Source organism: Alosa pseudoharengus, unplaced genomic scaffold (genome assembly GCF_046254945.1).
Source record: "Alosa pseudoharengus isolate Yale_2024_CS ecotype anadromous, Long Island Sound unplaced genomic scaffold, YU_APseudo_1.1 YU_APseudo_1.1_scf_2, whole genome shotgun sequence".
In the NCBI taxonomy this organism is placed as follows: Eukaryota; Metazoa; Chordata; class Actinopteri; order Clupeiformes; family Clupeidae; genus Alosa; species Alosa pseudoharengus.
The window spans coordinates 18,465,834-18,537,922 of NW_027468663.1; the positions used below are offsets into that span (position 1 = coordinate 18,465,834).

Here is a 72,089-nt window from a genome sequence, read left to right on the forward strand (position 1 = left end):
CATCCATCATGTTTCTCAGTCTAGGTGGCTCTCGAATGCATAGAGGGCAGAGCTCCCCATGGCAACCAAGAGACACGTTGTTGCATGAACAGGTAGGCTAGACTACTCGTCCACCTCGTGCATGCCACAAGCAGCACACTTGCTGTTTCTGTGTGTTTACAGTAGCATGAATTAACTTTGTCAATACACCAATTTTGTCTTTTTATTTTTCGTTCTCACTGAAATTATAATTGACTAGAATTAAATAGTTGACTGTGACCTGCTAATTTACCCTACGTGAACTGGGAGCAGATTTACACTCGAGATATTTTCTGTAATGTGCTCTTTATGCTATGTGATAGAAAAACGGGTGCATCCACTTTGATGTGTGCAGTCCATGCTACCTATGATACTCGTTTTCTAACTGCTTTTCTGTTGCTGAACACACCCTTTTTATCCCTGTACTCGGAATTTGACGGAATCATTGAAAGGATTAGGCGCGCCGCCCTGTGGTAAATGTCGGAAGTAACCACTAACCATACTTGCACTTGGCATGGACTGCATAGGTTACTGAAATGGCTACTGATATTTCTTGCAATAGAATGCAACAGCTCGAAACTGTCGACTCTGCCACTATATTTTATATGACATTGTTCGAGAGGATGGTTACTAAAAGCGTTACTATAGTGTAACTAAAAATCCGATGTGTGATCTCGTAATCGGGGGTAGCACATAACATAAACAGAAACGTCCATGGAATGGAATGTTCATGGAAAATCCACTCCCCATGTCCCCAAAAGACTATACCTAATCTGAAATGCAGGATTGATATGTAAGTAGGCTATTGTCAATGTTTTGAAATGAAGGCACTTAAGTTCACTTGCCTCGCCAGTAGCAAAGCAATTGAGCTATTGAGTAACACTACAAACTAGCCTACAAACACACGTATCCATGGTGCCAAGCAAGCAAGCACCACCTAGCTTTTCAGTCGGTAGGGATTTGGTCAATGATTGGCATAGGCAGCCTTTAAATACACGGGTGGATACCTGCGATTGACATGGTCGAGAGCCAATCATTTAGCTAAATGCAGTTATATGTTCTTGAATTAACCAATCATATAAGTAATCCGGAAGGAGCTACTACAAACTACATGAGCCAAGTGTTTCTGACCAGCAATACACCTGATTTCAGCACCACACCGCTGTCCACCAACAGATTCAACGGTAAGCGTTTCCATGTTTTTTACGCACCAGTATTTGTCATTTCCGTTCATTAAAAGCGTATATCGAAATGTCTACATGTTGCGTAGCCTAATCGAATGGAAGAACAATGTACTGTGATTTACGTCTCACACTACCGATTAGCCTAAAGGCTTCTAGGCTGGGTATTCAACATGTAGGCTACTCATGAGATACATGTAAACAGTAAGACTGAACAGTAAGAACATTTATCCTGTGATATCCTGCATGGTGACACACATGTTAGACGTCACACGGCACATCAAAGTCAAAGTCTGCTTTATTGTCAATTTCTTCACATGTCAAGACATACAAAGAGATCGAAATTACGTTTCCCACTATCCCACGGTGGAGACAAGACATATTTTACCAATTAGGTCCACAGACAAACATAACATTAAAGTAAACAATATAAAAAGTAAATCAGAAGGCACATACAGTGAAGAAATAAGAGCAGCAAAATGTGGGTTGAAATTGTGTAATTGTGCATACAGTAGACAGTCAATATAATAGTGCAAAAGTCAGGCCAATAAATTGCTGAGGTAGTTCTGTTTGACCTAAGTATGCAAGTGGCATAGTGGTGCAAGTTATGTAAGAGCAGCAGAAGTGTGTTCAGGAGTGTTTTCAGGACAACAGGACAACAACAACAAGTTGCAAAATGTGCAAGTGTACAAGTGGAGTAGTGCAAGTGGAGTAGTGCAAGGCAGCCATTGTGGGTCCAAAGTCCAGGATGTTATGTAGCTGAGGGTGGAGGGGGGAGAGAGTTCAGCATCCTAACAGCCTGGTGTATGAAGCTGTTGGTGAGTCTGGTGGTGCGGTGAGTCTGGTGGTGCGGGACCAGAGGTAGAGTGCCCTGGAGACAGTTTATTCTAGAGTCACCACCAGCCTAACGTCCATTAACATTTCCACTGTTACCATGCATAGCCTTTGTAATGAGAGCAGATGAGATCCCTGGAGACAGGGAGTACAGTGTCAGATGTTGTCAGTGCCACAAGAGGCAAAGCCTCTTCCCTCAACAGACCAAAAACTGTGAACAGTTTGAGTTTTATGGGAAACCATGACATATACTGAAGGTGATATTCATGTCAGTTTCGAGTCAGTTTAAGGTCTAGTCTTCAGGCAGTAGTCATTTCTCTACAGGCACAATAAACAGTCTGACTTCCTATTAAGAGTTGCAACAGGTAGCTCTTACAACCAGGGTGAGAAATCAGCTGTTCTTGAAGGATATTACATGTAATCAATACATAATAGCATAAACATGAATCATGCAACAGTAAAGTTTCAATTGCATATCAGGCCAGACATGTGCCAGTCATACGTTTTGTTGTGTGGTGGCTATGGTAATAAAGTGTTCAAACTAATTTTGAGGAATACTTTTGGGAAACACAGCCCTGTTCAGTCTGGGGTACCTCTAGATGTTCTGAGATTATAGACGTCTAAACTCATGTCAATTGTTTCATATTTCACAGTAGGGTGAGAGGTAGTGGCCTAGAGGTACACTGGGGAAAATGCAGTTGAATACAATTGAAACTGTTAGAGCTTTACTATATTTATTTGTTTAGCTGTATTTGTACAGTATTATTGTATCACACAATATTCATCCGACCAAGCACATTTATAAGCTTTTATTTACTGTTATTTTATTTCAAATACAGTAATCAACCAGGGCTGATTAAATGGACCATACAGCACTATGAATTAGAGGGGCTTGATTTAAAATGTGTGAGGTGTGAAATGTGAAGCTTTGTACGTGCCATAGTGGTACTGTGGCTACCAGTAAGGAATAATGTGATTAGGCTACATTGTTCCATTGCTCCAATTGCTTTCAACTCTGACCCTCTAATGATGCCACATGGTACTGTATGTGTATGTTAAGTCTTAGACATACCCGGCTACCCCACATGTCCAGTCCTTCTAGTAATTGACACCTTCTGTACCTCATGCCTCTGAAGTCTGAGCTCTAAACCAATAGAAGGAGAGATTTAGAGAATCCCTCGGAATCTCTTTCACTTTCAATCACGCTGATCCAAGCTGATCTGGAGGACTGAGCTCGAGTGTGTGTAGATGTGCCACTGCACTCAGGCCCTCTGACAATGTAAACAGAAACACATGTGTCCGTGGGATATCAGGCTGCAAATAGGCATGCGTGAGTAAATTAAGACTGTAGGTCTTAAAGTGATTATAGTCAGGAGCCAAAAGAGTAATGGTGTGCCACATCTGAGTGATTCAATTTAACCCTTAATGAATGAGTAGAGAACGAGGCTACTTTTGTTGTACATCTCCCGGTTTCTGAAGCCCCTCTGGGCATTCATGCAGTGTCCCGGCAATATCCTATGTGATTCTTATTTGAATAAGAATTGATAAACACTTTATTTCCCCCATGCTATTCTTGCACTGTAATTTCTTCTTTCTATTTTTTTTCTTAGGATTTGCTTTCCTTTGCTTCTTTTTCTGGAAACCATTAATTCAAGTAGCTCCAATGAGTAAGCATTGCGCTTGCTTTCCAGGGTGTGCCTCTTCACTGAATGATTACATTTGAAGGGCATGCATCTAAATAATCATTAGGAGAGTGTCTGATTGGCCTTGATTACTCAGTACATTAATCCAGTTAACCACTCAAGCCTGATGGCCATATTGCACGCTTACAGTAAATAATTCCTGGGCAGAAAGCAATGTCATAGCCCAATAGTCCAAAAGCCCTGCAGTGTAAATAGGCCATCATGCCAACAGTGCACCAGTGGCTTGAATGCTTTGTTACGTCTTTTACGTTATTATTTATTTTCATTAACATTAGGGCATTTCATTCAAAATAGCGCATTTGAACTGGCCTGACAGCCTTTAGATTTGATGCTGTTGGGAAAGAAACTAGTGTCTGTACTGCAGACAGACAGAGACAGCAAGGACAGTTTGAAAAACAGTGTTTTGAACTGAACTATACAAGTTCTCTGTGGACTGAAAAAATAAGGAATATGGAGCCCAATTGACTATACTATTGGCAGCTACTTTAAAGGAACACACCAACATTTTGGGGAAAATAAGCTTATCCACCATCGCCCCCAAAGTTAGATAAGATGATACATACCCTTCTTGTCTAAATCTGACGCACCCACGGTTAGTCTAGCTTAGCATACTCATTGAGGTGGTCAGAACCAAATAGCCTATAGCTCCCAAAAGTGACAAAAGAACTCCAACATTTTCCTATTTACATGTTGTGATTTGTATAGCACAAATACCCATTTAAAATGAGAAACAGCGATTTTCTAAGCCTACATGTATACTGTACATACTTCGAACTATGTTCTCATTCAGGTGAAGCACTGCTACTTGGGCAGAGTGATTTGCTCGCAGCACCTGAAACACTCTGGTTTTACTTCTGCAAATCTCAAGTAGCCAGTGCTTCCCAATTTCCCAAAAATGTTTGTATGTTCCTTTAATGCTATTGATGGTAGCAGACATGGTATGGCATGGTGGAGGTGCTCTTCTTAAACCTCCACTAACATTCCATGCCATTGTGATTGCAGTCTGTGGCCATAATCTGCTGCAAAGGGCTGACATTCAGGCATGGCCAATTATTGATTGATGTAGTATAGTACCGGTTGATGTAGTATAGTATTGATGGATGTAGTATTAATTGATACCTAAGGTCTCCTTTGCCTTGTAGGTTGAATGTTGTTCCTTGTTGGTGTTGTTTGTTGCTTTGGATAAAAGTGTCTGCTAAATGAATAAATGTAAATGTCTAATGTATGGCCAATGCCTGTATATGGGCATGGAACACATCAGAGTGCAGTTTCTGTAGCTGTTGAAATTGCTCTAGTGTGATTTGTATCAAACGTAGTATGAAACATTACCTTTGTGTTCTGAACGAAATCACTGGCATTATGACTGTGTAGGAGCATTATGCCTGTGTACTGTAGGAGCATGGGTAGACTTGTGTTTGGGTTAATCCTGGCTTGTAAATACTTACCAAGGCAAGTTAATAAAATACAGAATATGTTAATACCAAATATAGGACAGAATAAATGTGAATTTCCAAGACAGCATGGTCTGAGGCTAGCTTAACTAGTTTGTGTCTAGAAAATACCTTTTTCTCCTTGATGATCCAGTCTCTAATCTATAAATCTATTTAAAAAGTTATCTTAAGAAATTGTATTGGCTTGGCTACATGTGATGTCAAGTTAAACTGTTCAGATGCTTCAATAAGAATAGAACAAGAATACCCTTGGGGGCAGGTTGTGAATCTTTTTTCAGTTTTGTACTACTTCACCACTTTGTTAGACCCTTGAAACCTTGATCCACCTTGGGAAGGTCAAATTAAGACTTATTCAGTTTTAGAGGCAATTTACATTTGCTTTACATTTTGTAAATAAAAAAGGACAGATTATGGACAAAAGAGAGAAAGTTGGCCTTCTTAAAATATTCTAATTTCTAGTTCCCTTAATGTGTGCATGAAGTAACAATTGATTTGGGTGTAGGATGATGTACTAGAGGATATTCAAAATTGCATACACAGTGTGTAGAATAGAAGTATGCATGCACAGCTCAAGGGATTTCATTTTTCATTGTATTCATTTGTTTCTTGAGTAAACATCCCACTTCCTCCTCCTCCTCCTCCTCCTCATCTTCCTCCTCCTCCTCCAGCTCATCCTCTCCTTCATGATCCTTTCTTTCTGTTCTTCTTCCTCCTCCTCCTCCTTTCCTTTTATGCTCTCTCTCTCTTTCTCTCTCTCTCTCAGCTACTCCTCATGCAGACCACTTCATTTCAATCACCTCTCTTCTTCCCCGTCTTCATCGCCTTGGAAACAGCCATGACAGCCATCTCTCTTTCACAATCTCTCACTCACTCTCCCACTCACACAAACGTACCCACACACACATACACAGACAGACAGACAGACACACACACACACACACACACACACACACAGCACTCTGTCTGCTTGTCCCTCTGTGTTGATTCCTGTCACATCCTCTGTCTGCACCTCTCTTTCTCTCCATCAGCCTCCTCCTCTCGCCCGCCGTGTGAGGGGCCAGGTCAGCAGAGTTATGTCCACCTGGACATTACACACACACACACACACACACACACACACACACACACACACACACACACACACACACACACACACACACATACACACCAACCACATAATCACACACCCTACTCTGTCTGATCCGGAGTCAGATCAGGGAGGGGACAGTGGATGAGCATCTTGTTTTACTTACAGTACAGATCTGTATGTCAATATGATATTTAAAAGGGATGGATACAAATAGACTGTTGTTGATGTGTTCTGACTTAGAGAGTATGTGTGTGTTTGTGATGTCAGGGTTTGGCCGACTTTCTTGGTCGGAAAGAGGATTGTGTGTGTGTTTGTGTCTGTAGTGTGGATGTAGGTGTTAGTGTGTGTGTGTGTGGATAGAGAGAGAGAGAGAGAGAGAGAGAGAGAGGGAGAGAGAGAAGAAGAACAGGAATGATGCATGAATCATGACACAGAAAGAAGTGAAACACCTTAATGGAGCTTGTGTCAGAAGTAGGTGTACAAATGTCTCTGAGTGTTTGCTGGGTAGGTGGTGTGGGGGAGCTAAAGGCACATGATTTAAATAAAAGGATCTGCAGTTGCCTGGCTACGGGCAGGGGATCTGCTGTTGCCCCTGTCTGCTACCTCTTCCCTCGCGGGCAGGCTACACCAGTCAATGAGCAGAGACCGACACACTCAATGCTTAAGACATGCTCGCACGCAGGAGATTTAACACAGGCAGCATACTCGCTATCGAGAATTGACTACAGCCACTTTAGCAGCGGGATCTCTCTCTCTCTCTCTCTCTCTCTCTCTCTCTCTGCCAAGCTATCTATCTTTCCCTTTCTCTCTGTCTTGATCGTGCTCTCTCTCTCTCTATCTCTCTCTCACTTTCTCTCTGTTTGTCTCTGTGTGTTCTACACGCACACACACATACATACAGTACTGTAGAGGAGGAAGTAATCTGTCGCCATCAACATGGAGACCCTTGAATGGTTCTGTAAGAGTGATGCTGACGTGAAGGTAGGCTGATCCCAGTGGCCGTGAGCTTGGCTGCGCTCGCTGGTAGTGCCTCTGTCTCACATCTCCTTTACCCAGAAACTGGAATTGTGAAAGCTGGAGGTGGATATGTTGCAGTGTGGTTGGTCATCCTCTGTGGTTATTGGTATCTGTTGATCTTACCTTTGGGTCAGGGCATTATGGTCAGTGTAGGTAGGCTACTGGTGCCTGGAGTAAGGTCTGCTAGTTGTGTCAGGATGATTGTGACTGTGCGGAGAGTAAGACTGCAGAGAATGTCTTGCATGTTCTTGAATCTTAATATCTTGTTACAATCACTATTAAAGTGTGTATAATTGTGTATTCACCTACAGACCTACCTTTATGCTCTTCCATCAAAAATATTTGTAAGTGCATTGGAAACTTTGTCAAATTGTATACAAAAATTACATGTCATAGTTAGTTGTGAGATTCAGTAGAATCTGTCAAGGTTTCCAGGGTAATATGATGCATACTCCTACTGTCAACATGCTGAAAATCAGACTCTGTGACAAACTTTGCTACAGAACACAGAAGTAGCAGACGTAAATGGAGACAATTTAGGATATCCCACTATCAGATGAAGCTGAATTGTCTAATAAAAGTCTTTTTGTTGTTGTTGATGAAATCCTTGTTTTTATTATTATTTATTAATGTAATTTTCCTTACAGAGTCTAGGTTTGTATAGCCTATGTTTATGGTTATTGTTATTATTCTGTCCAAACTATTTTGTTTATCTCTATTAGTATTTTTTGTAGGCCATATGACTACTTTAAACTGTTCATTTTCAAGGACAATGTTTCATATTTTTCACAGCTTTGGACAGAAGTGTCTGCTAAAAACCATGGCCATAACCATAACCACAGTTGCATCTCTGCCCCTGTCCCCAGATAAAGATGTCCCAGGTGAAACAGGTGGGTCTGCTGGCAGCTGGCTGCCAGCCCTGGAACAAAGACGTGTGTGCTGCCAGCGGCGACAGATTTGCCTACTGTGCCACCCTCGCCATCTACATCTATCAGGCGAGTGTTTCAAAATCACACTGCTGCCATCTTAATGGGTCTCTTCACTTTGCATTGTAAACAATGTTTTTCAGAACATTCTGCAGAATGTATTGGACAAATCGCTTATTGCTAAGATGATTTTCACTAAATTATGTAATATTTTATACTCATGCACAGCATGTTTGCAGCAGCAAAATGTAAAGTTTCCCTCTCTCCTCTGCAGTTGGATCACCGATATAATGAATTCAAACTCCGAGCCATCATGTCCGAGCACAAGAAGACCATCACAGCCATCTCCTGGTGCCCACACAATGCAGAGGTGTTTGCGAGTGCCAGTGCAGATAACCTTCTCATCATCTGGAACGTGGCGGAACAGAAGGCTGTGGCCAGGCTAGATAACACCAAAGGTACTGCTGCCGCCGGCCATTACAGCGGGACAGGACAGATGGGTCCTGTGTGTGTGTGGCGTGGCGTGGCATGGTGTGGGTGGATAAGTGAGGGGATGGGTTTATGTTGATGTGCTCCGTTGTGTCTGTTATGAATGGAATGTGGGATGCAGCCATAAATTAGATTTACTCTCCGTGGGTGTGTTTGTGTGTGTATGTGTGTGTGTTTGCCCGTTTGTGTGTGTATTAGTGTGTATGTATGGGTGGGTGTGTATGTGTTTGTGTGTTCTACATTTATTTTATGTATAAGAAGGATTGATTGTTATAGTGTGTGTGTATGTGTGTGTGTGTGCGTGCGTGTGTGTGTGTGTGTGTGTTGCTGGGGGGGTGGTTGTATAGGTATGTACATTGAAGACATACTTATCATTTAGGTATCCCCTCGTCTCTGAGCTGGTGCTGGAATGCAAATGACAGCATGGCGTTTGTGTCTCACCGGGGCCCCCTGTATGTCTGGGCCATCTCGGGGCCCGACTCTGGGGTCACTGTCCACAAGGACGCCCACAGCTTCCTCTCTGATATCTGCCTCTTCCGCTGGCATCCTGTCAAGAAAGGCAAGGTGGTGTTTGGACACACGGACGGGAGCCTGTCCATATTTCAGCCAGGTAAGGAGGGAGAGGAGTAATCTGGCCACTGCCCCCACATTTGGCCACATCTGCCTGGTGTGTAAGGTGGAGTGACACAGTGCGGGTTGCCATAGAGATTCACTAATGTTGCCATAGAGATTCACTAATGTTCACTAATTGGAAAACACAGGTGTGGCAGGATCTTCAGTACCAAATTAAACCAATAGCAAACCAAGTTTTTTTGTTCAGTGATTGTGAGACACTGGTGGTGAGGGTCATCTCTCAGGAGGCTATTAAGACTGTATTAGCACCATATTAGCAGTAGGTTCTATACTCTAATCGACATAATCTTAGAAGCAACTCAAAAGCTCATAAAAGTCTGACATCGTAAAATTAAGGTTTTACTAAATCGTTTTCAAGAGATGTGTTCTTACTTGATGGCTGGGGGAAAAAAATGAATATTTTTATTTCAAAATGGAAAAAAGGGTTTGTGGCCAGACTTAGAGGCCTTTGTAGTCACCATCTCCCCAGTGCAGTGAGTGGCATTGTAATAGAATAGTAAGCATGAGTCAAAACCCAACCTCGTTTTCTCAAAATGTTTAATGAGAACAAATTAGGCTTTTCAAATTCCATAGAGCATGCACTGCAAATGAGCTAGTGTGCTTCCTGGAAGGTCCAATGGAATAGCTCATCTAAAGCCAACGCTAATGTTGGTGCATCAAAGATCTTTACTGGAATTAACCCTGAGTCACCTTTTCACCAACCAGGCTCTAAGAACCAGAAGCATGTGCTGCGGCCAGAGGCCCTGGAGGGCACGGACGAGGAGGACCCCGTCACGGCTCTGGAGTGGGACCCGCTCTCCACAGACTACCTGCTGGTTGCCAACCTGCACAACGGCATCCGGCTGGTGGACTCCGAGTCCCTGTGCTGCATCACCACCTTCAGCTTCCCCAGCGCGGCCGCATCCGTGCAGTGCCTGGCCTGGGTCCCCAGCGCCCCTGGCATGTTCATCACCGGAGGTGACCCTGACTTTTGTGCTGTCTAACGATTCTGACTGGCTTGTAATGTGAATAGTTTGTTAAACTAGCCTCTTCCAAGTGTGCTTTTCGCTAGAGGTGCCTTTGGGATTTTTAGCTGCCTTTAGGAACCATTGGTTTTTTTTTCGGTAACACTTTATTTTAATGTGTCGCTGTTACAGTGTACCTACCTAATTAGGTACAGTGGTACAACCTGTGTAACAACATGTACTATCAGGTACTATCATTGTACTTGCATTATGTATTTGTGGGTACCTACATATAGTTGTTACATTGTAATACTGAATGCTTTTACAAAACTTTGCCAATTTGCCTAAATTTTCATCAGAGGCAAAGAGCTGACCTGAGACCTGCTGGATGGGGTAAATCTGGTCATGATAGTTTTGATATACAAAGCATTCTTAGCTTCAGTCAAGGCCTCATTGTCTTCAGTACATGTAACAGCTGTGCTGCTACAACCTTGTTACTCTTTGATACAGTGGAATAAACCTATTAAGTGTACCAGTTAATTACTTACATGTACATATGACATGTATGTTATGTCTTCGATGTCTTGGAACAGGTCTACTAATTCACTACATAGTACATATATCAACTGTGTTGGTACACACTTATTGCTCTTCGATACAGTGGCATAAACCCATTAAAATGAAGTGTACCAGTTAAGTACTTACAATTACATATTACATGTATGTTGTGTCATTGGTGTCTTGGAACATGTCTGCCATTACCCTACATACTGTAGTACATGTATCAACTGTGTTGGTACACATTTATTACTCTTTTGATACAGTGGAATAAACCCATTAAAATAAAGTGTACCAGTTAAGTACTTACATCTACATATATACATCCTGTCAATGATGTTATGCATCCTGTAATTGATGTGTTGAAACGTGTCTGCTGTTACACCACACAGTACATGTGAATTAGTAGACCTGTTCCAAGACAAGACCTGTTCCAGTTTATTCCACTGTATCAAAGAGTAACAAGGTTGTAGCAGCACAGCTGTTACATGTACACTGAAGACAATGAGGCCTTGACTGGAGCTAAGCATGCTTTGTATATCAAATCTATCATGACCAGATTTACCCCATCCAGCAGGTCTCAGGTCAGCTCTTTGCCTCTGATGAAAATGTAGGCAAATTGGCAAAGTTTTGTAAAAGCACTCAGTATTACAAAGTAACAACTATATGTAGGTACCCACAAATACATTATGCAAGTACAATGATAGTACCTGATAGTACATGTTGTTACACAGGTTGTACCACTGTACCTAATTAGGTAAGTACACTGTAACAGCGACACATTAAAATAAAGTGTTACCTTTTTTTCTTTCTAGTGTCATTAATTCTTATAACCTATTTCTGTTCTGCTTGGGCAGACTCCCAAGTTGGGGTCTTGAGGATATGGAATGTTTCACGGTCAACACCTCTAGATAATTTCAAATTAAAGAAGACTGGATTCCACGCACTGCATGTGCTCCACTCCCCACCAGCTAAGAAATGTAAGTGTGTCCGACATGCTAATGAACGCGTATTAATAGAAAAACATGAATTCAGACTGCAAGCTACACCTGAAGTTACCGTAAATGAAAATCCCTCTGTCTCTCTCTCTCTCTCTCTCTCTCTGTATATTTTCCTACTTCTAGCCTTCAACACAATATCTCCAACAAAGAACCACTACACATCGTCCACCAGCGAGGCAGTGCCGCCCCCGACCCTTTCCCAGAACCAAGCCTTCTCCCTGCCCCCCGGCCACGCGGTGTGCTGCTTCATGGATGGAGGCGTGGGGCTTTATGACATGGGGTCCAAGAAGTGGGATTTCTTGAGGGATCTGGTATGCCATCAGTAACATGTTTGTAGGACTGTCCTGACTACAGGACAGGCTTAAAAGCATGCAGGTCACAACAAGGGAAATGTACAAATGTAAATCTATGTGTAATTCTAAATTGCATTTATATATTTTATGTTACATTTTATACTACCTGCATGTGCCATGTCTATATGTCATTTTTAAAGCTGCCACTGAGTGAATTTTGCTGAGTCATACTGCCTTATTTGCCAGGGCCATGTGGAAACCATATTTGACTGCAAGTTCAAGCCAGACGACCCAAACCTTCTAGCGACTGCTTCATTCGACGGAACGATCAAAGTGTGGGACATCAACACACTCACCGCTGTTTACACGTCTCCAGGCAACGAGGGTGTGGTCTACTCCCTGTCCTGGGCACCTGGTAAAGCTTTGGGGGGTAAAATTGACGAATTTGTAATAAACCATTCATTCTACAGTATAGCCATAATTTTGAAAGGGACTGTACCAAAAATTTTATGTTTTTTTTTCTACCATTTGTGTGAAGGGGATCTTAATTGTATTGCTGGAGCAACTTCCAGAAATGGAGCCTTCATCTGGGATGTAAAAAAAGGGAAAATGATTACAAGATTTAACGAGGTGAGTTGAGTTGCCCTTGAGCAAGGCACCTTACCCCTCACTGCTCCCCGAGCGCCGCTGTAGCAGGCAGCTCACTGCATCGGGATTAGTGTGTGCTTGTCACCACTGCGTGCTGAGTGTGTTTCACTAATTCACTGATTGGGATAAATGCAGAGACCAAATTTCCCTCACGGGATCAAAAGAGTATATATACTTATACTAGACTTCTATTCAGTTGTATTCTGAGTACGGATGAGAGTGCTTTGTGATAAGGCTTTTGCATCCTGGGAATGGTAGAAATACTAGAAAGATCTCAAGAGAATGCATATACAGTACAGCATACATACATATATACCGTACATACTTCATTTGAGTATTTGATTGGGTTTATATGCCTGTTTTACAGCATGGGAAGAATGGCATATTTTGTATTGCTTGGAGCCACAAGGACTCAAAAAGAATAGCTACTTGTAGTGGGGATGGGTTTTGGTAAGTATGTGTTTGCTACAACTATTTCGTAATCAAATAATTTCTGGTTTCCTTGTTTAACAAGTCTGTGCCTCATGTCTGTCCTAGTATAATACGCACCATTGATGGAAAACTCTTGCACAAATATAAGCATCCTGCTGCTGTGTTTGGCTGTGACTGGAGTCAGAATAATAAGTAAGTTCTCATTTCTACTCCTTTTGTCTTACACAATGCCCTATATCAAGTCCTACTCTAATGCTTAGATTTGCAAAGGGGGCTGGCAGCCAAAATATCCAATAGTGTGTACTCCAGCGTTAACCTGGAGGCTATGTTTGAATATTTCATGTTTTGAAAACAAGAGGATCTTCTGTCAAAAGCCTCTTTGTTCTTGTTGACTTTCTCTGAACCAGTCATTGGCTGTGCTTGGATCTCATGTTTCTCTTCCTCTCCCTGTTGTTGTCTTCTCTCTATCTCTCTTTGTCTTTCTCTCTCTCTCTCTCTCTCCCTGCCCCTGCCTCTGTCCACTGTCACGGCATCTCAGAGATATGATAGCCACAGGCTGTGAAGATAAGAACGTGCGCGTCTATTATCTGGCCACCAGCTCCGACCAGCCTCTCAAGGTGTTCACAGGGCACACGGCCAAGGTGTTCCACGTGCGCTGGTCCCCACTGAGGGAGGGCATCCTCTGCAGCGGCTCCGATGACGGGTAATAAATCATTTACTAGAGCCCCGCTCACACAGTCACGACAGTCTCACGCTAGCTCTCTGTGGGCAGCGGGACGTTTCTTCATAGGCATACTGTAAATGGTCATGCCGATTCTATGAATCAAACCAGTCTGAGGTGTTCTTGGCATTCTGTACTATATTTTATCTAATTCATAGATAGAGATAGATAGATAGATAGATACTTTATTGATCCCCAAGGGAAATTCAAAGGTCTCAGTAGCATACAGACATCACACACAACATGCACTTACAGCAGAAATTCATGCTGATGTCTTTAAAGCAACACAATGGAATAATTAGTATCTATATATTTTTCAACGCCATTTAGTGCTAAGTTTGTACCCTGTGCGTCTAATCCTGATTTGAAGCCGTTATTGTAAGGGTCTTTTTGCCCATATTAAGATAGGACAGTGAAAAGTGACAGAAAGTGAGTGGAGCTGAGTGTGGTAGGGATGCTGCAGCCACTTGTGCCACCCCAAATTGTGTTGCTGTTAATGTGTGCAAGTACAAAGTGAAGTGAAGCTAGCAGCCTCTATATTCTTTTCTCTGTGTGGTCTCCTCCATGCAGGTCGGTCCGTATTTGGGACTACACGCAGGACGCCTGCATCAATGTGCTGAGTGGCCACACGGCGCCTGTGCGCGGCCTCATGTGGAACACAGAGGTGCCGTATCTGCTCACCTCCGGCAGCTGGGACTACTCCATCCGCGTGTGGGACACCCGGGATGGCACCTGCCTTGACACCGTCTACGACCACGGGGCAGACGTCTATGGTGCTACATCTATAAGTCCCATTCATAAGCCTTATAGGTGTAGCATTACGGGGCAGACGTCTATGGTGCTATACCTATAAGTCCCATTCATAAGCCTTAAGAGAAGTCAAATGCTATTTTGGGGGCGGTTGGTGGGTTATAATGACGACCAATTTGTTCAGATATATCAGAAAACATGGATGCTGTTAAGATATTAGCATTATATAATTTCCTTGTGACCAGACATTTTATGGATCCTGCTTCAACAAAGAGAAATGGATGCATGTATCTTTATCTAAGGCATACAAGCCTAGCCAGTTTCAATTGTGTGATAGCAAAGAACACTTTTTCAAGCTTCCTCTCGTGTGACTCTATTACTGTGTTTAAATTACTCCATGCTCTGAGGCTCTGTTATATAAGCGGCCAGTCTAATGGTCTCTTTTTATTTCCAATCTCCAGGCCTTACCTGTCACCCAAGCCGGCCCTTCACCATGGCCTCGTGCTCGCGAGATTCCACAGTCAGACTGTGGTCTCTCACGCCTCTCATTGCTCCTCTCCTGGTAAACATTCTTACTGACCACAGCTGGGATGACATCATTGGGAACACAGGTTAACATGCATGCTATGTTCTGATTATGGATGTTACTGTGAATTGCTGTCTTGAAAGATGCATAGCTGATTTGTCATGTGCCAGAATATTAAAGCATAAGTGTGATGAGGCATCATGGGAGTTGGAGGCCTTGTTTATTCTGTGCTGTGCTCATGATTGAACAGATCGTGCCATGGTGCCTGGAGCTGCTCCGCTCCTGTGTGGGAAAGTGTCCAGGGACATCAAGCAGGAACTGGACAAACTCACTGGTGACCTGAGCACAAAGAAACTGAGGTGGTTCTCTGAGTGTTTTTCTGTAAGTGAATCTTGATGTATACTTGATTTGTCTGAAATTGTTTGACTCTTAAAAATATATTTATATATATATAAATAAGTAAGTATAAGTAAATTGTATTTTGTACCTATAATTATTGTTAAAGTTATATTGTGAACATATATAATACTAATAATAATTCCTAAAGACCAATATTCTAATGCCCATTTCATTGTTTATGGTGTACCGTAAAACTTCAAATAATCGCCGAGTCCCTAAGAGACGCCTGTCTCTTTTAAACGCCTGGCGTGGCTACAGGTTTGGGTTAAAGGCAGGTCTCCAGTAGATAGTCCGGTAGAACTTTGTGGAATTTGGGCTTAAGTGTGACATAAGGTACTAATGCAATTTTTTTGCATAAATTGATAGGTAAGGGGGTGTCCTTTCAGAATCTGACAGGTGCCGCTCCGGCACCCTTGAGCATTTTCTTTAAAATGGCTGCCACACCCCTTTTTTAATCATATAAAATAATCTAAATAGACATTAACATATAAACCCATCATGTATGGTATCAAATTAAAGCTCTTTTCATACAGAAATCAGCTTAGACCATAAAATTAGGTTCAATTAGGTCAAATTAGGTTCCTTTTTGCGGCATAATAGCTTATACCTCTAAATCGTGTCATGTTTGGTATTAAATTAAATAAATTATTGAACTGCCATGTAGCTTAATACATACAGGAATACAATCATTCAATAGTAATTCATTTTATATGTATATATATATATATTATATATGAATATTATAGCAAGTCTGATGTACCCTAGTTCACCAACTTGCGGGTTAGTTAGCACCTTAGCTTTAATTTCCCTTGAATCAGTCGCTGAATTTCAGACAGCAATGTTGTGAGATACTTCCCAGGTAGTAAGCACAATAATTATAACTGTCCTTGGATTTCCCCCCAGAATTAAAGACTAACATTTTTTAATTCTTTAAAAACAGACACCACAGTCCAGGATTGATACAAACTAGTCTGAGTTATGAGGTACTTGCCAGTTAATCAGCACATTACATAACTATAACAGTCCTTGAATTTGCCCCCTTAATTACAGAGTAAACTGCAAAGTTGATTACAGGAGGAGAGGACAGAATCAAGAAAATGATTTCTTCCAGTATTCCATATATTCCAGCAAGGAATGAGATGTATCATTTGGAATTACAACAACAAATATAATTTATGTAAATCAGTTTTATAGCCCAAGTATACTTGCATATACAAGGAATTTGGTCTCTGCATTTATCCCATCCATGAATTAGTGAACACACAGTGAGGTGAAGCACACAATGAGCACACATGAGGTGAAGCACAAACTAGTGTTCACTTGCTACAGTGGCCCTCGGGGAGCAGTGAGGGGTCAGGTGCCTTGCTCAAGGGCACTTCAACCATGGTTGTGGGCATGAGAGAGCAGTGCTCTTCAACCACATCCTACTGGTCAGGAATCGAACTGACAACCCTTTGGTTTCAAGCCGGAAGCCCTAACCAGTAGGCCACGGCTACCCAAGTATACTTACATATACCAGTACGGGAGCATGCCTATGTTCCCACAGCCCTATGTCCCCTTACCCTAACCCACACCTCAGGCCTAACCTTAACCCTAATCCAATTAATGTGGGACACGGATACAAGGAATTTGGGCTCTGCATTTTACCCATTCGGGGGTAGTGTACAAGGGGGGAGTGGGGGAGTGTACAACATACCCACACAAACAGTGAACACCCATTCAAACACACACACCCTAGAGCAGTGAGCATACTAGGAGTACACATACACACCCGGAGCAGTGGGCAGCCCTTGATCTGGCGCTCAAGGGCACCTCATCCATGGATATGGATGTGGGAGAGCGCTGTTAAGTCACTCCCCCTACCTTCATTTTTCCTACCAGTCGGGGATCAAACTGGCCACCCTTCAGTCACAAGCCCAGAGTAATTGACATTAATGTTATGGCTGACAAATTAGGAGACAAATGTTATGATTTGTTGGCTGTTCATGTATTGTTTGGTTGTGACAGTGCGTCATATCCATATGGCAAAGGAAAAAACTCAGCAATCAATTTGATGCGCAAGAGGAATCTTGATTGGAAGAATTTTACAGATGTACTGTAGAAGCTTGAAGGCAGGAATGGATTTCCTTTCTTGCCTCTACTATGGAAAGACTTTTGAAAGCCTCAGTAACTTGAGATAAATGCTATTCACCAAGAAAAGAGACCATCCTAAAATAAAGAGTCTTCTTCCAACAAGAGAATATGCAGTGGAACACATCAAAAGTCTTTCTGTGGAGAGCAGCTGACAAAAAAAAACCACCTCCTGTGCCTGTTCATGGCAACACTGACATTGCACCCAAAACAGTTCTACAGCTTGTTGCTTATGGATGCAAGGCAGTGCCAGCATGCTCCAGGGCCTCTTGCTGCTGTCAGTCAGATGGACTACCATGCACCACCTACTGCCATGGCAAAGGTGGTGAACAGTGTGCAAATAAAAATTTGAAGATGGCTACACTTTCAGTGGAGGATACTGATGACAGCGAGGGAGAAATGTCTGATTGAATGAATGTTTTTTGGAGACATTTGATGTTTGTGATGTGTACAAGGCCAGCCTGGCAACATGTTCTGTATATAGTTGCTTTCAGAATCTGTGAGAAAATTCTACTTTGTTCCTTATAACTTTGTCTATTTGACTAATTGTTGAAGGTTGATACAATTTGTTGCTCAGCCTACCATTTCAGCGGTGTGACCTTACCAGGCTTTAGAGTTATTATGTTCTCTGGAGGGACTTGAAATAATTTTTAGCTTGTTTTATTGACATAATTGATATCTGTTTGAGAAGAGCTTTCATTTGATACCATACATGATGGGTTTATACAGTAATGTGCATCTAGTTATTTTTTATGGTCAAAAAAGGGGGCGTGGTCATAAAAAAAATGCTCAAGTCTACACCCCCTAAACTATCAATTTATGCAAAATTTTGCATTAGTACCTTATGTCACACCTATCCTGGGGTTCTACCTGACTAAGAGGCCTGCATGGTCTGTTTTTAGTTTCGGGTTGTATTTAATCTTCTAAAACCCGTCAGATCGTCTGTTTAAAGATTCGCAATGACACAAAACCGTTACAGAAAGGAGGTTACAGCATTGTGAATTAGATGTTGCACGTCGTTGCAAGCCGTCGCAAAGCATTCACCTTGTCTGGTCACAGTTGCAAGGTTTTAGAATGTTGCATCAAGTTGCTGCTCATCTCGTCGCGAATCTTGGGTGTGATTTGGGCTTAATTATGGCGCAGACTCCGCACGTGATTACGGCATTAAAAGACTGAGGTGAAAAGCTAGAGTTCCAAATTGTTTAGCTTTTTTTTTCAATATGAACTATGCCTATATGTCCGACTTTGTCATCGTTCAATTCATCCCTTGTGTTTAAAATTTGCGGATAGGCCGATGGTACGCGTGTTTTTATGCTGGCAACAAAACCAGAACGGTTCGCGAACGTTATTCTTTATTCTAAATGCCATGGCGATACAGAGAAAGAAGTCAGAAAAGGAATTTACCTTAGACTAGGCTATATCAGAGCCCGTCTACGGACATTCTCTGACTATATACTGAAATAGGTTAATGATGTAAAGTCAAGTGCGCTTCTATGGGACTGGTGTGTGCACGCACTGTTTTTATTGATGAGTCGGAGTGGCAAGTGCTGCGCATAGTTTAGGTGGAATGTGGCTGCCCAGGGCATTATAAAACTTCTCACTCTTAGACCTACTCATACACGGCGGTGAAATGGCGTATTTAACTGTCTATATTCGAATCATATGCTGGGGGAGAAATCGTCGGACATTATTTTGTTATTCAGCACCCCTGATCAAAAATATGTTCCCGCGCGCCTGGAAGTATGATTTGAATGTAGACTGTTGTCAAATTTGGCAAATACAAAACGGGAGAAACAATATGGTTCATGCTCTCTCATGCTGTTTCATTCGTCCCTAAAAGGAGGGAGAATTAAACATTAATCACGTTCCACTTTTGCATAAATAATTCCTGAACGGTTTTGGTCAGGGCTGATAATGCAACTGTAGGCTATTTGACAAAGGACCGATATAGGCTATTTGCTAGTGACAAAATATGACCTTTCAGTGTGATACGATCTCTTTGTAAATTACGTAGCCTAATTAAAACGTGTTTCATCTGTTCTGGCTATCCCTGCTATTTGGATCTTACTGTATCTCACTCAATGAACAACATCTCAACACTAAATGAATGATGATGTAATTGTCATCAGATAGCCTAGTCATAGGTAGACATTCAGTGTGTTTGAAATAATTAATTCGATAATATTTTCCATCTTTGCAGAGGAAACGTTTTGTGTAAAGGGAATTAAAGGCCTGTCTCTAATAGCCTACTAGCCGGTGCAGTTTGGCGATTTGGGAAAATAAAAGCCTGGGCTATTATTTGGAGTTTTACGGTATATGTTACTATCCTGTATATTAGTATATTAGTGTAGTATACTAATGAAACTTGTGTATGTGTCTGTAAAGCCTCCAGGCGGCAGCCATAACCTGTGGAACCTTGTGGCGGTAATAAACGGGCAGGACGATAGCTTACTGCCCCAAAGCTACGGCCAGGACCTCATGCACATGAAGCACCTGATTCGCTTCAAAACCGTGAGTTCCACAACTGTTTACTCGAATGATCAGTGAAGCCATACTGCCTCTCACTCTCATTTAAAACTTACCTCTGTGACATCCATTTTGGATTAAATCCAAAGTAAATGTATCTCTTGTATTTTATTTAGAATAAAACACTGTCTTCTTGAAATAAGTCCTGCATAACTAAACATAAACTATTTCTACATCATTAGTACATCATGTCCACTTTGTTGCTTTTTTTCCCCCTGTGTTTTTCCCCCCAGTCTGAGGCCCAAGAGCTGACAATTGTGAAGATGAGTAAGTTTGGAGGGGGCATTGGGGCCCCCAGCAAAGAGGAGAGGCTGAAGGGAGCTGCAGAGATCCACCTGAGGCTGGGCCAGATCCAGAGATACTGTGAACTCATGGTGGAACTGGGAGAGGTGCGGCAGCACACCACACCAACTAGCGTCCTCTACAAACTGCACAATATACACTGCGCAGGTGTATCTCAAAAAAGTAGAATATCATGGAAAGGTCTGACTGAGCCCAGACTGAGAGATTTTCCTCAGGAAACCGATGCTGGTATTTTGACTTAATTAGCTGATTAGGGCTCATCTCAGCGCCTGGATTTTTCCATGAGCTGTAAACTGTAATCATCAAGATTAGATCGAAAAAGGCTTCACTGTATGTGTAATGAATCTAGATTATATGAAAGATGAACTTTTCCATGACATTCAAATTTTTTGAGATGCACCTGCATATGCATATGTTAGACTTTTTGTACAACAATTTCAACAAGATCTAAGATGAGGCCGCTTATCTTACCGTGCCTGCAATACCCTACTCTGTTCCAACACGGTTTCCTGGGCCTAGTGATGATATATTCTAGTCTTGTCATATTAATAGACTATTGAGTGCAGTGGGATTTATTTGCCGCTGTTCTTATGTAAAAAAGCAAATACTTTAGTGCGCACATACATGCACTTCTGTGACTAAATTCCATTCTTCCCTTGTTCACTCCATGGCTCAGTGGGACAAGGCACTATCAGTAGCCCCTGGGGTGTCCCTGAAGTACTGGAAGAAACTCATGCAAAGGTATGCAGTGCTCCATCATCAAATGTCACACCACTGTGCTGCTACTGCACTTAGATTACAGGCAGACGTTTCCAAGATAAAGCTCTAGCCTACGCAACCATTCTGTGTGCGTTGTCGTGAAATGAACTCTTGTACTCAATGTGCTGTAGGAGAGCAGACCAACTGATGCAAGAAGGTAATGATGATGTCATCCCCTACTGTGTTGCCACGGGCGATGTGAAGAAGCTGGTGAATTTCTTCATGTGCCGAGGCCAGCTAAAGGAAGCCTTACTCGTAGCACAGGTACTGGGGATCGAAGCAGGGAACAGATTGTTTGAATACGGCCGACTTCGGTTTGCATAATGTATTCAGAGGTTTGCCTGCTGTATAACTCAACAGGGTGCTTGTGAGGGAAATATCCATGTGCCTCAGACCTCTTCAGCAAACAACAACGCGAGCACAGACAATGATGACATGGAAGCGTATAATGGGTTTGTACATAGTGCTTCTGAGACTGATTGCACTTAATCACCCCATGCAGCAATTATGTGTATCCTTACCATATCTTTTTCCCTTTGTTTCCTTCCCTTTCATGTCCTCTCTCTCTCTCTCTCTCTCTCTCTCTCTCTCACACACACACACACACACACACACACTAGGCTCCTGCATAGTGTGTGTAAAGAGTTGGCAGAGTGGTATTTCCAGGATGGACGTGCAGTCTTGGCGGCCTGCTGTCATCTGGCAGTGGACAGCACAGAGGTAGAGTGAAGTGGACACCCTGTGGATCCTATAGACAGCAAATACTATAGAAGAAATATTATAAATGATATAAAGAAATACTAAATATAAATACTAAAGAAGTGCTTATAATGGGTTGAACAGACTAAAAACTGCAAAGGTTTCCACCAAGCAGGTGTGATGGGTATTTTCTCATCCCCAGTTGGCGATGGCCACCCTTATCCGCGGTAATGAGCTGGAGCTGGCGGTGTATGCGGGCAAGGTGCTGGGGGAGCTGGCGGCTCCGGCCACACATTACGTACTGGAACTCTTGGCCAGGAAGTACATGACCACAGCGACCTGGTAAGACCTGCTCATACACTCACACACTCACTCTACACACTCACTCTGTATGCTAACACACTCACTGCATGCTCACACACTTGTTCTGCACGCTCACACACACATTCTGCACGCTCACACACTCGCACGACATGTGTTAACAGCCTAATGGATGGCTTAGACATGTGCTCTGTGGCTTGGACAGAGTAGATCTTATTCAGCCACATTATTCATTCATCAGTTCATTAATTGATTCTCAATATCACAAGAAATGTGCACATTCTTAAAACTTACAAAAATTCAGATCACACAATGTAACTTACAGTAACTTTCATTAATTTTATTCAAATCAAATGCATTGCACTGTTTGTCAAGGGATTAAAAACTGTTGATAACAGAAACTTTCAAGCCCAAAATAAGAATATTTATTTCATTAATTTCAAGGTATTTGCTTTTAGTTGTAATATACTGTATTATTTTTATTATTTATGTGGCAAAACAACGTCATAAAATACAGCAGACTTGTTTTGAGTAAAAGCCAAACAAATGTTAGACTACTGTAGACCACGGCTTTTAGTAGCCCCCTGTGTTCATTTGGTGTATTGCATTAGTGACATTGTGCTCGAAGAAGCATTTTGAACACAGTAATAATCTTACTTGGTGTTGGCTCATTCTCTGGTCATTTGTCTGTGTACTACTATCCACTGCACATTTTTCTTTAATAATGTATTGTTTTTATGATCAGAAATGTTCATGTCTGTCATTTGTCAACTGTCATTTGGACATTGCAGCAACAAGTTAGGCTAATTGTAAAAGAGAATGTTGTTCATTATATGGGCATGTTTATTTTGATCCCCCTCCTCATCCTTCCGTACATGTTTGAGCTCACTGTCCATTTCCATCTCTTCATAGCTTTCCATCTGTGGCTAACAGGTAGTTGTGATTTACTCAAACACCATGCACTTCTCATATGTATTTTTATTATTATTTATTGACTCTCTAAATACATTTACTGATGATATATAACATATAACATACTGTATAGTATAGTTTATAGTTTACTAAAACCTCCAGTCCCCATAGCTGTGTCAACCCTTTCTGCATGAGCATGTGCTGTGGTTTTCTGTGTACGCGTGGGTGTGAGTGTGTCCTGAAATGCACACTGTCAGTGAAGCAAGCTCATCCCCTTTTTTCCACCAAGGGACTTGGCGTGCCAGCTCCTCCAGATGATTCCAGACAATGAGATCCTGCTCGCCAAACTGTGTGCCTTCTACCCAGGCAGTACTGCTGAGATAGATGAGTTGCACGAGAGAGTGAGTCGGGGAAAGAAAAAAAAAACTTGCATCAAATATTGATGATTATTTTTTATTACTTATTGTCATGTTGTATTTAGGGTTTAATGAAGAGATGATCAAATGCAAATTTGGAGGTATTAATGGCATTTTAAATTGTGTCTAGTGTGGTCTTCCCAGTCTAGAGGAATGTAAGGACTTGGCAGAATCTGCTGAGGGTGAAGGGGACATCTTCAATGCTGTCAAATATCATTTGCTGAGCCCAGAGCCAGACAAGGCCTTACCCATAGGAATGACTTTTGTGAAAGGTACTGTAGGTCTTTTTTCCAAGTGTGGAAGATTGCCAATGTGTCAAATGTGCATTTGTACATACACAAGAACAATAACCCACACAGTTAACTGTAAATCCTATAAACCTTAACTATAACCGAACTATAACCTATCTATAAATTGTGCTAGATTGGGGAAGACTCTAAATCCCATAATCGTTTTTTTCACCCACAGAACAGTTGACTGGTTCGGAATGGACAGTGGACTCCATCTATCCTGTTCTTGATCTACTGGGATACATCCGGACAGATCAACTTGTCCTGTCCAAGTGTAGTGAGTAAGTGCAAGAACAAAACACAAGTGAAAGAACCTTTTTCCATGCAAACAAAAGAACTGGGAGTTAGCAAAGGTTTCTGCATGGTCATCTCTCTGGGCTTTGCTAAAATGTATATTTGTTTTTAAAAAGACTAACATTTGTTATAGTTTAACTGACTCTTTGTTAATGCAACAGTGTTACTAAGTAGACTGACCTGAGGTCATTTCTTCACAAACAGTACTAGTCTGGTGTATGGCTAAATGCTCAGCTCTGTTAAAGACAGCAGACACAGGGTAATCAATAAACAAATTAAATGTTGTTTGTGTTTGCAGACATCGCAATGAGCTGCTCATTCTCTGTGGCTACATTGGTGCACTACTGGCCATCTCAAGACAATATATCAGTATTGTCCCTGCACTTTATGAGTATACTAGGTAAGACGGTCAGGAGTAATGGTCCTAACTACCGTAATAATGATAATATACTCTGTACAAATACTCTCTCCTTGCTACTGCTCATTTTTTTGAGAACAGCGAGTATATGTTTTTTTGTTTTCATTTTTTTATCGCCCTTGCTAACCCCCCTCCATTCTCTCTCTCTCTCTCTCTCTCTCTCAGTCAGTTGTTGAAGAGGAGAGAAGTGGCTGTTCCCTTACAGATCGAACAGCTCTCAGTGGAGCTAGAGGCTTGGAGGGCCTGCATGCAAAGTGTAGTCAAGTGGGTATAGAACACACACAAATTAACACACACACACACACAGACACACACAAAAAATGGAAGGGAAAGCAAGAACTGCCAAATGTCGCTTACAGCAGTTTCAGCTTGATTTACACAGAGACCAGCATGAGCACATAGCCCAGCATGAGCTATATGAGTATGAGTCTTTCATTCTAAAAATGAGAGACAGAGAAGTAGAATCAGAAAACATGTTTGAGAAACACTGCAGAGTAATTTCTCTTAGCATTGTGATTAATTACTGCCAAAACTGTACATATATCACGTTCATCCAACACCCACCTGTTGCCACAACACTTTAACTCAAAGAACCTTCCACAACCCCAGTGAACCCTCTGTCCAGGATGACGTAAGGCGGGGGCTAGGACTGCCTATAAATAACATGTTTCTTATCATTTGTGCACCAACATGGACAGGAGTTATTGTCCTACACATACATACAAAAACATTTTACTAGCTACTGTAAATGCAGCAGGACACCAAATCTGATCATGCTATGTCCAGAGGAGAACTCAATGTTTGGTGGTCCATTGAAACAGTCCTTAAATAAGTGGTGCATAATCTTCACTAGATATCATTGTATACATTTCTTAAGTGAGTGTTTAAGATGATTTATCATACTCTGTGCCACTGTTTTGTTTTTGTTGTTTTTGTGTATGTAACTAACACACTCATGTTCTCCTCATCTACTTGCTCTCCCACACCCCACGCCACCCCCAGGGGCTCGGTGGAGCCATCGTACAGTCCTCCATCTGAGGCTCAGAGAGAGGCGTACGCCCAGCTGCTCAGCAGGATCACGGAGCAGCCTCACATGGGTCTGCAGGGCCCAGACTACGTGACCGGATCCAACCTGCCCAGCCACTCGGAAGTCCAGATATCCTGCTTCACTGGAGTCAGGATACAGGTCAGTCCAAACTTTTTATATTTCTTGTGAAATATTCATCTATTACGTAACACAATAAAGTGGTGATACTATGTAAAATTACTAGAATGGACTAGATAACTGACTAAGTGTGCCTTGAAAAGCACTATATAAATGCAATGTGTTGTTGTTGTTTTAAGATGACACGAGAATAAGTAAGAACATACTTATATACAATCTTAATGACAACAGATTCCCTACTGGGAATGGATGACAGTGCTGTCAATTGGGCTATCTATCTATAAATGACAGGAAAGTCTGTCTGTTTGTGTGTGTGTCACATATCGTTGAACCATTCATCCGATTGATTTCGAACTTGGCAGGTGTCTTGCTAAGGGCACAAGTAAGTGCAGTGCCAAGTTCAACATTGTTTGGATAAGATATGCATTGGATATTGTTAAATATATCGATAAAAGAAACACACATTAGCTTTTGCCGCTCTACTGTAGCCACTCCCCTGTCTGTGTGTGTGTGTTATTCACATATCTGTTAAACCATTCATCAGATTGAGAATGACGTTCAAAACAATGTAAAAATGATGTGCAATACAGTAAACTGACACTTCGAATAGCCCAGGCTACTTGGACAGTCCTTAAACTTTGAATAAACAAACAACAATTCCGACTGCAACGACAATGGTCCCAAATTGAAGGATGTTTCTACATGCAAAGCAGCTACAGACAATGATTGGCATGTCATTTATAGGTGACCAGAGACTGTCTTTGAGTCACATCATTGCGAATTTCATACGATGCATCATTCCACAAAATGGTTTGTCTTCTCTATCATCAAGTTACCGTGTTTAATAGGCTAAACATACAGTATAGTCTTAACTCAAGGCTTTAGGCTTGTGTCATTTTTATCAGCTACAGCGTGGCAGACAGAGCATAATATGTCACTTATAGGCTACAAGAGACTGTTTTTAAGTCACATTGTTGCGAATTTCATATGATGATGCATCATTCCACAAAATGGTTAAGCAGGCTACCTGCGGGCACATAATTAGGCATGTTTGAACGGACAAATTTAAAATGTACCTCTTTCTAGACATGATATCTTGATGACACAAATATAACGCCATTATGGTGTTAATTTACATCAAGTTTCTCAGTCATTTTTCTCAGTCAGATGATTACAGCCTTACACTCCAAAAGCAGCATGTGCAATGTGGAGTCATTGGCTATGTTCCAAATGGCATACTTCTGTACTTACAATACCTAATATGAGTGCACAAGTTGTAAGTACAGAAGTATGCGAATTGAAACACAGCCATTCACTTTCTACTTTAGCTTTGACAAAGCGAAGACTCATTTTAGGAAAACATAAAAGTGGTCTGGGCCAAATACTCTGGAAGCCTTTGTAACAGTTGATCCAGTAGTGTCCATGATTTTAATAAACCCTCTGCATGTACATGTGTAACCTCCGTTGTGTTGAACTTCGCGGACTCGCCCGGACTTAAACCTGCGTAAACAGCAGCACTTCAGATCGGGAGTCGAGCACGCAAGCAATTGAGCTTAAAGCCCAGGCTGCTAACTCGCTCACTGGCATGACTCTGAAGGCATCAGGTTTACACAACGTACATACTGCACAGCTAGCAGCTGGCTACTGTTACACTCACCCCCCTAAACCTCAGTCCCGATCCGGGTTACGGCACCGTGCATTGTGTTGAACCGCGCGGGTCAGCCCTGCACTCGCCCGGACTCGAACCCGCAAACAGCATTAGGCATTAATTCGGATCGGGAGTCATGCTAGCAATCGAGCTAAAAGCCCCGGCACAACTATTAAGGCGTCGAGAGGGAGGTTTACACAACGTACATACTGCACAGCTATGTTTTCAGATGGCTACCGTTACGTGTGTATGTATATGTACTGTATGTATGTAATGTAAGTATGTATGTATGCATGGATGTGTGGCAAGTGGGAGGTTGCTCTATATTGCACCATGTCAACTAGGCCAGTGGTTTTCAAAGTATTTTTACATTTGCCGTAGTATTGTCGATGGGTTTAATTAATAAAGCATCAAGGGGGTCCTTGGCCAGAACCTAGTGGTATTTGGGGGGCCTTGTCGTGGAAAAGTTTGGGAACCCCTAAACTAGGCCATCTGAGGCCCTGCCCCTCAAAATATTCAATGAATTGGACTATATGTTACGTGAAGCCCAACCAGGCAACACAGGTTCGTGGTCACAGAAAACCAGAGGCGTGGTTTCAAAAATAAACTGTCTTTATTTACATTCATTAAAAACATACAGGGAGTTGGTTCTCTCCAGACAGTCAGAACCTCTGCCACTAGTCACCGACATACGTATATAAGTATAAGTATAAGTATATATACTCTTTTGATCCCGTGAGGGAAATTTGGTCTCTGCATTTATCCCAATCCATGAATTAGTGAAACACACACAGCACACAGTGTACACACAGTGAGGTGAAGCACACACTAATCCCGGCGCAGTGAGCTGCCTGCATCAACAGCGGCGCTCGGGGAGCAGTGAGGGGTTAGGTGCCTTGCTCAAGGGCACCCTCCGGTTACAGGTCCGAAGTGCTAACCAGTAGGCCACAGCTGCCCCTACATGGCCTACAAGGCCTGGACACACATGTATAGGCTACACACACGCAGTCACACACACACAGACCAGAATGAAGGAGCCACTAATCCGAATACACACAATACCCAGTATGCACTCACAAATAGCCTACTAGTGGGCAAGGGACAACTTATCTTATACAGCAAGGCCTAATGCTCTTCTCGCACGTTGGCATGACGCAGGCTACTAGCTATCCTCTGGTTACTGTCCATTCACAATCGGAAACACACACATTCAGTTCACAACCACAAGTTTAACAGACAGAATAAAACTGGGCGAGAACAACGTCCGGTGTACAGTTCATCTCCCGTGTGCGCATTAACGCACATGCAAACATACACTAAACAAAAATAATTAACAAGTAAGATCGACGAACACAACTTTTTAGTGCAGACAAAACAGCAGCGTTCGCAACTTGGTCCAAAGTAGTAGCCTTGATGTTGCCTCTCCCTTGTTACCGGCAAGATCTGCTACACGAAAAATATAGGCTACAATTAAAACCATGCAAGCTACATATAATTTTGAAGACAGTTAAAATTACATAACAATCAGATGATGTTGGTTATGAGGCCCATGTTCTGCGACCGACAACAATGCTAAAACCCCAAAGTTTGAGTTAACTTTACTATCGGAACTCCTCCTATTACCGTCGGTCCCGTATTTCCGCCGTTTTGCGTGTATGTGTCACTTAATATCCATTTCTATACAAACCAAGATGGCGGACTCCTAAAGAAACGCAACCACCCACGCCATAGGTGTATCTAAATTAGCTATGTACCAAAAATGTAATTTTACCGTGACTCGAAGAGCTGTAAACAGCGTGTTAAGGCTGCGTGTACACAACCGCTTGGAGCTCCAGTGGAATTTTAATTTCATGACGAGAATTCTCGGTCTAACCGTTCATGTGCCGTTGAAACGGCGTAAATAGGCGACCCATCAGGCCAGCACTATAACTCCGAGCGTGGTAAACAAAATCGGAAATTTCCAAGGGGGCGGGCGAATTCCCGGAAGTAGAAGCATCCAGGGAGCAGTGGTTATCAACTCTCTGCTAACCCCATAGAACGCCCATTCATTTAGGAATTTTTTGAACTCCCATAACTTCATATAACATATATCCTGTGCCGACATTGTAGCTTCTGTATTATCTACATAAACAATAGAAGGCAAAACAGACTCAACTACCTCGTATGTAACGTTGAGGTTCCCGTAAGAAGTATAGTTAGCGAGTCCGGTTGTAGGGAAGCTAACGTTTGACGTAATATGACGCTATTATGCCTGAGTCTTTCTGTCGCACAGTAGGGAGATAACCGTATTGTTTAGATAAGAAGCTAAGTCCTGCCAGCACGGAAACTCATGAACAAAGCTATGTAGCCTACAATACCATGTATTGTTAAAGGTAAAGCATTACATAGAGGCAAGTAAACCTAATAAAAAAACGGCGCTAACGTTAATCATTTAACGTTTTTGATGAGGTTTTCGATGGATTGACTGTAGGTCGGAAAAGTGGAAAGACGAAGGCTATAACTTTTTTGTTTTGTTTTACCATGATTGTGTTTGAAGATGATCATGTCTGGTAGTTTCAACATTAACACGACTTGATATCACTTGATAGGATGATATTAATACATAAATAAATGTTTAACTTTGATGACTTTGAAGGTGAAGGAAGTGTGAGAAGAATTTCTATGTGAACCATCTATCATACGAGTTACAAGATTCAGTTCGATGCCTAACGTCACGAAGTTAAGTGCAAGTCTGCGCAGTACGATGGCAAGCCAACTGAAAAAACTTTACATTTGCGTCAGTGCCCTCCCATTGAAAACGACGGAGTCTGTTCGTCCATTTCTTTTACTGTCTATGGATATTTCAGGCAGTAAATGCTCCCGTTAAGAACCAAACCAGATTTTGTTCAAATCTACACACCTATGGCTACTGAAAAATGTAAGGTTCATTTAGCAAATGTTATTTTGAAGTGTTAAAAAACATTGTTGTTTTAGAATTTCTGATCAAAAGTGGTGATAATTGGGGGTAGGCCTACATCATACGGGAAAAGTTACTACGAATGCAATGTCACAATAACCTACCAGGAATGTCACTGCATGCATGCATAGCGGCAGGAGGCCAAAACTATGGCAAGCCATTTTAACATTTAAACGTTAATTTTGACTATCCGGAATTAATGTAGATATCAACAACGTCTTTCTGACTAGTCTCAATTACATTTTGACTAATTGACTAGTCAAAACTCAATTACAGATATCTGCCATCACGTCATGAAAAACGACATTCAACTCGTCACACATCTTAAACGACAATTCAGTTTTGACTAGACAGAATGAAAGTTGAAGATATCTCAAACGTCATTATGACTAGTGCAAATTATTGTGCAAAGAAGAAGTGGGCTTATTTCCTTATTTATATGAATGGAAGAAGAAGAAGCAGTCATGGCTGTAATGTCTTGTCAACATCTAAAATAACTAAAACTCAGGAACTTCTGAACCTTGTGGTTTATTAGACTCTCACGTTATCAACTGGCTTGATCTCAGTTTCGTACATAAATGTGAGTAGGCCTAATAAATGCACCAGTGTCATACAGGAAACTCCATTCATAACAATGGTGTTGGCTGTAATCGAAAAAGCAACATTGAATCATCAATTCTCGCTGCCAGCTCCTGTCTTGCACGGGCTGCAGCATTAAAAAGACGATTAAAAACTCCTTCGCCCTCTGGCTGCTCCGACATGGTGCTAATCAGTGCTAATTACAGCAGTTAACAGGTGCTATGTGATTTGATGATTTGAACAGCCTAAAGTGGGATGCAGGCCTAATTTGCATAGCAATAGGCTACAGATATCTCTAATGTAATTTCGCCTAGTCAAAACGGTAATTCAAGATATCTATAATTGCATTTTGACTAGGTAGAATGAAAGTTATAGATCTCCAATTTCAGATATCTCTAATCAAAACTCATTCAAGATATCTATAACTTGATAATAGATATCTGCAATTAAATTATGACTATCTCTAACTCCAGTTTGAGATATCTACAACGTCATTTTGACTAGTCATAATTCCAGTTACAGATATCTACAACATAATTTCGCCTAGTCAAAACTTAATTCAAGATATCTGAAAAGGAACATGTAGATATCTTGAATTGAGGTGAATTAAAGATATCTTTAACTGGAGTTGACTAGTCAGAATCAAATTGTAGATCTCTAACTGGAATTACAGATATCTACAATTCAATTGCAGATATCCATAATTCACATAGATATCTGCAACTGAATTGTAGATATCAGTAATGATAAATCCAATAGAAATGAATGACAAACGTGGCATCATTTGTCTTAGGAAGAATGTCTTTGTGGATATCTGAAATTACAATTATGGATAGGAAGAATGTAGTTGCTGATATCTGAAATGTTAATTTTGACTAGGCAAAACTGAAATACAGATAGGCCTATCTACAACACATATCCAGTCTAGCTGTTAAATGTTAAAATGGCTTGCCATACAAAACAGCACAAGGGATCCCGCGGTGATGGCAGGAGTCAGGGGGGCGAACAACGTTATGCAGCTATGACGTCGGCTTTTCAAATTAAAAGTTGAAGTTGATATAGCCACTCCTATACGCTGATTGGCTCGCCTCTGAATGCCAAGAACCACTCGCAATGGCACTACCCGGCTAGAACCTTGTCCTGTTACATTTGTATGAATGTATGTATGTACAGTACTGTAGATGTCTGTCTGTCTGTCCATCCATCTGGAATGATGCATTGTTCTTGTGGGGTCATAAAACCAAACCTCCACACATAAACAAGCCACTGGTATGAATTATTGTGTAGTAAATTGGGCTTCTAGTCACAACATGTACAATCTATTTCAACCTAGGGCCCAGTGTTCTTCCTGGAGGACGGGAAGTCTGCCATATCTCTGAATGATGCACTGATGTGGGCCAAGGTCAACCCTTTCTCCCCACTGGGGACCGGCGTACGCATTAACCCCTTCTGATCAGTGACGGAGAGGCCAAGAGTCGGCTCGGCATGGCAACATTGTGTGGAAGAATAGAAGCTGCATTTCGAGACTGCAGGGGTTGTCGCCAGTCACAATCTAAGGATGGTTTGTCAATGGACCACAGGGTTATGGAATGACACAAATGTTCTTACAGTTAAAATGTTACACCAAGAGGTGTATTACAAATGCACACACAAGTCTGACAGTGTTCTAGCTTTAACATATATAATTCCACATCTAAAAACTGTAAGAACATATGCAGGTGGCTCTATGTGCAGGTTTCTTCTGAATGATTGAGTAACTACCTTTTTGTAACGGTTAAATTGTGACAGTTCTAAGTAGTTAACATGTTTCTCTTTTGCTGCAATACTATTCAGTCATTTCATTTTAGTTGTGTCCAGGATTGATGGAGAATAGAGACAGATCATAGAGCTGGCTCATGGCAGTAAGTGTGTGCTTAATCCTGAATGTAGTTTGCACTGTCCTGCATAGGATTGTAGTTATTTAACTGGAATTAATTGAGGTGAATACCAATTCAATTTTAAATGAGATGAGAAATGCAAGTACCAATCACAATTGCATTGGAGCCTGGCATGGGTGTCTTGCAGAGGTACAAAAGTCCAGCTTCAGAAAGTAAATGCCCTACCAGTATCTCCTCCAACCATTCACTTAAATCAGCCGATTCTAATTAGCACAACTCTTCAGCCAGATAGATCAACTAATTTGTGAGATCACCTGTGACAAGTACTGTACACAGGAATTTCTGAAGCCAGACTTTTCCACCTCTGATGTCTTGTTATTATGTATGTAATGTGATTCTGGAAATGTATTTTTATAGAACCTGTTTCGGCAGTTGAGATATAAACTGACTCACATCTCAAATAGTATATTATGATGTACCACAGCTACTGTTTTCTTGTGCTACATTACCATTTCAGGGATAACTACCATTCGAGACAAGTACAGATTTGGCTAAGGAAGAAGTTGTTTTTTATATTATGAGGAATGCTCAACTTAAAGGTGCTCTAAGCGATGCTGGGTAACGTCACTTCTGTTGACTTTCAAACAAAACAGAGAGCTAGCTCGCTACTTCCTCCCCCTCCCTCCAATGCTGCTCCCGTGCAATTGAAACTCTCTTGAACGCGCATGTCGTCTGTGATTTGCTGGAACAGTTTGTTATGTTTTTATGGGCTAGGTTTGCCCAGGTTGTTTTTGTTGCCGTTTTTGGAGCCTGGGTTGTCCACAGAGATCACGTTTTTTTACAGTGTATTCAGGACACAGACAGCTAGTGGTTGGTTAGGTGATGTTTAAAGTAAGTGACATAAAATGTTTTAGCCTAGAAAACGCGTGGCATTGCTTAGAGCACCTTTAAGTTTTGAAAAGTTGTCATGGTCATTTGTTTGTGGGCTGCATTCCCCTGGAGTCATTTGTTATTTGATGTACCATTGTTCAAACTTACTATATCTGCTGAGTCTTAATTCTGACTCCCTTATTGCAACAGTTATGTTAGTTTAGGCAATATGACTACCACTGTTTAAACATGGGAATAATGTTTTGTACAATATCCCCTTGAGAGAGATACCTGGACCCGTGTCTTAAGATAGAGAACAAAACATATCATTGCTATCTATATGGTGTGGTCATAACATAAATATTAGTTCAACTGGATATAATTGCTATCCACCTCAGCTTTACAATGAAGATTAAAGAATGCAGACATGACACTTAAGCTTATGTGGTCTCAAAACTCTGAAATGACATGCAATGTATGTGTTCTCTTGGGCGGGTTAAATTATTTTCATACATTTGCACTGTGATATGTATTCATTTGTATATTTTTCACCTTTTGTTTCCTCTGCGTCAAGATGTAGAGAGTGTAAATTTCATTAAAAATCACCACACATTCAGTGTTCTCCAGTCTTCTGTACATTAGTCTCAGTTTTGTCAAGCATTACATGTCTTTATATGGACTGGTTCAACACTGCCACACAAGCAGCTGGTAAAACACACTAGCCCCATTTATATTGACACTTTTAATCTGATTACAAATGGAGTAATGGCTCACTCGGAATAAAAATGACTGTAAACATCTCAAACAATCGGATTCAGTCCGATCCGACCAAATTTCCAATCGGTTCGAGAGAGGTGGTGTACTCCGTTCTGATTATCCGATCGATTGAAAAATCCACCCATGTAAACAGGTACTCTAATAATTGGAGTAGGCTACATTTAGTTAGTAAGACTACATTAAGGAGAATTGCAATAATAAGCAATAATGTAAATGCAATCAATACCCTAATGAAAATAAACAATGCTGAACAGATATGAAAGACCCACAACTATCACAGGAACGGAGAGCACCGGGCAACTCCATCAACAAGGAACCACTGAGGAAAAGAGTCTTGAATTTGACCTAGCATTTATGGCTGGTCGACACAGCAGACGCTCATCAGAAGACCACAGAGGGCGTGTGGAAAAGGAAACTTTTCCCCTAGCGATGTTGTTTTACACTGTTAAAAGACTATTCAACCAAACATACACCCACCTACACTCAGTTTCAGTTTTATTGCTGTGTATGTGTTTATGTATTGTGTACAGTATGTATGTGTCTTTGTAATAGTAAATGTTTTAACAGTATAGGGATATTGGTACAGACCATCAGTCACCCCTCTAAGTTGGTCCCAAGACCCAAGGTCTTGATTGGGTAATTGGCTGGCCTATTTGAGGCTGGCTCATTTCAGGTAAGGAGAGAAATCTTGAAGGGAAGTCCTGTGTGAGAGTCTTAAGAGTGCCAACTTGCTGAGAGGTTGTATACGGTGAATTGTGCTATAGCGCTATTGAATTTAGAAACCTGTAGGTTGAATTTTGTTTTGTCGTCAAGTCTTTTTGTTTGCTATTTGTTTGCACTATTTTTGCACTGTAAATAAATCTGCACTCTCCACCAAAATCCATGTTTGCTTGCTTGCCGTGTCTTCACCCCATCACCTCTGTGAGTCCTAGCCGCTCATCCTGTGTGTGGGTATGAACCGCAAGGGCCGTATTATCACAGGGCAGTTGGTGATGTACAGCTTGATCATATAATTGAGATAGCAGGGAGCAAATCCAGTGTTCCTCAGGCCAATGTGAGAGATTTAAATTTAATTTAATCAAGTCAGGTTTATTCGTCACATGCATGGTTGCACGGTTGCTAAAATGTAACATCTCCAACTGTGCTGGGAGACAGAATAAAAGACAATATAATAAATAGAAAAAACATACTGTCTGTTAGGTTGTAAAGTAGCAATAACTAGATGTACCGCATAGCGGTACAAAATATGACCGCAGCTCAGTCCTGTACATCCATTCCGCGAAAATAAATCATATTAATGAATTTGTCTCCATCTTCTACTCCATCCCCCACTCTTGAAACTTATGCTTGTTTGGAATGTGTGTTTGCGGGCCGCACACAAAGTTGCCTACTGGTGCTGCAAGTGGTTAATAGATTTGTAGCACTTGCCAAAAAATTTGTAGCATTGTTATAAAACCTTTAAAATATCTGTTTCTTCTTCTAAATATGCATAAGTTTAGTCATCTAGTTCAGGGGTTCCCAAACTTTTCCACGACAAGGCCCCCCAAATACCACTAGGTTCTGGCCAAGGACCCCCTTGATGTTTTATTAATTAAACCCATCGACAATTCTACGGCAAATGTAAAAATACATTAAGCTAATCTAATAATTATTATGACCGCCGCTAGCGAAGTGGTCATATAGGGATTGTCAAAGTTTTTTTTCTTTCTTTTTTAGTTTTTTTTTTCCCCGTCATCTACTTCCTGAAATTTTGGTCAACGATACCTGGGACACCGAAACACCGGGGCACATGAAATTTGGTGGGTATGTAGCCCCACTAGACTTTTACGGAAAATTTTCGTTTGGTCCCCGGAGGCCACTCCCCCACCGCACTGGGCCCCCCGAAACCCCAAAAATGCAGTTTTTCCTAAATAACTACCTGAACCGTGGCACTGAGGATGAAGAATTTTTTATGGTATGTTGGTCTCAAGGGCCCACATCAACCTGGCCCATAATCACTCATTTGTGATTTGCACCCCACCGGTAAAAAATGAAAATGCTATATCATTCTGCTTTAATCTTCAGTTAAGAACTTCAGTTAAGATGTTCAGAACTGCACCAAATTTTATGTGTATGATTAACCTGGCATTATCTGGGGGTATGCCAAGTTTCGTAGAATTTCATCCATGGGGGGGTCTAAAAAAATGTTAAGTTATGTGTACATTTAGTGACTGTACACTCATTGGCCTGTAGATGGCGGTGCACACATATACACATGCACAAACACACAGGCACGCACATACTATCGGTATCGGCAATTAGAACGGCCGATACATAATTACAAATTCAGTAGGATTAAAGGAAAGCCAAATATTCATCATCATCATGGCTGCATTTCCAGTATTGGCGATGCGTAGTCGTTTGTCCACTAGATGGCGCATCGTTGCAGTGAGACGTAATTTTGTTGGAAGTTAAAAGTGGGTTGGAAAAACAATGGAAGCTTCCTACAAGGACTGTAGTTTACCGCAGAGAACGTCTAATAAGGATAGGACGATTTTCACATGAAATGTAATTCCCATTTCTTCTTGAAGCCGAAATAAATCTGAGAATATTTATCGGACATGCTTGGTTTTTACTGCAGGTACGTTAATCTTATAATATCAATAAGGACCTATAATAATGTTACCGTTAGCATTGGTTGAGTGATGGAGGCCAATTTGATTGCATTTGTAGAAAACTATAAATGCGGTTATACCAAGCAAATTGATAGCAGCACTGTAATTGTATCTTTCGACTGTCATCTCATTCTGGCCTCCTAACAAGCTAAGTAAGTTAGCCACAACGTTCCCTAACGCGATGGTTTTCTAATTGAAAATATACCTGAAAGATAACCTGTCTATGATGCAAACACCGGGCTGGGACATTTCTGCTTGCTAAATGGGTTTTTTTCTGCTGTTGATTTGGTCACAGTCCTTGGTGGCCCTGTCAGTGCTTTGTAAAGTGTTGCATTAAGACCACAAAAAGTCTCAAAAAGCATCTGAGCTAACGTTCATTCCCAAACACCCACTAGGCTACTTCAATACTCTATTTTCAAAATTAACGCACCTGTGATGATCTACATCTACTGTAAATGATCGATGTGCTTTGATTCCAGCTTGGTAGTTGTAGTCTGTGAGATTAAAAAGCACGTGTGTGTGAAAAGTATCCAAACAATGACACCTTCATTATGGCTTTCATTATGGCTGCTTTAGCAACACACCTTAAGCTACTGTGTAGTGGGTCCCATTTAGAAGTGGCTACTTCATTTGCGCTTTCCGTGATTCATGGAGCCGCGTGAATTTTATTACAACTTTTCGCCACGATGTGGCAGCTTAAGTCCGCTTGATACTGTAAGGCGTAAGCCATTGGTTTCCAAAGGATTTTATTTGTGTCGCCAGCATAGCCTATTGACAATTTGTGTAAATAGGCCTACCTTATACCTGTAGCTTAGGCCTTAGGGAAGCTAACAGCTTTCTATTAGGATCTAGTTTGTTAACAGGTACGGTTTTGTCATAACTCCCTGATGCATTTTTGCATTTAGAATAGCCAGAGCGTGGATATCTCAATCGGAAAACTAAAGAATATCGGGCGCCTACCATGGACTAGGCTGGGTGAACCCAGCCTGATCTGCTGGCGATTTATTTTTTGATTTCTTAAAAGATTGAGCTTGGTCTGGTGAAAGCCAGACTAGCCATGGACCTCAGTTACACAATGCAAGGGAACATGAATCAGCCTATATTTGCACGAACAATAACGACAACAGCTCTTCAACTTGGCCCATTAAAATGTGTATGAACAGTCTAGCGACGCATTTCATAAAGGCCCATTTGGACATGTCAGTTATTTGCACCACTGGTTAAAACTGCATTTCTTTTCAGACTACTGGTACTTAATTTGTATAAGTATCACATGAACTAAAGATGACTAAAATCTCATGTAGACGAAGAAACATTCACAATAAATCCATCCATCCAAAATGACCTTTGTTTTTGATAGCTGTTGAAAACTGCATGGAACTGACAGAGATGTTTTTGTTTATTAATAAATAAATAAATAAATAAATAAATAAAAATATAACATTATGCTGATACCTTCTGCTTTTCCCAAATACAATGTAGCCTACAGGTGTAAGTGACCTTTCATCAATTCAGTTGCAATTGATGAACTGTGATGAACTGCCCTACTTGTGATTGTTTAGAGATTTTATAACAATGCTACAATAACAATGCTACAACTTTTTTGGCTATTCTACAATCTATTCACCTTTGCAGTGCCAGTAGGCTACTTTCTGTGCAGCCGCACACACACACACACAGGCATGCCAAACAAGCATACACAAAAGTTTCAAGAGTGGGGGATTGAGTAAAAGATGGAGACAAATTGATTGGTGTGATTTATTTTCGCGGAACAGATGTACAGGACTGAGCGGCGGTCATATGTTGTACCGCTATGCGGTACATCTAGTTTTAGCCACAACCACATCGCGATGGAGCATACAGTGTGTAAAAAATTTATTTGGGGCTTTCTGCTATATGAGAGCCATCACTCTACTAGTCATTATCATGGGAAATATGTTCAGATATGGATCACATTATTATAATGGCATTGTATAACAACCCTCATAGTATATTTTAAATGTTTCAAATGTATTTATTTCTTGCTTTTATTTTTCCCTCCAACTTGCTGAGGCCCCCCTGGCACCCCCTCGCGGCCCCCACTTTGAAAACCACTGGCATAGACTACTACTACCAAGCTGAAATCAAAGCACATCGACTCCCCTCTCACACCCTAAACACGCACTTCGAACAAACAAAAAACGTCTCAGTCTCATGGTATAGCCATAGGCAAAACTGTATTGGACCGGTGTAACGTTGGTACTAAATCATCTATCGCAAAGAATGATTTTTGTAGCACGTGCAACAAATATGTGTAGGTACAGCCCTGCCCTGGATACATCTCTCAACGTGCGCTCTAAAACATTTGGTTTAAATGGAGATGTAGATCACGGGTGCGTTAATAAATCTACATTGCGGCGAGTTGACACAAATTATTCACTTTGACGAATTTATGTAGTTTCAGTCCTAGTTACTTTACTTTGAGCCATGCTCTTCCTTACTTGAATCACCTTTGAAAATAGAGGATTGAAGTAGCCTATATGGGTGTTTGGGAATGAACGTTGACTCAGATGCTTTTTGAGACTTTGAGCTAAATGTCCCAGCCCGGTGTTTAGGATGCATCATAGACAGGTTATCTTTCAGGTAGCCTAAATTTTCCATTAGAAAACCATCATGTTAGCGATCGTGTTGTGGCTAACTCACTTAGCTCCTGTAACACGTTCTCTACTTGATGGTTTTCTAGTCATAAGCAAATGAGATGACAGTCGAAAGATGCAATTAGTGCTGCTATCAATTTTCTTGGTAGCCTATAACCGCATTTATGGTTTTCTACAAATACATCAATAACTAGATGTACCGCAGAGCGGTACAAAATATGACCGCCGCCCAGTCCAGCACATTTTTTCCACAAAAAGAAATCACGCTGAAAGGCCTATATGATTCTAACTGTCTCACTAAATTGCATTATCCACACTCAATTCTCACTGGTATCTGCTAGACAACAAGTCCCAAAACATGATTAGTTCATAGATTTCACATGTAAAATTAATTTTATACAACCCCACCTCCATCTTGCCTGTTCATAATTCTGAGAAATTCTTGATTGTTTGTGTTATGTTTATGTTATGTGTGTGGGTGTGTGTGTGTGTGAGTGTGTGTGTGTGTGTGTGTGCGTGCTTGTGTGTGTGCCTGCGTATGTGCCTGTGCATGGAAGCGTACATATGTCTACTGTGTGAGTATATGTCATACGTATGATTACTGTGAATGTGTGTGTGTGCGTGTGTATCTGTTTGTGCACATGTGTGCACATGAAATGGGTTAACATGACCCCTGGAGGCAAATATACGGAAAAAAAATGGTCATCCTAGGCCCTACAGTTCTCAAGATATTCACAGAGAACTGTGTCTGGCCTACCCTCCTTTCGGGGGGTCCAGTCCAGCGGGGGGGCTACAGATCAAAACGAAAAATGACGGTTCCATGCTATCAATGTGGGGGTACATGCCCACCAAGTTTTGTGTACCCCGGTCTTTCAGTGTCCCGGGAATCCTTGTTGGTGTACGTCACTAAATGTACACATAAATTATTTTATTGTAAGGCCCCCCATGAACGAAAGTACACAAAACTTGGCATGCATTCGGAGGGTGTCATAATGATCGATCCTACACTTTCAATTTCGTGCAGTTTTGACCATGTCAGCCAGAGATATTGTGATGAAAACACCTACATTTTTGCTTTTTAATTTTTAACTAGGTGGCGCTATACATGAAATAAGTGGTAATGGGATGGGTTGACATGGCCCCTTGAGATCAACATACAAAAAAAAGGTGGACCTCCTAGGCCCTACGGTTCTCGAGATATTCACAGAAAACTGTCTCCGGCCACCTACAGGCCAGTTGGTGTATAGTAACATAAATGAATTTATTGTGTGGCCCCCCATGAACGGAATTCCACGAAACTTGGCGTGCATTCAGAGGGTGTCATAATGATCCTACACTTCCAATTTCGTGCAGTTTTGACTATATTAGGTCACAGATACCTGCGATTACCTCATTTTTACTTTTTTGTGTTTAACTAGGTGGCGCTATACATGAAATGAGTGGTTATGGAATGGGTTGACATGGCCACTTGAGATCAACTTACAAAAAAAAAATGGTCCCCCTAAACCTTACGGTTCTCGAGATATTCACAGAAAACTGTGTCTGCCCTACCCTCCTTTCGGGGGGTGCAGTCCAGCGGGGGGGCTACAGATCAAAACGAAAAACGATGGTTCCATGCTATCCATATGGGGTTACATGCCCACCAAGTTTCGTCTACCCCGGTCTTTCAGTGTCCCGGGACTCATTGACAGAAATTTGGGCATGCGAAAAAGAAAAAAAAAAAAAATCTGACTAAACCTATATGACCGCCGCTTCGCTGCGCGGCGGTCATAATAAAATTGGCCTCCATCACTCAACCAGTGCTAACGGTAACATTATTTTACCTACTCTAGGCTATTGATATAACTTAAGATTAACGTAGCCTACCTGCAGTAAAAACCAAGCATGTCCGATAAACATTCTCAGATTTATTTCGGCTTCAAGAAGAAATGCGAATTACATATCATGCAGAAATCACCCTACCCTTATTAGACGTTCTCTGCGGTAAACTACAGTCTTGTCCTTGTAGGAAGCTAGTCTTTCTAACCCACTTTAGATTAACTTCCGACAAAATTACGTCTCACTGCAACGATGCGCCATCTGGTGGACAAACGACTACGTGACACCAATACTGGAAATGCAGCCAAATTATTATGATGAATATTTGGTTTTCCTTTAATCCTACTGAATTTGTAATTATGTATCGGCCGTTGTAATTGCCGATACTTATGGTATGTGCGTGCATGTGTGTGCGTGTGTATATGTGTGCACCACCATCTACAGGCCAATGAGTGTACAGTCACTAAATGTACACATAACTTAATTTTTTAGGCCCCCCCATGGATGAAATTCTACGAAACTTGGCATACCCCCAGATAATGTCAGGTTAATCATACACATAAAATTTGGTGCAGTTCTGAACATCTTAACTGAAGAGACGGGCGATTAAAGCAGAATGATATTGCATTTTAATTTTTTACCGGGGGGGTGCAAATCACATTGCACAAATGATTGATTATGGGCTAGGTTGATGTGGGCCCTTGAGACCAAAATACCATAAAAATGTCTTCATCCTCGGTGCCACGGTTCATGTAGTTATTTAGGAAAAACTGCATTTTTTGGGTTTCGGGGGGCCCAGCGCGGGGGGGGAGTGGCCCCCGGGGACCAAACGAGACTTTTCCGTAAAAGTCTAGTGGGGCTACATACCCACCAAATTTCATGTGCCCCGGTGGTTCGGTGTCCCGGGTATCGTTGACCAAAAATTCAGGAAGTAGATGACGGGGGGGAAAAAAAAAAAAAAACTTTGACAATCCCTATAATAACTAGATGTACCGCATAGCGGTACAAAATATGACCGCCGCTCAGTCCGGTACATCCATTCCGCGAAAATAAATCATATTAATGAATTTATCTCCATCTTCTACTCCATCCCCCACTCTTGAAACTTTTGTGTATACTTGTTTGGAATGTGTGTGTGCACACATTCCGCACACAAAGTAGCCTACTGGCGCTGCAAAGGTGAATAGATTTGTTTCTGGGCCAAAAAATTTGCAGCATTGTTATAAAACCTTTAAAATCTCTAAACAATCACAAGTAGGGCAGTTCATCACAGTCCATCCATTGCAACTAGACTGATGAAAGGTACACCTGTAGGCTACATTGTATTTGGGAAAAGCAGAAGGTAGCAGCATAATGTATTTATTTATTTATTATTAAACAAAACAATCCCTGTCAGTTCCATGCAGTTTTCAACAGCTATCAAGAAGAGAGGTCATGTCAAGGATTTTTGTGAATGTTTCTTCTTCTACATATGCATAAGTTTAGTCATCTAGTTCATATGATATTCAGCTTTATTGTCAATGCACAAATTAAATACCAGTAGTCTAAAACAAAATGCCGTTTTACCCAGTGGTGCAAATAACTGACATGTCCAAAAGGGCCTTCATGAAATGCGTTGCGAGACTGTTCATACACATTTTAACGGGCAAAGTTGAAGAGCTACTGTCCGTTATTGTTTGTGCAAATAATATGCTGATTCATGTTCCCCTGCATTTTGCAACTATCAGGTCCATGGTTAGTCTGGCTTTCGCCAGACCAAGCGCAATGTTTTGATTTTCACCCAGCCTAGTCCATGGTAGGCGCCCGATAGAAATATTGTTTAATTTTGCGATTGAGATATCCACGCACTGGCGCGCCCCCCCCTGCGACGTGTTCGCCCCCCGGTTTCAGAGCTATTGTAAATGCAAAAATGCATAGAGGGAGTTATGACAAAACCGTGACTGTTAACAAACTATAAGCTATATAAGGTAGGCCCTATGCTAGGCCTATTACACAACACAAATTGTCACTAGGCTTTGCTGGCGACCCAAATAAAATCTCCTTTGGAACCAATGGCTTACACCTTACAGTATCAAGCTGCCACCTCTTTGCGAAAAGTTAATAGTTTTGCATATCAGTAGTAATACATTTCAAGTAGCTGAATCACCGAAAGGGCGAATGAAGTGGACACTTCTAAATGGAACCCAACCCACTGTACAGTAGCTCAAGGTCTGTGGCTAAAGCAGCCATAATGAAAGCGTTATCATTGTTCGGATACTTCACACACACGTGATTTTTAATCGCATAGACTACAACTACCAAGCTGGAATCAAAGCACATCGACTCCCCTCTCACACCCTAAACACGCACTTCGAACAAACAAAAAGCGCCTCAGTCTCACGGTATAGCCATAAGCAAAACTGTATCTGACCGGTGTAACGTTGGTACTAAATCATTCATCACAAAGAATGATTTTTGTAGCACGTGCAACAAATATGTGTAGGTACAGCCCTGCCCTGAATACATCTCAACGTGCGCTCTAAAACATCTGGTTTAAATGGAGATGTAGATCATCACGGGTGCGTTAATAAATCTACATTGCGGCGAGTTGACACAAATTATTCTCTTTGACGAATTTATGTAGTTTCAGTTACTTTACTTTGAGCCATGCTCTTCCTTACTTGAATCACCTTTGAAAATAGAGGATTGAAGTAGCCTATATGGGTGTTTGGGAATGAACGTTGACTCAGATGCTTTTTGAGACCAATAAAATGTCAGAAATGTCCCAGCCCGGTGTTTAGGATGCATCATAGACAGGTTATCTTTCAGGTAGCCTATACAGCGGGGAAAATAAGTATTGAACACGTCAATATTTTTTTCAGTAAGTATACTTCTAGTGAGGCTATTCGCATGAAATCTTCACCGGACATTAGTATTAACTTAGGTAATCCACACATATATAAAAATCCAAACATTAATGTCTAAAAGTAGAGTTATGAGTAAAAAAGTGGAATGGCACAGGGAAAAAGTATTGAACACGCTAAGAAAAAGCAGTACACAAAGGCAAGAAATGGCAAGGAACAAACTGGAATCTATAAGTAGTTAGAGAAATTATCCCTCCTATCTGTGCAAATTGATATAAGCTGGGTTAATACATACTGGTGGGCTATAAAAAGGTTTTTTCTTACCAAGGTGTCAAACAAGAAGCATTTCATAATGGGTAAAAGCAAAGAGCTCTCCCAAGACCTTTGCAACCTTATTGTTGCAAAACATATCAATGGAACTGGTTACAGATGCACATCAAAACTTCCGAAGCATCCAGCAAGCAGTATTGGAGCCATTATCTGCATGTGGAAGGAACATCACTGCATCATCACTGGCCATGCACAGGATCTCCTTGCAAGATTTCTGACCAGGAAGTCAGAAGGATAGTCAGAAGAGTAGCCCAAGAGCCAAAGACCACTCGGAGAAAGCTCCAAAAAGACTTGGTGCAGTTGTTACAGAGAAAATCATAGGTAATGCACTCCACCGCCATGGCCTCTATGCACACTCATCCCACATGACTCTATTGCTGAAGAAAAACATGTCAAAGCTCGTTGAAAGTTTGCTACACAACATTTGGACAATCCTATGAAATACTGAGAGAATGTATTCTGGTCAGGCGAGAGCAAAATTGAACTTTTTGGATGTCATACTACACACCATATTTGGAGGAGAAATGGCACTGTGCATCACTCTAAAAATACCCTACCAACAGTGAGGTTTGGAGGTGGTGGCATCATGGTATGGGCTGTTTTTCATCTCACGGTACTAGCAGACTTCATACAGTTGAAGGAATGATGAATTGAGTCATTTTGTTCCGGGAGAATCTTGACCATCCACCAAGATGATGAGGATGAGACATGGCTAGACCTTCCAGCAGGACAATGATCCAAACCATTCAGCAAAGGAAACTCTCAATTGGTTTCAGAGAAAGGAAATCAAGGCCCTGACTTCAATCCAATTGAACAGTTTTGGAAGTAAACTAAAGATCAGGATTCACAACAGGGACCCCTGGAATCTTCAATATTAAAGGACTATCTGTTGAAAAGAATGGGCCAAAATCACACCAGAATACTGTAACTGGTTAGTTTCGTCATACAGGAAATGCCTTGAAGCTGTCATTACGAATAAAGGCTTTTCCACAAAGTATTTAAGACATTTCAGCAGGCGTGTTCAATACTTTTTTCCTGTGTCATTCCACTTTATTACACATAACTCTACCTATGGACTTTAATGTTTGGATTTTTTTATATGGGTGGATTATTTGAATTAATACTAGTGTCTGGTGAAAATTTCATGCAAGTAGCCTCATTGGAAGTATACTTACTGAAAAAAATGTTGACGTGTTCAATACTTATTTTCCCCGCTGTATATTTTCCATTAAAAAAAAACATCACGTAGCGAACGTATTGTGGCTAACTCACTTAGCTCCTGTTAGTAGCCTAGGCTATGGTCATAAGCAAATGAGATGACAGTCGAAAGATACAATTACTGCTGTTATCAATTTGCTTGGTAGCCTATAAACGCATTTATGGTTTATCCATCACTCAACCATGCTAATGGTAACATTATTTTACCTACATTCTGCTATTGATAGGATTAACGTAGCCTACCTGCAGTAAAAAACAAGCATGTCCGATAAACATTCTCAGATTTATTTCGGCTTCAAGAGGAAATGGGAATTACATGCCATGCAGAAATCATCCTACCCTTAGACGTTCTCTGCGGTAAACTACTGTAGCCTACTGTCTTGTCCTTGTAGGAAGCATAGTGTCTTTCCAACCCACTTTAGATTAACTTCCAACAAAATTACGTCTCACTGCAACGATGCGCCATCAAACGACTACGTGACGCCAATACTGGAAATGCAGCCAAATTATTATTATGATGAATATTTGGGTTTCCTTTAATCCTACAGAATTTGTAATTATGTATCGGCCGTTCTAATTGCCGATACTGATGGTATACGTGTCTGTGTGTGTGTGTGTGCGTGTGTATATGTGTGCACCACCATCTACAGGCCAATGAGTGTACAGTCACTAAATGTACACATAACTTCATTTTTTAGACCCCCCCATGGATGAAATTCTACGAAACGTGGCATACCCCCAGAGAATGTCAGGTTAATCATACACATAAAATTTGGTGCAGTTCTGAACGTCTCAACTGAAGAGAAGGGCGATTCAAGCAGAATGATATTGCATTTTCATTTTTTACCGGGGGGTGCAAATCACAAATGAGTGATTATGGGCTAGGTTGATGTGGGCTAGGGATCGACCGATATGGATTTTTTAGTGCCGATACCGATACCGATTTTTTTCCATCAGCCTAAGCCGATGACCGATACAGGCTGCCGATTTTCTTGAGCCGATATTTGGAGCCGATACTGGTTTTATTTTGCTCCCTCAATTTACATCATACAAATGACACATAAGTACACAAATGATAACAAATGTTATAAGTCTCAATTTAAAAAAGGAACATTGAACTTATGGATGGGTGCACTGAATATGGTTAACTGTGCAAAATGCTTTCATCAACATCTTACAACACAGCCTTGATGACGCATTGCTTGCTGACATACTATAAGAAATAATTCAGGTCATCACAAAATGTCCTTTGTCAACACATTTAAATAATTTAAGAAAACAATAAGCCTGAAAATTAGCTATTGAAATAAAGTGCTTGATTTGTAATTTAAGACTGCATGGTTTCAATTTTTCTATGTCTATATGTTTCTAAAAAAAAGCTGCCAGATGTCAACCACAGAACATAAATCAGCAGAGGAAAATAACGTGGTGTCAAATGTTTCTGTTCTAAACGGCATCAACGTCAAAAGGTAGCCTATATAAACATATCTCTCAGTTTTAAAATCTCTCCTTCAGGTAGCGCAGCACTCTCATATCGCTGTGATGCGTGTGTCCCACTGAGTGAGACAGACAGACGCACACACAAACTTCTGTTTGGTAGCTGACGAACCACCATTGAACTGGATTGATAATGATAACGTTAGCAAACGGCTCTAAACAAGTAAGGCATACACGGTATGTCTGGTACATGATAAACGTTAACACGAATTAATATTCAACTACATATAGCACGTCTCTCATTATTAAAGCTCTGATATCACTGCGATGGCAACTCCGCCCGCTCGAAGGGAGAGGGGGAGGGAGACGCACACACCACACGCGTCCAAAACTCAGCCAGGTGGTCGCTGAATAAAACTCCCACAAATACCACGGAACAACGTCGGCATTACTTAATCATATGATTGACCAGTGTTCGTAACAGCTACCGCTACCCCATGCAAACGGATAGCCTACAACTTAGTGCAGCTTCCTAAATACAATGGCAAGCAGTCTTATTCATGGGTTTCATCAGGTCCCTTTCCACAGGTGTATACAATCATGCACCTTGATTATGAATGCAGACTGCATGGTGCTTGATTAATACACCTGTGTAAAGGGACCTGATGAAACCCATGAATAGAAGAGGGGCATTCAGGGAGGGAGACACACACACACCACACGCGTCCAACACTCAGCCAGGTGGTCGCTGAATAAAACTCCCACAAATACCACGGAACAACGTTGGCATTAATCATATGATCAGTGTTTGTAACAGCTAGCTACCGCATGCATATGGATAGCCTAGCCTACAACTTAGCTATTTGTAGCTACCTAAATACAATGGCAAGCAGTTTTATAAACGAGGCATTAGCATTAAATAAAGTAGGCTACCTATATCATTCGCATTTTCCACTTGGACCCACAAACTTGCTTCCACCTTCAAAGTGTATGGCAATATTTAAGCTAAGTCAAACAGTTAAAAGATGCTTTGAAAGTTTAAAGTTTACTGTTGTCTTGAAGAGCAGGCTTTCAGCTCTGTTCGTGGGGGAGGGGCAGTCTGCACGTGAATTGCAGTCTCCAGCAACACAGAGCTGCCTGTGGACGCCTGTATGTAAATAATGCGGGGGAAAAAACTGGCGAACGCAGGCGCTTATCGGCCAATGCCGATACATGTAAAAAACGCAAATATCGGCCCGATATATCGGCCGGCCGATATATCGGTCGATCCCTAATGTGGGCCCTTGAGACCAACATACCATAAAAATTTCTTCATCCTCGGTGCCACGGTTCAGGTAGTTATTTAGGAAAAACTGCATTTTTTGGGTTTCGGGGGCCCCAGCGCGGAGGGGGAGTGGCCCCCGGGGACCAAACAAAATGTTTCCGTAAAAGTCTAGTGGGGCTACATACCCACCAAATTTCATGTGCCCCGGTGTTTCGGTGCCCCAGGTATCGTTGACCAAAATTTCAGGAAGTAGATGACGGGAAAAAAAAAAAAAAAAAAAAAAAAAACTTTGACAATCCCTATATGACCGCTTCGCTAGCTTCGCTAGCGGCAGTCATAATGAGGCTGCATTTCCAGTATAGAGCATCACAGTCACGCCCACAGCTGATGCCTGAAAGTAAAAATTCAATGCAATTTCTCCATTGACAATTGCGGTATAAGCCATAAAAACTTAACTGCACGTGGTAGACTTAAAACCAGCTACGGCTGTACTAAGTGATTGTATATGCTCATATAGACGCCAAAAGTTCATGGGGCACTAACCTTGTTTTGAGATAAATGTCTTTTAATCGCAATCTCTTGGATAAGTACTTCATTACCCACAATCCTGAACAATCCCACAGTGATGCCTCTGATTGGTGGAATGGCCGTTATGGTCATAGATTGAAACTTTCTCAACGAAAGAACATACTGTAGCCTTCATACTGTATGACTCATATCAATCATTATGACCGCCGCTAGCGAAGCTAGCGAAGCGGTCATATAGGGACTGTCAAAGTTTTTTTTTTTTTTTTCCCCCGTCATCTACTTCCTGAATTTTTGGTCAACGATACCCGGGACACCGAACCACCGGGGCACATGAAATTTGGTGGGTATGTAGCCCCACTAGACTTTTACGGAAAAATTTCGTTTCGTCCCCGGGGGCCACTCCCCCCCGTGCTGGGCCCCCCGAACCGCAAAAAAAGCAGTTTTTCCTAAATAAGGATGAGGATGAAGAATCTTTTATGGTATGTTGGTCTCACGGGCCCACATCAACCTGGCCCATAATCACTCATTTGTGATTTGCACCCCCCCGGTAAAAAATGAAAATGCAATATTATTCTGCTTTAATCGCCCATATCTTCAGTTAAGATGTTCAGAACTGCACCAAATTTTATGTGTATGATTGACCTGGCATTCTCTGGGGGTATGCCAAGTTTCGTAGAATTTCATCCATGGGGGGGTCTAAAAAAAATTATGTTATGTGTACATTTAGTGACTACACTCATTGGCCTGTAGATGGCAGTGCACACATATACACATGCACACACACACAGGCACCCACATAGGCTACTATCGGTATTAGAACGGCCGATACATAATTACAAATTCAGTAGGATTAAAAGAAAGCCAAAATAAATATTCATCATCATGGCTGCATTTCCAGTATTGGCGATAAGTAGTCGTTTGTCCACTAGATGGCGCATCGTTGCAGTGAGACGTAATTTTGTTGGAAGTTAAAAGTGAGTTGGAAAAAACAATGGACGCTTCCTACAAGGACTAGTTTACCGCAGAGAACGTCTAATAAGGATAGGACGATGTTCACATGAAATGTAATTCCCATTTCTTCTTGAAGCCGAAATAAATCTGAGGATGTTTATCGAACATGCTTGGTTTTTACTGCAGGTACGTTAATCTTATAATATCAATAAGGACCTAGGTAATGTACCTTTAGCGTTGGTTGAGTGATGGAGGCCAATTTGATTGATTGCATTTGTAGAAAACTATAAATGCGGTTATAACAAGCAAATTGATAGCAGCACTGTAATTGTATCTTTCGACTGTCATTTGTTGCACGTGCTACAAAAATCATTCTGTGCAATGGAAGATTTACCAACGTTACACCGGTCTGATACAGTTTTGCCTATACATGCGTGAGACTGAGACGCCTGTTTATTTTGTTTTAAGTGCGTGCAGGGTGTGAGAGGGGAATCGATGTGCTTTGATTCCAGCTTGGTAGTTGTAGTCTGTGAAATTAAAAAGCACGTGTGTGTGAAGTGTCCAGACACCTTCATTTCATTATGGCTGCTTTAGCAACACACCTTAAGCTACTGTGTAGTGGGTCCCATTTAGAAGTGGCTACTTCATTCGCGCTTTCCTTGACTCATGGAGCTGCGTGAATTTTATTACAACTTTTCGCCACGATATGGCAGTTTAAGTCCGCTATACTGTAATTGGCGTAAGCCATTGGTTTCCAAAGGATATTTTATTTGTGTCGCCAGCATAGCCTATTGACAATTTATGTTGTAAATAGGCCTACCTTATAAGCCTACCTGTAGCTTAGGGAAGCTAACAGCTTTCTATTAGGATCTAGTTTGTTAGTTACAGTTTTGTCATAACTCCCTGATGCATTTCTGCATTTAGAATAGCCAGAGCGTGGATATCTCAATCGGAAAATTAAACAATATCGGGCGCCTATGGACTAGGCTGGGTGAACCCAGCCTGATCTGCCCGCTATTTATTTTTTGATTTCTTAAAAGATTGAGCTTGGTCTGGTGAAAGCCAGACTAGCCATGGACCTCAGTTACACAATGCAAGGGAACATTAATCAGCCTATATTTGCACGAACAGCTCTTCAACTTTGTCCCGTTAAAATGTGTATGAACAGTCTAGCTACGCATTTCATCAAGGCACATGTGGACATGTCAGTTATTTGCACCACTGGTTAGATGTAAAACAGCATTTCGTTTCAGACTACTGTTACTTAATTTGTGCATTGACAATAAAGTATCACATGAACTAAAGATGACTAAAATCTTATGTAGAAGAAGAAACATTCACAAAAAATCCATCCATCCAAAAATGACCTTTGTTTTTGATAGCTGTTGAAAACGGCAGATGTTTTTGTTTATAAATAAATAAATAACATTATGCTGATACCTTTTGCTTTTCCCAAATACAATGTAGCCTACAGGTGTAAGTGACCTTTCATCAATCCAGTTGCCATGGATGAACTTGGATGAACTGCCCTACTTGTGATTGTTTAGAGATTTTAAAGGTTTTATAACAATGCTACATCTTCTTTGGCTATTCTACAATCTATTCACCTTTTCAGCACCAGTAGGCTACTTTCTGTGCAGCCGCACACACACACTCAGGCATGCCAAACAAGCATACACAAAAGTTTCAAGAGTGGGGGATGGAGTAAAATATGGAGACAAATTGAAGTGTGATTTCTTTTCGCGGAACGGATGTACAGGACTGAGCGGCGGTCATATTTTGTACCGCTATGCGGTACATCTAGTTAACCTAGGAATACTTATTCGTGCATTTAATGAACATTTTGTGTAATAATTCACGGCAAATTAATAAACTGCATATGGTGGTCCAAGAGCAGACTATGCACCGGTCCATGCATCAGCCCCGACTGAGCAGTACAGCATAGGATGACAGTCAGGTACAAAGCACTGCACCATGTTGCCAACGTTAACGTTAACCGCTTTCACACACACACAGGGGCGGAGCTACGTGGTGGCCAGGGGGGGCCACGGCCACCACTGGTCAAAGCTTGGCCACCCTGCTGGCCCCCCCAGCTCCGTTCAGTGAAAAGTAAAAAAAAAAGATTGCTGCCGTTTTCAACGGTACTTTGAAAGGAAGTGTAGCCTACGGTTCTAATCAAATCGTGAGTAGGCCTAGTGCAGCAGCAGCAGGGGACAATTCAAGTCATCTGTTAAAAACACTTGACAGTAGACTACTACTTACTTAACCTCAGTGACAACAGGTGAGTTGATGATGACTTGGAACATTAATGTTAATAAAATGTGAAAATGTGACACGAATCATAGCAAAGTAAGCTGCGTTGGGCTGTTCTTGTTAGGTAGGCTCTGACATTGACGTGTGAGGCTGATCAAAAATAAGCGGATGCCCGCTAACGCTGTTACAAAAATATTTTGATAATATTCGGGTGAAATGCAAGCATATTAGGCACATATCTCCGGAGGGCTCCAATAAAAGTAGGCTAATAGTGTCTAGCCTAGGCTACTTTATAAAAACATAATTTGCTGACTGCGTGTGGTTCTTGCCATAGCTGGTCAGGCAGAGCAGGCTGCTGCGTTGCCTGAGTTCTTGGTTACATTGCTCCGGTAATTGCAACGAGATGAAACCTTAACTGCGTGACAGAGCAGAAGTGGGGCTTTCCAACGAGACTAAACACTTGTCTGTGCGATCAAGTATGAAAATACAAAAATTCATGAAATTAAATCAAATTGCATCATATTTAGTTCACCTGCGCACCCACACTCTCGTTTGAATTAGGCTACTCACGAACCCGTGATCGCATAGATATGGCATATCAGAAGAAAGAGGAGGCACAGGGCTATCCATTGGTACCAAGTATATCAATCCTTCTGGGCTATAAAAACAGACAACGTGACTGCAAAATAACATCATGTACAAAAACCAACGCTGCACAGTCATTACTCTCATTTGAATTAGGCCCTACTCACGAACCCGTGATCGGATAGATATGCCACGCATGTCAGATGAAAGAGGAGACACAGAGCTATCATTTGATACCAAGTACATCCTTCTGGGTTATAAAACAGACGAAGTGACATCAAAATAATAACTTCATATAGCTCGACTTACTTACCCCACGTTTTTGTGTGTTGTGTGTGGTGGCAAAGCATGTTCATAATCCAACGCTATAATGTGTTTCTCTATGGCATAGCATGTTCATAATCCGGTTTTGAGATCCTAGCAAATTCCTACATGGCATCCAATTCAAGACTCACATTGCATCCCAATTTATTCGACAAAGAAACACCTTTTTCCCTTCACTTTGTTCATGACTCATTGTTCTTGTTTGTGTATGGCACTTACAATGACCAGGATAAATGCTTCTAACTAAAGGTAGTGAAAAAGCCCTTAAAACAGTCTAGGGTTCTAAGGGTTAATGTCTTAATTCAGAGCCATGTTACTTACAGCCAAGTACTTGGAGTGGATAACAGAAAGAAATATAGTTTTGCCATCAGTATAAGATTAAATATCTGCATACCATATTTGTAGTAGGCTATTTATTATTGTTCTTTGAGTTAACATCATTTAAATATGACTGTTCAGGTTGTCTGTGAATGGACCTGTGTATCAGTGTTGGCTTTACACAATTTATTGCCATTATTAAAACAGGGTATCCTAATCTTCAAAACTTTTGAGTAGTTTTCATATTGTAGTTTTGATTCCCAAGTGCCACCCCAATAAAAAGTCTGGACCCAGCTGGCCCCCCCTATAAAATACGCCCCTGCACACACACACGATATAAAATACACAATGATAAATATAAAATTCAATATCAAAACACTATTATTTACACGATTACTCCTCAAATAATTTTGATACATTCACTATATAAAAATCACTGTTTGGAGGAAAGGGTTTGCGTGTTGTCGCTGGTGTTCAAACGTTCAAATGGCAATATTCGCGCCGTTTCATCATTCATCATTCATATTATTCAGTGAGGCGTGGTGGTTTATGGGATGAGTAGTTCCTTCGCTCGGAAATGAAAATATGTACACAGTCTTGTACCTTTGACTTTTTTTGGATTTTCTCTTTGTTTTTTCACTCGAAATTATATGTTGTATGCTTATGAGTTATGCCATAGCTGGTTAGCCTAAGACGTGCTGTAAAACTCTTTAGATACGGATTTTTCCAAAACATCAATGGGACAAATGAATGGGAATCTTACTTCCGGCACCTAACCGCATTTGGGCGGGACTGTGCAGCTCTATTGGCGTCACATAGTCGTTTGTCCACCAGATGGCGCATCGTTGCAGTGAGACGTAATTTTGTTAATCTAAAGTGGGTTGGAAAGACACTATCGTAACACCCCCAATTATCACCACTTTTGTTCAGAAATTCTTTTTTAACACTTCAAAATAACATTTACTAAATTAACCTTACATTTTTCAGTAGCCATAGGTGTGTAGATTTGAACAAAATCTGGTTTGGTTCTTAACGGGAGCATTTACTGCCTGAAATATCCGATTTTGTTTACCACGCTCGGAGTTATAGTGCTGGCCTGATGGGTCGCCTATTTACACCGTTTCAACGGCACATGGACGGTTAGACCGAGAATTGTCGTCGTGAAATTAAAATGCCACTGGAGCTCCAAGCGGTTGTGTACACGCAGCCTTACAACACTGTTTACAGCTCTTCTAGTCACGGTAAAATGTCATTTTTGGTACATAGCTAATTTAGATACACCTATGGTGTGGGTGGTTGCGTTTCTTTAGGAGTCCGCTGTCTTGGTTTGTATTGACACATACACGCAAGACGGTGGAAATACGGGACCGGTGGAAATAGGGGGAGTTACGATACGCTTCCTACAAGGACAAGACTAGTTTACCGCAGAGAACGTCTAACAGGGATGCAAACGGCGCGCCTTTTGCCGGATGCCGCCTTTACCATATACCGACTTAACCATATACCGACTTACGAAGATGATTAATTAACACAAAAACGTTGCCTGGTGTCCCTTTAACGTTACATCCATCAGTCCGGGATCCAGTAATTTTGTGTCGCGCCTGGTCTTTTTTGCAAGAAAAGTAAGGTTAACCATATTTGATGTCTTCTAATCAGACATTAGTGGTGCAAACCATAGAATCACGTCGCGAATGCAGCATAAAAACTACACCTCCCATCAATGTTAGCAGTTTCGCGTTGTGACTCGCTAGTAGTCGCTTCTATCAAATCCAAGAGCGCGCAGAAAAAGCGGAAAGTTAGACTAGCCAGCCAAGATGCAAAGATTGAAGAAATTAGTGCTTCTATCCACCGAATTCATCGGATAGGCCTATAGGAGGAACAGGATAAGATTCTGAGAATGCAGTGAGAGATGGAAAGGTAACCTAACATGCCTTTTAGCCCAGTTGACGTATTGGCTGCAATATGCAAAATATAGCTGTAGCGAACAGGCACAAAAGTAGCCTCCCGTAATACTCCCTCCCATTTTATTCAAAGGTAGATCGCTACTGACAACTCCAGGCTTCCACGCATGCTTGTTTGTTTACACCGAATACAAGCTGAAGTGCAAAACGAAAGTAGGCCTAACGTTTGCCTACTGCCCCCATCAATGCAGATATTTCAAATAAAAAATAAAAGGCTAAAAAAAATATACATCCTTGATAGCCTATGTTGGGTTTTGTGGAAGAGAAAATGGACTGTTTTAGTAGCAGTATTAGGCAGTAGTATGCAGTCAGATAGGTCACCATGGGCATATTTGGATTAGCTACAGATGGATTCACAAATAAATAAATTAGCCTACATTTGGCAGGATACTTGATATACAGGCTAAATGCAAATATGGCAATGTATTATATTATTTTACATTAACAAAATGTAGGAAAATAGAATAGACTGAAAATAAAGTAGACACTGATCTTTAAAATCCTGTTTCCTGTAGCCTAAATGTTGTCAGTCATTCTTGATATTTGCAATTGGTGCACTGGCATGATTAACTGTTAGCTGGAGTGTAATGTTAGATTATGTGTAAGTTAAGTACAGAACTGACTGTGCGCCCAAATTTTTGTCTGTGCTCCTACATTTTTTAACTTGGGCGCACAAAGGCTCCTGGAAAAAAATGTTAGTGTAGAGCCCTGCCTACCACATAAGGGGTGAGAAACTGATGTGTGGGCTTATCCTAACAGACAGACCGCACTACCGTTGATACATTTTAACTGTACATTTTCGTGCAGAAGAACGTTATTTTGGGGCGCATTGAGAAAGGGGGCAGAGTGAAGTGAACTATTTTGCACTCTGTTATGATACTGTCAGGTCTAGGGTAACACTATGGCTAATATATGCAACTTTTCATTTGCAGAATGAGAGAATTTGATGAGAGTGAGGCACTAACAGTTAAGAAAGTGGATGAGGGTTGTAAAACAAACTGGAACTGGTCTTGGTTACAGCAGGGATGGATTACTGCACGGGCCTACCGGGGCCAGGGGGCCCTGAAGCCCAAGCCTTTGCATGGAATCATTGCCTCAATATCAACAAATCAGGATGTAGGCTATGAATCTGATTGAATTTAGTATTGGCCATCCCCAAAATGCACCAGAATACAGGAAATCACATCAGAAAAATTAAAAATGTTCTGGGGGAGGACCCCCAAACCCCCCCTCCCACATATATGGCAATAAGTGGGGGGCCCTTAATACATCTGGGCCCAGGGGCCCGAAAGTTCATAATCCGCCCATGGGTTACAGGTTGAAACGGAGATTGAGGTCAAGACAGCCAAACACAAATTCAAAATGTCAGACTTTTTAAGGAAAAAAAGGGACATGCCAAATTTTCCAGCGTTGTCTCAGTATTCTTTACTTTTAAGAATTCCCAAGGAACTGGGACAGTGTATTTTCATATAAAGAAAATTTTTGTGTGAATAGGGTGAGCCCTGGATGGCAGAGGTGGTGGCAAAATGTAATTATATGATATTTCCTGCGGGGGCGTGGGCTTCGATAATCTCACTCCTTTTTGACCATATGTTTGCATCCCTGGTCTAAAAAGGGTAGGATGATTTCTGCATGACATGTAATTCCCATTTTTCCCAGCCAAAATAAATCTGAGAATGTTTATCGGACATGCTTGGTTTTTACTGCAGGTAGGCTACGTTAATCTTAAGTTATATCAATAGCCTAGAGGAGGTAAAAAAAATTTTACCGTTAGCATTGGTTGAGTGATGGAGGCCAATTTGATTATTGATGTATTTGTAGAAAACCATAAATGCTGTTATAGGCTACCAAGCAAATTGATAACAGCACTAATTGCATCTTTTGACTGTCATCTCATTTGCTTATGACTATAACCTAGGCTACTAACAGGAGCTAAGTGAGTTAGCCACAACACGTTCAATACGTGATGGTTTTCTAATGGAAAATATATAGGCTACCTGAAAGATAACCTGTCTATGATGCATCCTAAACCGGGCTGGGAGATTTCTGCTCAAAGTCTCAAAAAGCATCTGAGTGAACGTTCATTCCCAAACACCCATATAGGCTACTTCAATCCTCTATTTTCAAAGGTGATTCAAGTAAGGAAGAGCATTTAAAGCAGTGTTTCCCAAACTTTTTTTCTGAGGACCCACTTTTTAAAAATGACAGACCATCGCGACCCATTTCACTTCAGATCTGACATGCAACTACCAATATTGTTTTAGGTCACAGGTTCCCCCCCCCCACAATTCTGTAATCTCAATTACACATGAAACAATGTTAAATATTTTCAAAGCTGTAAAATTCTCACTCAGTTTTGTACAAACACACAACCTCAGGTTTTCCTCATCCTGCTAGGCGACCCAAATAAAATATCCTGTGACCCACCCGTGGGTCGCGACCCAGTCTTTGGGAACCAATGGTGTGACTGAAACTACATAAATTCGTCAAAGTGAATAATTTGTGTCAACTCGCCGCAATGTAGATTTATTAACGCACCCGTGATGATCTACATCTCCATTTAAACCAAATGTTTTAGAGCGCACGTTGAGAGATGTATCCAGGGCAGGGCTGTACCTACACATATTTGTTGCACATGCTACAAAAATCATTCTTTGCGATGAATGATTTAGTACCAACGTTACACCGGTCCAGGGGCGTAGCCAGGATTATTTTATAGGGGGGGCCAGCTGGGTCCAGACTTTTTATTGGGGTGGCACTTGGGAATCAAAACTACAATATGAAAACTACTCAAAAGTTTTGAAGATTAGGATACCCTGTTTTAATAATGGCAATAAATTGTGTAAAGCCAACACTGATACACAGGTCCATTCACAGACAACCTGAACAGTCATATTTAAATGATGTTAACTCAAAGAACAATAATAAATAGCCTACTACAAATATGGTATGCAGATATTTAATCTTATACTGATGGCAAAACTATATTTCTTTCTGTTATCCACTCCAAGTACTTGGCTGTAAGTAACATGGCTCTGAATTAAGACATTAACCCTTAGAACCCTAGACTGTTTTAAGGGCTTTTTCACTACCTTTAGTTAGAAGCATTTATCCTGGTCATTGTAAGTGCCATACACAAACAAGAACAATGAGCCATGAACAAAGTGAAGGGAAAAAGGTGTTTCTTTGTCGAATAAATTGGGATGCAATGTGAGTCTTGAATTGGATGCCATGTAGGAATTTGCTAGGATCTCAAAACCGGATTATGAACATGCTATGCCATAGAGAAACACATTATAGCGTTGGATTATGAACATGCTTTGCCACCACACACAACACACAAAAACGTGGGGTAAGTAAGTCGAGCTATATGAAGTTATTATTTTGATGTCACTTTGTCTGTTTTATAACCCAGAAGGATGTACTTGGTATCAAATGATAGCTCTGTGTCTCCTCTTTCATCTGACATGCGTGGCATATCTATCCGATCACGGGTTCGTGAGTAGGGCCTAATTCAAATGAGAGTAATGACTGTGCAGCGTTGGTTTTTGTACATTATGTTATTTTGCAGTCACGTTGTCTGTTTTTATAGCCCAGAAGGATTGATATACTTGGTACCAATGGATAGCCCTGTGCCTCCTCTTTCTTCTGATATGCCATATCTATGCGATCACGGGTTCGTGAGTAGCCTAATTCAAACGAGAGTGTGGGTGCGCAGGTGAACTAAATATGATGCAATTTGATTTAATTTCATGATTTTTTGTATTTTCATACTTGATCGCACAGACAAGTGTTTAGTCTCGTTGGAAAGCCCCACTTCTGCTCTGTCACGCAGTTAAGGTTTCATCTCGTTGCAATTACCGGAGCAATGTAACCAAGAACTCAGGCAACGCAGCAGCCTGCTCTGCCTGACCAGCTATGGCAAGAACCACACGCAGTCAGCAAATTATGTTTTTATAAAGTAGCCTAGGCTAGACACTATTAGCCTACTTTTATTGGAGCCCTCCGGAGATATGTGCCTAATATGCTTGCATTTCACCCGAATATTATCAAAATATTTTTGTAACAGCGTTAGCGGGCATCCGCTTATTTTTGATCAGCCTCACACGTCAATGTCAGAGCCTACCTAACAAGAACAGCCCAACGCAGCTTACTTTGCTATGATTCGTGTCACATTTTAACATTTTATTAACATTAATGTTCCAAGTCATCATCAACTCACCTGTTGTCACTGAGGTTAAGTAAGTAGTAGTCTACTGTCAAGTGTTTTTAACAGATGACTTGAATTGTCCCCTGCTGCTGCTGCACTAGGCCTACTCACGATTTGATTAGAACCGTAGGCTACACTTCCTTTCAAAGTACCGTTGAAAACGGCAGCAATCTTTTTTTTTTACTTTTCACTGAACGGAGCTGGGGGGGCCAGCAGGGTGGCCAAGCTTTGACCAGTGGTGGCCGTGGCCCCCCCTGGCCACCACGTAGCTCTGCCCCTGCACCGGTCCGATACAGTTTTGCAGAGACTTTCTAATGAGGAGACACAGCACTCAAAAAATCCTCTATAGAAATGCATGGGGTTAGTTTGTAACGCCAATATGGCAGTTGTCTACACATATCACACCCATTCCACGGCAAAACATCGACATGTGAATACATTGAGCCATTCATGTGTTGTGTTGTGAATACATTGAGCCAATCATGTGGTGTGTTGTGAAGACATCGTGCCAATCATGTGTCAAACCGCCCATAGATAACACCCCTGAACATTCCTATTCTGTTCCACAGGTCAGACAGAGACTGTAGGTCAGTAGAAGGACAGGCGACAACACACAAACAAAGGTGGGGATGTCGTAGTGAACATAGAAGACAACGTGGTGACCTTAGCGAGAACAGACAGGGTACATTCTCTCACACATACGTTTACAAACATGACAACACCCACAACAGTTGTCTTGCCCGAGGACAACCTATCGTCTCAGCCACAGGGGAGGGCTCAATCAAGCTGGGGCGAGGTGACCCCTCGGACCCAGCTGAAACACTGCATAGATGGACCACACCAGGAGAGTGTGCTCTCTGTGGGGTAGAGTGTACCAGGCTCCAATGGAAAGGTATAAGAAGACATAGGGGCAGCCTGCCCAAACTGAAGAAATACAAAACAAAATGTGACAGTATTGTGACAAGCTGATGCATGTCCTGTCTAGATGGACAGGGCAGACTCTATAATATCTGCAGTATGGATCATGTCCTGACTGGAGACTGTTGCAAGAAGGGATTCTATGGCCTAATCCCATGCAATCCCAATCTGAAACCCTGAACTGGCAAGTAGGGTTTTTAGCAGTGGTGGACGAAGTACACAAATCCTGTACTTGAGTGAAAGTAGAGATACACATGGTCAAATGTTACTCCAGTAAAAGTAAAAGTCCTCCTTTTACATTTCCACTTGAGTGGAAGTACAAAACCTTCAAATGTACTTAAGTATCGAAAGTAAAAGTCCTAAAATGTATTATGCCTAATACAGTAGCATTGTTGAAATGATTCGGCACAGACATAGGCATTCATTGAGCCTTTCTCCTCCATTCAAGGACAAAATCAGCTAATACTTGTTGTAGAAATAACTAAAAACAAACTAATGTGATATCTTATCTTAGATACTTCAAAGTAACCACATTTTTCTTTGTTGAATGCTTTATACTTTCGGACCAAATCAAGATGTTCTCTTTTGTGTTTGATAGTGTCAGATTGTCTATCATTGTCTATCATTTGCTTGATGGCGTCAAGAGGCTAGTTATGGTAACATCAATATTGTGAAAAGGGGTCAAAAAGGTACAGTAAATAGTGCATATGACAAAAACATAGGTTAGGCAACACCATTATTTAAAGCCTAGCTCGCTTAATAGAAAATATACATGTACACATGTACGTATTTGTACAGTCTTTTTTCCAAAAGGAACTTCAGCTGTACTTCAGCTGTCACAAAATGTAGTGGAGTAAAAAGTAAGATATTTGGCCTCGAAATGTACTGGAGTAAAAGTAAAAAGTTTAACAAAATTGAAATACTCAAGTAAAGTACAGATACATGAAAAAGCGACTTAAGTACAGTAATTGAGTAAATGTACTCAAGTAATGTCCACCACTGGTTTTTAGCCACCCGGAGTAACACCCATTACACAGACACTGCAATTAGTCAGTATTTGCAACGTGCTTACTGCGTCACTGCCTGAGTTTCAGAGAGAGAAGATTTTGGTCAAACAAGAAAAAGGGAAGTTGGCCCCTTACAACAATGTTGTCAGTATGAGGAAAACTGTCTGGAGAGTGTCAAAACTAAAAAAAAGTTATCAGACTGACAAGCAATCACCCCTTATTATAACCAGTTACAAAATACTAGAACACATCCTAATTCCCATATGCATCTTTCTACATTAGCTAGTGTGAATGTGCACATCACCGCGGTCCGTCTGAGTAGGGACGCTGCTCCGATGCATGTCAATGATTGGAGGGTTGTTGGTATTTTCATTCCCTTGAGGATCCACAGATGCATCCTTGAAAATTCTCAGAATAAAGGACGTGAATTTCAGAGCATTATTGACATTGGAACAGTGCTCAGAGTTCGATCACATGGCGATCTTGAAAAGGCAGCCTTTAAGTATGCTTCCTGGACTTTGAGAAATCGCTGTCATCATTTCACAAAAGTCAAGGAAGCATACTCAACGGCCGCCTTTTCAAGGATGCTACGTCATCGTACTCCGCTGAAGTACTCTTCCAATGCCAAGCATCCATCAAAATCTAGACTTTTGAGGATGCACATGTCTCCTCAGCGTGCTCCGAACACCCACAATCCTGTGCGCACATTTATGGAGGATTTAAAATCTGTACTAAACAAGGCAGTTCACTGTGTATTTAAATGTAAACATCTTATTATTATCACTATGCAAGTGTAACGGATGCCAGCTAGCATAGCTGTGTGTGTGGAACATTAGTAAACCTCAGTAAGACCTTAGTAAGACGCCTCAAGACCAGTGCTGGTATGAAAGCTAGCAGCATGAGCTTTTAGCTCAATTGTCAGCACACTGGATTCCCGATCCGAGGTGCTGCTTTTTTGCGGGTTTTGCGGGTCACAACATATACAGTACATTTCTTTTGTCACCATTGGGAACTATAGGCTAATTGGAGCTATTCACTTCGAGGCACTGTGCTAAGATAGGCTAGTGGTGGGTGCATCAGACCGAGTTACTGTATGCACAGAAACGAGAAGGGTATGTATCCACTTATCTAACTCGCGGAAATACAGTTAATAAGAAAGGGATAATGTATTGTCCAACGGTAATTATTAGAAAATAAGTCCCGACAGATAGATACTTTATTGATCCCCAAGGGGAAATTCAAGTTCAAGATTATATACTTTGGCGGTGATTATATAGATTTAACAGAGCACCGAACGTTGGGAAGGTGCATTCATGTGAATGGAACTTTCTGCAGCACTTTGAAGAGCCATGTTATAAGCTGTAATAAGATGTTGGTGTGTTCCTTTAACCCTTAGAACCCTAGACTGTTTTAAGGACATCTTCACTATATTTAGTTAGAAGCATTTATCCTGGTCATTATAAGTGCCATACACACAATTTCATGTAAATACTTGCATTGATTTGATTTTGACAAAAAGCGTATTATAAAAAATATTATATTTTGACTGTCCTGAATCTGGCATTGTGATTGCCATGGTGAAGGGATTCTCTGGGGCTGAGCAAATGTGAAAAATATGTGGTGTGTGCCTTACGGAAATAAATGGCATTTTCTATTTAGCCCTATGAGCCCTACTCTATTTTTGGCCATTCTCACTACACTGATGCCTCAATGGTGACCGTGGCCGTACCAAATTCACATTTGGCAATATTAAGGATGAGGGAGGCCCCAGTTAGTCATTGGAACAACATTTTTAGACTGGCAATATAATCTTCCAAACTGAGAAGATCAACACATCATCAAGATACACATTACAATGAGGAACATTTCCCAATAACAAGTGCATTATATGCTGAAAAGTGGCGGGTGCTTTTCCTCATTCCAAATGCTATAACCTTACCGTCAAAAGTGGTAAGGTGTCACAAAGGCTGAAATGTTGGAAACTCCAGGTGTTACTGGGACCCGCTAGTATCTTTTTAGCAGCAAAAGAAAAGAGAGTCTGGCACAATAGCAGCATTCACTAAATGGAAATCTGTACAGAAACATGCAGTGCCATCAGACTCGAAAGAGCTCAATGGACTTTCATTAAGCTTGGCTAAACTGTGTGCTAGCAGGTATTCCACCTCCTTCATGATCTCCTTTTTTCCAACAGGACATCGATAGGCATGCTGTTTAATAGTAGAGGGAGACCAAACATCAATTTTGTGCAGTAACATACTTGTGCTCGGTGGCAGACCAAAGAAACAGACATACTCTCGGTGTCAACAGGCTCAGGAGTCTATTCCTGATTCTATTTTGAATGAATGATGTGAGAATGTAGTCCAAGCAGGGCCTAGCCATGCAAATAAATCACTGTTTTACACCACTTCCGAGGGCCTTGACATTTAAAACGAGACATTGAGAACTTTGAAAAAGCACTGGTAGTTTATTTACAAGACGATTTATACAGACAAAAGTAAAGCGAGTAAGTTTACCGTTCTTGAATTTAGTCACGATAAATCGAGCAACGAGTATGAATGAACAGGTATGATAAGGGATCAGATTCCAAAAATAATTCCGCTACTGGAAGAAACTGGAATCCATGCATTTCCACTAAATTATTTTTGGTTTCGTTTTAAATGTCAAGGCCCTCGGAGGTCTACCAATGAAGTATGGAGCTACTTTGAGCAGGGATTAAAGTGAAAAAAAATCGTTTGACTGAACTTTTTTCAGGCCATAAGTCATACGTTGTTCATATCTACCTATAGAGATAGCACCCCTTTTGCGGTCGTGACCTATTGGTTTTTAATGTACAAGAAGATGCAAACAGCAAAGTAAAGGGAGTATTCGCCTTATTCACACGGCGGCCATTGTTTAAACCAAAACGAGGCTACAGGGTACACTTACTATATAATTAATGCCACCTACAGGTGAATGCATAGAACATAACAATCCTATGGTTTGTGTACCCTGTAGCCTCTTTTTAGCCGCCAATGGCCACCATGTGAATAAGGCGAATTGAGAGTGTTCTTGATTGAGATTGAGTTTTCTTGATGAACAAAAATATATTTTAGTACCATCCCTGACCATTGCTGATTAGCCATTGCTGTTCTTTTCTACTGCAGCAATATTGTAGAAAGGCTTTAACACACTCTTATTTAATTACTTCAGGCCAAAAGTGTTGAAAGGGGAGATTTTTTTCTTGTTAATATGCAATTCAACACAAGGTAAAAACTATAAAATCAAGTTTGCAAGACTTCCCATTTCCTCATCAAAGTAACGAATCAGAACATTCTAGATATTGTTCATATTTCCATTTGTTGCCTCATCCGCATTTAATGAAACATGGTAATTTTGAGTTTTACAGACAACTCAGTTTTCCAATGAGCAGCAATACTGTGTGTGCTCATGCAGGAGGTCTGCGCATTTGATAACGACAATCTGGAGACGACGCTTTTGTCTTCAGCAACAGATTGACAAGAGGACAGGTCGTGTTTCGCTATGAAAGAACATGCGTAGCCTACTTTCTAAATGTAAAAACGGTCAGCCATAGATAAACGTAGCCTACCTCTGTCGTGGTGGCTAGTTGCACCAGGTAGGGAAGATGTCCTGAAGTGCATGAACGTTAACCTTATGGCGGTCTTCTAATTGGTGGCGTGCTAAAACGTTTTCCTATTGCATCCATAAACAATTTTCTTGCAGCGAACCGCGCAAAAGCAAACCCCTGGCACTTTAAAGGAACCGTATGTAGGATTTTGGCCAACACTGGTACTACAATCACTTTCAAAATACTGTAGAGCGGTGTACACCGCAGATGTGGTAACTAGAGCAGAGCTGGCAACCCAGATGCTGAAACACTACTGACTTTGTGATTACTAGATAGGTGGAGGGTGGCGGATCAGGCTAAAACACAAATATGTAAACATTAACATCAGTTGAGGGCTGCAACTTCACTTTTTTAAATGACGATATCCTGGCCGGACTACTGTTGTCAGTGATATAAATATTTGAAATTAGCATGATTTCCTAATGTCTAGTGACAAATCAGGGCCATTTTATAATTAATTGAATTACATTTTTTACATACGGTTCCTTTAATTTCTTTACACCATGGCTTGTTAGTTCTCCTCCGTTTCCAACAGCTGCTCATATTTTTTTAACTTTTGACACCTGCCTTCCTTTAAACAACGCATCCATGACAGCTAGTGGCCTTGCCAAATAGACGCACACAAATCATGACGCTAATATGCAAGGTTCTGGTAGGCCTACTGGTTATGGTTTTGTGCTATAAATTAATAATATTTTATAGCAAAGTTTTAAGTTGACTATTTTAATTGCATGAATATTTTTTGTCAACATACACTCACTACTGTCGTTAAAAGTGAGGCCTAAGCAAAATAGGCTACAAGGCTGTCTGTGCGTCACAAACACGACTGACCCTCTTACTCGACAGTTCGCGATGATGACAATATTATTATTATTTTATGTTAACACGCTCAGTCAAAACCTTCCGTCGCAAATTGTGAAAAACATTGTTGTCATAACAGACGGGATAATACATTGCATAGGCTACGGTTTATATTGCGTCGCTTTTCACATAATGTTAGTTGCATTGATTAAAAACTGTAACAATAGTAGCCTACATCGGGTGGCATAGCAGGCTATCTGTTCAAGGTGACACCCAAAATGAATGACTTCCCCTGACAAGAGTTCGCGATAGTAAGAAATTGTCTACATTGATGCACGGAAAGAACACAGCCTACGCTTCTTCTCATATCCAAAAAAGTTAAATGGATTGGCCAACCTCATCAGCTGTCTCGATTGTGTCACTATAATCCAACTTTTAGACCGTTAGTCCTCCATACGTGTTCTTTTTTTTTAAGCAAACGCTCGAGACAAGTGTGCAGCTACAACATAAACAAAGCGAAGCCATGGCTGACGTAGGCTATCTTCTTGAGCGGTCACTGATTGAGACACAGAAAGTTCTCAAAAACACTATTAGGTCTTTAAACATTTACTTAATATTTGTAGTTGCCTTAAAAAAGGAAAAGCAAAGGTGACAGTCCCCCCCCCCTCCTATTTTTTTCTCATCGGATCTGCATCGATCTCAAATATGACATTTCTAAAATCAAATTGACGGAAATCCGTCCTACGACGGAGAACTTTAATCCTTGCTTTGAGCCTCGTAAATGGTGTAAAACAGTGATTTATTTGCATGGCTAGGCTGATGCCCGAGGCACCCCCATCGAAAAACTGTTGGTAGCATCGGCTAACTAGCGCCAGATTTCTGAGTGCAGGGGACAAGCCGAGATGAGCTATGAGACATACGTTCACACCGGAATTCTCCTTTAACTTTACCATAATGCAGCACTAGTATTATGCCCTTCTTCAAATGCAACCAATAAGATGCATCTATTTTAAAAACATGTTACATTCAAAATCTGTGCCCTGATGGATCATATGTTAGCCTCAGAGCAAGATTGATGACGTACTGCTCTGAATGTTGGGAAATGCTATTGACATTGGATCTTATGATTTTTCTCCCCATTTTTGTCACCTTGTCCAGCATCCAGAAAAGTTTGGCTGTTGTTTGAGATTATCACTTAGTTATGGTTCAGGATACTAGTTAGAGAACCTAACCAAACATTAGGTGTTAAAGAAAGACATTAAAAATGTTACAAATTGGGATACCCCTTCCCTTGATGTGAATGCGCAAAATGAAGGGGAAGGTAGATGGCAAATTATCCATTCATGATACAGAAGCACTACTTATTACATCATAGACCTACCTATGAGTGCTTAAAGGCGCAGTTAGGGATTTTGCAGGAAGTCGCGTTTGTTTATGTATATATTTACATTTATTAGCAGATGCTTTTGTGCAAAAAGAAATCATACATTATATTTTAACCAAGGACCAAACAAAACACGCCAGAGATGTAGCTCATCCCTACCTTCAATATTCCCAGAGAAATTCAAGGCAGGGTTTCGTTTTTGTTTGGGAGACAGCTCCCACTTTGTTTGTTTCCAGTTTTCCCAGCCTGGGCTGCCTACAGAGACCGGGTTTTCTACTATACACTGTACTCACAGAATCGGCAGCTAGCAGTTGGGAAAAAATTATTGTTGAATGTGACACAAAATGTAATGGGCCTGAAATCGCATACAATCCCTGACTGTGCCTTTAAAGGAACACACCAGTTAGCCTATAGCTTCCTTTTAGCTATAGGCTAGCTGTAGTCTACCACACCTCCAGTGAATTAAGCTTATCTAGGCTAACAGTGTTGGACCGTGTTACTGCACATTCAGAGGCAAAGGATATGTATCTTCTTTTCTAATTCTGGAGTACATGGCAAATCAGCTAATTTCCCAAAAGGTTGGCGTGTTCCTTTAAAGTTAAGATTTCCTTTTGGATATGGAATCAGCCAGGTTGTAAACTCATATGGAAATAAGAGAATACAAATGTCTTAGTGAGGAAAGGATTCCACAAAGATATGTGAGTATTTTGATGTCCAATTGACTGCCATTGGATCCATTGGATTTGTAAAGTGGAAGTTTAATAAAGTCACACCTCCCCAGTGCTTTGTAGAAAAGGCTGCTCCTCAAAACATGCATCTGAGGAAGGAAGGAAATGAGTTCAGAGCAGGATATTATGTTTTGCAGTCATTTGCCCCTTACAGAAACCACAAGACTCCACAGCTAATTTGACTTCAGACAGCAAAACTCTCATTTCAGATGATATTGAGAAGTTCCAAATTTAACTCAGGTCACCCATATGTTACTTATAAATATTATAATTACCTTCAGAATTAATAAAGTATCTATCTGTCTGTCTATCTATTATAAGTGAATGCAAATGGAGCATTGCAGACAAATGGAATACTAACAAACATAGTGGAGCACATGAGTCAAGTTGATTTTTGTAGTTAGGCATAATGATGGCATCCTTTAGCTGCTATGAAGCTCCGTTTTTGAACACTAGCTTGCAGGGCAGACACAGAAACAGCATAGCGTATATGCCTCAACCTCCTTGTGTAGATCTGAGGTCCTGTGATCTGCAAATTAATGGCAGCAGGGGTTGCTGTCCATGACTGTTGTGATAAAATTTAAAAGCCAGATTATATACATTCATAATTCCTCAGCAGTGGAGCATACCAAGTCATTAGTCAGGCCTATAGCCAACCATGTGGTCAGAGCCACAATAATCCCACTGTACCACTCTGCAGTTCGCCAGGCCTTCACTAGGTGGTGCTGGTGCTCCTTCTGTTGAGTGCTGGTCCATACGCCATACCTGCCTCCTCCTCATCCTGGGAGTGAGTCACATGGTACACTGACATCACCACCTCCCCACTCCTCCACTACTCCAGTCACCAGATAGTGGTTCTGCGATGTCATTGGCTAAGAGATTCACATTCATAAAACATGCTGTTTGCAGCACACAAAGCAGTGAGATACAAGGCCTGAGGATTCGGCGTCGCTGGGAAAAAAAATGGGAGTCATATGCTAGATGGTCAAAATTCTGTTTTCCCCTCTTAGATATGTTTTGCACAGCCAATGCACATGCATTGAACACACATACATCAATTACATCAAATAATTCAAAGGTTTTATGTGGCACAGAGATTACATGTGCATGCACATGCATGTAAGTATTGTGATTGTATGCTTACAAATCAGCCACAATATTTTAAAACATATAACCAAACATGTTATTTTATTGTCTTAAAAAGTAACACAATCTCCCGACTGGGTATATCACATACACTACAACAACAGTTAAACACCATTACTACACAAATAGGGACTTTTTCTCAAATATTATAGACATTACAAAAGATCCCTCATATCTTTCACTTTTCTTTTTGAAGTTATTGTACTAAGCATGACAGATCAACCTCATTTACAGCATGGTACTGTACACTGTCACCATTTAGAAACAATGTTGTCTGATGCTGTTCTAAAATCCATAATGTTAAGGGAAGACATTTCATGGACTTGTCATTTTATTTCATATGAAATATTTTACAATATAAACAAAGCATCCTTCTTGGATGGACTTTACAGCAACCAGACCAGGCATTTCAGTGCAAACATGTTTATACAAGGCAGGCTTGGCTGCAATACTCCCTTTTGACGTCCAAAAGCTAAAAATGAAATCAATCAATAAATAAAAGTAATCAAGAATAATAATCATAAAAACAAGGAATTGATTACATTACCTAATGTAAGGAATCAATTTCAGAAATTAACTCCACAAAATGCAACGGGAATTTGGAAATGCATCCTTGGACGGAACCTCTTGACATGTAGTGTGTGTGTGTGTGTGTGTTTGTGTGTTTGTGTGTGTTTAGAATTATAGCATATAGACCGTGGAATAATTAACACTGTATAGGTTATGTGGGATTCCTATTTTGACGAAAGACAACATATTTCAACATAAAGATGCTGTTGTGTGTTTCTCATGTGTCCAGTCCAGGGCTATGTTTAATCGTCTGAGGCCTAGAAGTCAAGTTTAGATAAATGTGGCAGCCATTCTAAACTGTAAAAGGGTAAAATACAGGAATGGTCAGGATAAAGAGGAAACTGACTGAAAAGGCATATCAATTAAACAAAAAAGAGGTGAAATGCTTACTCAGTATGCAAATGAATGTATGACTAAGGGTGCAACAAATATTGTTTGAGTCACTTTTATTCATTCCATTGTCTAGATCTCCTGACAAATAGAAAATTAAGATTAGGGTAAAAATGGGATTGGGATTCAATCCAAAATGGTCAGAAATTAGCACAATCATATAATCACATATGTGTAAACTTGTACGGTTTTCCACCTAAGATGACATGGGGCATTTTGAGATTCTAAAAGTGCTAAAGAATAATGAAAAAGCATAATTTTCAGACTCTCTTACTGAGAGCCTAGTTTTGTTATTAGTCTCCGTCAAGATGCATTGTGAGACAGTGGAGTTTTCACATAAATACCCCCCTACTGACAACCCATGATCCAGTTAAATGAACCATCATGCAATAGGCTGCAGAAAACACAAAACCAACCCAAGAGAAAAAAGTAAAAAAAAAAAAAAAATCCAAATCAAATGGAAACCCTGGTTTTGAAAATGCATGGCCTGATGAGATTGTACATAACTTACAAGGAAGCAAAATACACTCCTGTTCCAACAGAGAAAAATTAATGTACTACAGCACTTAATACTGATTCTTTAGGATAAAAGTTCTCTTAGTTACAATGTCCACCGCTCCATGTCAACATTCACAAAGTAGAGGCTGATATCGCCATGTTCCACAGGCAAAGAACCCAAATCTGTACACGTCTTGATCTCATCGTTACACAGATGGTGGAGGTAGCTAGGTATGTGTAGATGTGTATGTCTGTGTGCACATCTGTGTGGTAGTCTTTTTTATGTGTGTGTTTGTGTGTGTGTGTGTCTGCATGTGTGTGTGTCTGCATGTGTGTATGTGAGAGACAGATCAGGAGACAGTGAGCAGAAAAGCGGTTGAGTTTTTTTCCCCCATCTTTTTTTTCTCCAAATGAAAATCATATAAAAGCTGCACAGAGACAGTTTCTTCAGTGGCCTCGTGGCCCGATGCCACTTGACCACTGATGACAGCAACACAAGGCCAACACAGTGGGAAACCACGGCATAGCACCAGGAGACGCTGAGCGAGCCTGCTGTCTTCCTGTCCTGTCCAATCCACTAGGTCCTCCCCAACGCCCGGCACATGGAACTCGCAATGACTCTTCCCTTTCCAGACTGGTCACTGCCAAGATGGAGAGGATAAGGCGGCTTATCTTCACTTGAAGGGGAACTGTTTCGAGGTAATAATGAGGACTGTATGACATCCAATATGACTGATTTTGCCATATCAGTGCTTTGACAGAGACATGACACACTTAAGACAGCTTAACACTGCAGTCTAACCCCCTGCACCCCACAAGCAGAAGTCAAGATTTAAGCCAGGGAGACGGGGATCTATGCCATCTTTAACCTGACCTAAATGTATCTCTCTTTGCTAAAAACAAACCAACCACTGAGATGGTCTGGAGACTGTCAAGGGGTTTCAAAATGAATCCACCTCCTGTTCTTCCTCCCTACCTGACCAATTGAATGATGTGCACATCGTGTACATTGTGGATTTGACGTGGAAAAGTTAAAAAGCGCCCTAATGTATGACCAAAGAAGTGTGCGTCTTTCTTCAAAACTTAATGCATTTTTTTTTCTCCAAAACAGAATGAAATCCAACCTTCTCACAAGCCT

At 41.1% G+C, this 72,089-nt stretch overlaps 1 protein-coding gene across 2 annotated transcripts; it reads left to right on the plus strand.

The window, feature by feature from the left end:
• The first annotated feature begins 8,166 nt into the window (after positions 1-8,166).
• Positions 8,167-32,483, plus strand: wdr17 (WD repeat domain 17). Of its 2 annotated transcripts, none has more exons than XM_076295816.1 (28): positions 8,167-8,289; positions 8,495-8,678; positions 9,089-9,319; positions 10,048-10,299; positions 11,702-11,824; positions 11,969-12,156; positions 12,385-12,553; positions 12,677-12,768; positions 13,154-13,236; positions 13,324-13,410; positions 13,757-13,921; positions 14,510-14,712; positions 15,151-15,300; positions 15,466-15,596; positions 20,130-20,255; positions 20,504-20,659; positions 21,250-21,314; positions 21,464-21,596; positions 21,693-21,784; positions 21,953-22,052; positions 22,234-22,373; positions 23,554-23,665; positions 23,811-23,952; positions 24,149-24,251; positions 24,563-24,664; positions 24,848-24,946; positions 25,685-25,868; positions 32,364-32,483. In XM_076295816.1, the coding sequence occupies exons 1-28, from the start codon at positions 8,167-8,169 to the stop codon at positions 32,481-32,483; spliced, it is 3,855 nt and encodes a 1,284-aa protein (XP_076151931.1). The 2 variants fall into 2 exon arrangements, with proteins under 2 accessions (XP_076151931.1, XP_076151932.1); XM_076295817.1 differs by having other exon boundaries at positions 24,848-24,938; positions 25,698-25,868.
• The last annotated feature ends 39,606 nt before the right edge of the window (positions 32,484-72,089 follow it).

What these genes read in the sequence shown, in the direction of transcription:
- wdr17 (XM_076295816.1), top strand. Translation starts at nt 8,167, where the DNA reads ATGTCCCAGGTGAAACAGGTGGGTCTGCTGGCAGCTGGCTGCCAGCCC. An exon ending in GGGATTTCTTGAGGGATCTG is followed by an intron (nt 12,157 to 12,384) that starts GTATGCCATCAG and finishes CTTATTTGCCAG; the next exon opens with GGCCATGTGGAAACCATATT. An exon ending in TGGCAGTGGACAGCACAGAG is followed by an intron (nt 22,053 to 22,233) that starts GTAGAGTGAAGT and finishes TCTCATCCCCAG; the next exon opens with TTGGCGATGGCCACCCTTAT.